The 72089-nt window shown below is 35.9% G+C and overlaps 2 protein-coding genes across 5 annotated transcripts in view; both read right to left on the bottom strand.

The window, feature by feature from the left end:
• LOC149777905 (uncharacterized) overlaps window positions 1-11630 on the bottom strand; it is a 24961-nt gene extending 13331 nt beyond the window's left edge. Inside the window, exons 1-2 of one of the 4 annotated variants that reach the window (XM_089938999.1) lie at window positions 11051-11630; window positions 2290-2349 (exon numbers count right to left, since the gene is read on the bottom strand). In XM_089938999.1, the coding sequence (XP_089795125.1) occupies window positions 2290-2349; window positions 11051-11381 (391 nt within the window). In that variant the 5' untranslated portion in view covers window positions 11382-11630. Of the gene's footprint in view, window positions 1-2289; window positions 2350-4905; window positions 5128-5531; window positions 5641-11050 lie in introns of those variants that run through there. The other 3 variants (XM_089939000.1, XM_089939001.1, XM_089939002.1) reach the window with 3 other exon arrangements.
• A 21067-nt stretch (window positions 11631-32697) lies between these two features.
• On the bottom strand, window positions 32698-71817 carry LOC149777904 (uncharacterized). Its single transcript, XM_089938998.1, has 9 exons — window positions 71027-71817; window positions 62796-62855; window positions 58470-58529; window positions 56567-56796; window positions 49708-49738; window positions 45440-45669; window positions 41808-41838; window positions 34193-35254; window positions 32698-33536 (listed from the first exon to the last, which is right to left on the bottom strand). Exons 1-9 carry the CDS (start codon window positions 71355-71357, stop codon window positions 32794-32796), a joined length of 2778 nt encoding a protein of 925 aa, XP_089795124.1. The 5' UTR covers window positions 71358-71817; the 3' UTR covers window positions 32698-32793.
• Between the last annotated feature and the right edge of the window lie 272 nt (window positions 71818-72089).

The following is a 72089-nucleotide window of genomic DNA, read 5'->3' as shown; positions in this document are numbered from 1 at the left end:
CAGTGGATGCTTTAAGACATTTTTATGAACTTACATAGTAATTAATTTCAGTAAGAAGCATTTACTCTCATCGAAGTCAATGAGTTTCTAATAAGAACTGTAGCAAAAATGTGAAATGCTTCATTTACAACAATGTCAACCAATTCATAGTACATAAAAAGTTAAGCATGCAAACTGCTGTAAAGGTGACGCTATTATTTCTCTTAAAACTCCATTTCCCTCCAGACTTTGAAATGAGCCAACTGCAAAAAAGCCAGCTTCTGCCTTTATCTTGATTTGCAAAAGATACCAGAAAATGTAACAGTAAACATATATTCACTTTTCATCTTTATTCACCAATATTTAACACAACAGCTTAAAAGGAGGATGCCATTAGAATGAAATGGTATGTGCAAACAGTGTTCTTTTCTCATGTCACTCGAGAGCAATTTCAATATAATATTGCTCAGTCAGTGAGCTTTAATTAATGTTTTGGACAATTTGTTGAAATCAATTAATCTAAAAGGCATGCTTGCATATTAATAAAAATTACATGAATTTTGATATTTATTGAGGGATACAAGACATACTGATGACTGTTGTTGTTGTTGTTGTTGTTGTAGGATTTAGTGCCATTTTTCAGCACATGACAGGCAATACATGGCAGCCAGTATTAATGGTGGAGGAAGAACCCGGGAAAACCCCAGAATGAACCACCAACCCACGAGAAGCTACTGGCAAGCTTTCTCACATACCCACATTAGCTGAATCTGAGACTCGAACCCACGCAGACAGAGGTGAGATGACAGTGATCCATAACGGAGAGCGCTTTAGACCACTTGGGGCCCATACTGATGATTGTGTCATTTACATAATTAGTGCCAATGTATCAAGGAAACAACCAGTATTTAATACTGAACCATGCATGCATATTTTTAATTATATCCTGCTTTTAAGAAATCAGTAGGAATCACAATGGAAATAAGTGAATGAATATTTGTGTCATTTTTTGTTGTGTTATTAATTATTTGGCATTGTTTTTTAAATCTAGACTGAGGTCTCTCAATGGTGAAAGGAAATAAGATGGAAAAAGATCATCATTAAACAATGGCTATAGAATCATGGTTTTCTCTTGCATTGTCTCCCCTGTTTAAATCTCACCATGCCATATTAGCAATGCAAGGTTGGACACAAAAAGCATACTATTAGGACATGAGCAGGTATGCAGATTATCAACCAATCAGTAACCACTGACCACTGACCATATAACTCTTGTTAGCAAAACTTTTCCCTGCCTTAAATGCGCGTTGATCACAAATGTTGGTCAAAGTGAATCATTAGGACCTAAAGTTATTATGTGAAAACAGCTGTTCTTTTTATCAGCCACAGTGATCTTGACTTTGATATCTTCGGACCTTCCTACCACAACCACCACCAGATAGACCTTTTGTTAAATAAAGTATAAACCATCCACAAACCTTGGTAAAGGTGCATAGTTGATAAATAATTTAAAAAAAATGTTTAATGAAGAAACCATTTTTCGCTTTTTAACTAACGTGACTCTGATGATTGGCCCTTTGACCACCAAAATGGTTTCTACCTTTCTGCAAGTGCAAGTGTTCCACAAAGTTTAACTCAGGACTGTGAATTACATCTCATAGTATTTATACATAAAAAAATTTGCTCTCCTTGTCACAGTAACTTTGACTCTTAACCGTCAGACCCATAAATTGATACCCTTTCACCCCAATATTTATGTGCTTATGTCAGAACCAAAGTGTAAGCATATTTGCTAAGTTCGGCAATGTTAGATTGTGGTGAGCATGAGGAAAAGACAGACAAATGGACAAACAGAGAACATTATAATACAATCTGCCTAATGTCAGGTGTATGAAAAACAATGAACTGAATACTCTTATTTACACTTTGTGTCTTATTAAAGTTTATTTACTACAGTGAATGATTTTCACTTTAGCACTGTGTTATTGCCTTCAGATCCCGCAATTGCAAAGTGTTTGAACATGAAACTCAAAATTTGGATCCTTTAATCTTGATGTTGAGATTTGTGCATAGGTCATTTTTGAAAACACGAGTCTGTATCACCTGTACAAATGCCACTGACATGACAATAGAGATGTGAGTAGACAAATGTTATAAAATCGCCATAGTGTTATTATTATAATGGTCATTTAAACAATGTATGCTAGTTTACGCACCATGAATGCAGCTATGTATGTGAATGGGAAGCCTATATGTACACCTAACATCAAACTTATATCTAAACCCTTCAATTCTATATTTAGTACTTACTAATTTTTCTCTTCTTATTTGCTGGAGAGTCACCACTTGCAGCGCTAGTCTCTTGGATTGCTGGAATAATAATAATAACAATAATAAAAACAAGAATAATAAAGTTGTAGTAAGTTGTGTACAAGTATTAATAGTAATAGTAGGAAGAAACATTCCAAAGTTTAGATTTGGCAATGAAAATGTTCCAATGCAGATGTATAAATACTATATGTATCTTTCCAGGGATGTGTCACATTAGAGTCAAATCTGTCTTACAAAGCCACATCATGGAAGTTAAGTGTCCTCAAAAGAAAGGTTGTTATTTAACAGAGAATTATTTCTTCAGCAAACTGACCTAAGTAAACATGAAAAGGTTATGTTTATAAAGGAATGCAAGTGCACGTACAGGTGATCTTTAAAAAAGGTTCCACTATTTTTACAGAGGTGTAGATAATGCTTGATTCCATGATGCTGCTGGACAATTCTAGTGCAGACATAAAATTGTGCAATACAGAATCAAGATTATGTTTTCATATGAATATAGACCACACATTTTTTCTTTATTATAGCAATATATAAAATACATAAGATAGTATCTGTAAAGATCATTTGCCAAGTATAAAATATGGGATTTTCATATTTCCTATCAATTAGTGTTGTTGTGACCATAAAGGGCCAATTTATTACTTGTATTTATTATTTGTATTCTACTATTATTGTATTTGTATTGTATTTATTATCTGTACTTATTATCTTTATTCATTTGTGTTATTTATTTATACACCAGCAGGTCATTATGCACCCTACACACTCTGACATGCTTTTGCCATCAACTTTTGTGAAACTAATGCAAAATATTCGGTTCTTTGAAATATGTGCAATGTATTTACCTTTATTATGGAATATTCATCAATTTCCTGTGCATGCAGCTATAGCAATATAGAGTTATTAATTCATAAAAGGGAAGTCATGCAGACAATCTGCTTTTTCTGAAGATTTCTTTATTAAATAACTCATTAATTTCAATATCACACAAATTTGGTATCAAAGAACTCTTTGTTATATGAAGTAGGTTTAGAACGTGAAGATTTCCACCTGCTGTAGTTTCATCGAGAGCAAGACATCATACATATTATACATGACTCAATTATCATCTGTCCTGTTTTAACTTTTGATATGACAAAAATTTATTTCCCGTTGGGATCAGGCTAAAAATAGACTGATATCTAAAGAAATAACTATATCTGGTTAACTACATCTTGGAATATTTTTAGGCAAGTTCTATTTTTGACAGCTTCCATATCAACCATTGAAACTCCATAGCAACCAGGTAAAACACTGGTAATATTTTTCTCAAAATATTGGAGGAAATATGTATTATATCATAATCTGCTAAAATAAATATATATTTTGTTTATTATAATCAGATGAGACAATTTTTACACTTCTTCAAGATCACTTCATTTAACGTTGTCAAACTTTCAAAGTATTGTTCATATTTTAATGTTATATAGAGCATAGCCTCAATAGCAAACAAGCATCTTTGATATCAGCAAGGTAGAAACTTGTTTTAACATTTCAAAACTACTATGCCCATTTAAGTTAAACTTACATAAGAGAAATATCTTTTACATTTTATATTGCTGTATGGATTAAACAATAAACTGTCTGATAAAAGAACAAATTATTTCGGGAAAAGGGCTGGGAAGCACCTTAGATTTATGGTTAAACCAGAAATAATCATTTTCTCTATTACCTCAAGACTGCTAATTCTTTTGAACGAATAGAATTGGTTATAATGTTTTTTTTCCACAAATTAGATTGAGATTTTCTAGAAGTTATAAAAAGGTTGGACATCTGTTGTAGGGTTTAATGCCATTTTTCAGCACAAGACAGGGTGTACAAGTACAAATGGAGGATGAAGAACACAGGAAAACCCTGGGAAGAACACCTGACCCACGAGAAGCTACTGGCAGGCTTTCTCATGTTACATACTCATGTTAGCTGAGCCTAAGACTCGAACCCATGCAGACAAAGGTGAGGTGGCAGTGATCCAGAATCGTGAGCACTTTAGATCACTCAGTCACGCAGGGCATTGGACATTTGTAGATTTGGTGTTAAATATTTTAAAATCCCCCCTCTCGCGACTCTGCCCAAGTAAAAAAAATTTAAATGGACAGTCCTAGAGCTTAATGCAACCAGGAGAAAAATCTCTAAACTAAGTTTAATCTGCAGATAACTATTTTAGTAATGTTGTTATCTGAATCGAAGCCTAGTAAGCCATTTTGGGGTTCTTTTAAAGTATGATTTGTTTAACCCTTGATAATTCCATTAATATTTCAGAAAGGACTCAAAGAGTTACAACCTGTTCAAAATATTTCCCTTTATAATGGATTTGCTGTCTTTGGGTCCCTCTGTCTTACTCTGTAATGCAAAACTTATAGTATAATTTATAAAGCTCCATAAAATTGCACTATATATAAATGATGTGTGTGTGTGAGTGCGCCATATAAAGATATATAGGGCTCATCCGTGTGTGTGTGTATGTGTGTGTGTGTGAGAGAGAGAGAGAGAGAAAGAGAATCGCGTAAACTTTCAATCAGTAACACTTTGAGAATGACCCCATTAAACCATTACCACAACAAATTATTTGTTATCCACTCTTCTAAAACTCCTTACAAAAGCTGATTTAGTTCAAGGAGAGTACCTTGCTATGTCTTAAAACTATTTCGTCCCATCCGCGACAGCAGTACAGAGTCCTTAATTATCACATTAACTAATGTAACAACATCAACATCCACTTAGACAATATTTACGTCGTAGATTGCAGTGTTTGGTTTGTCACGTGATCCTGTGAACGTAAACAACATCTATTTTTAGAGGATAGTCATGCGTATGTCGAAGCTTGTACGTATTTAATGCCATATTCAGTCCTATTACATGGAATACAACTTAATTTCATTTTTTTCATTAACTCGGATCAAGCAGAAAATAAAAGCAAATTCAAATTTTAACAGTAGCGCCTCTTTAAGCTGGAACCCTAACCCCAATACAATACAATTTTAACAGTAGCGCCCCTTTAATCTGGAACCCTAACCCCAATACAATCGGCTATATTTCACTTCCTCCCTGCACGCCCTGTACCCACGTGAGCAGAAGCCGTTTAAATTATAAACCGTAACAATTCAGATTCGCTGAATAAGGTAAAGTTGTTAAAACATCCCCTTTGAAATCGCGAAATCTGAACCACGTTGGGTACATACATGTAGAGTTTCTTCCGCAAGGTCATATCTCTACTTAGACATGCCATTGTGTTTTCCATGTAACCGTGCGTAGCCGTTGGTAGAGGCCCTCAAGGGGAAAACTAATGTTTTGATATAACCCGGATCACATTGGAATTTGGATTACTGTTTAAAATACAGTGGACATGTGTGTATAAAATTGGAATTTTTAGTTCTCGTTTTTTAATTTCACTTTCATTCCAACGTTTATGTAAAGGACGTTGCCCACAGTGACCAAACTTCTAAGGTTAGTGTGTACGTGGTTGACATTATTGAACAGAGATTTTTTTAAAAAAAAAAATATTTCGAAGTGGTGTCGGGTTGAAGAGTAAGCTGAACTGGGGGTGGGGCGGGGCCTGTATTAGCCGGCTACGCATATTTATTTTGAAAACTGTTCTTTTGCAAGTAAGTTTTGAAAATGTATTTATTCTGGGCAGCTCTCTTGTACAGATCTTTTGAAATCTTACGTAAGATTGAAAACTCGGTTATTTCTGGAGAAAAAGTCATGCAGGTCATGAATGCGCGTTATCTCACCTTCAATATAATATAAATTGTTGTTTTAAAATTTAATATTAATTTTGTTTAAGCAAAGTCGAATGAATCCTAATTAATGGATGTTCTGCACCTTAACTGTCTGTAATCGAGAAACTTCAGATGTAAATTATCGAATTTTACAAAGTAGCCAGATGCGGAAATGAATTAAGAAATGAGCACGTTGAGATTAATCGTCACAATATAGGGTAGTATGAATTCGTTTATGAACATGCGCAGTTTTCATTGCGACAGCCATGCGCGCATCATTCAATCCGGATTGTATTACATGTATATCACACCTTTAGGTTGATCTCGTCCAAAAATGCCCACGTGGCTGAACATTGATTTTGGCGTATGCAATTCTCGGAGCGTGTATATGTGTTTGTGTTTTGTATTTTGAACATAGTTTTAACAGTTTTTTAGTCATATCGCTACGATATCTGCAGTGTGGCAGTTTATAGTGATGTCTTGCACTGGGGCAGCATGCTGCATGCATGTGGCATCATGTCCCACCCAGTCACTTTCCAAGCAAGCCGACCAGTCCAAACAGTAAACTCTTAATGCTGAACGTCTAGCGAGGCAGCTGTTTGTACCATTTCTATAATAATAATAATAATAATGAGGACTTTGGATAGCGCCTAATCTTTAGAAGCTCTAAGCGCTTTACAACATTAGACAACACCGATAAGATAAGAAACATAATCATATAAGCATCTGGAATGACTCGGCTAGGGTTCGAACCTGCGACCTCCCGTATCGTAGGCGGACTCTTTAACCAATAGGCTACCGGAGCGACCTGGACGTGTAGAAAACGGCATTCCAAAGAAATAGGGGTGTACGAGGATGAAAATAAACTAAAATCTGCCATTTAAAACTATTTTGAATCAAATTTTATATAATGGTGCACATTACGGAAATAGTCGGCACTGAACGCCTACAAGACACGTGAGACTTTTACTATAAAAGAGACTCCAGCTGAAAGTTTTCTTTAGTGTTTTTATTTTTATTCTTAAAGTCTTTTATATTTCTGGCTGATTTTACGGTAGCATTAACACACTATTGGCGAAACCGTGAGAAGCAAATTGGAGCATAGTGCATTTTTCAAGGACATAGCGAGCAGACGACCTAGCCTGTCGTGGGCGGGTGTCAAACCGATGACACTTGGATTACAAGATCGACGCTCAACCAGCTAAGGTGGCGCTATACAGTTTCACATTTTGCATAAGGGTTAGGAATTTAAAGAAAAAGAATGTCCCCGGCTTTCCTCACTGGTTATACTGGCTATTTAAAAAAGACCTTGTATATCATAGGTATAATGCAAAGAACCTTTAATTCCCTTTATTTTGGTGTATGATTGATGTGTGTACTATGGGTTATAGAGTATACAGCTTGGCCTTACTTCAAATGTGCACCTTTCAAAAAAGTGCTAGCTCTACTTGGTCATTTTCACTTCCTAAACTTCAGAGGTCAGTTGTATAAAAAAGAGCCGATAACTTTTTTTACATTTTATATATTTGGTAATTCATTCATTGCACTTTCAGAAGCTGGTATTGTCTAGTCTGGCAGAATTCATTTTCGCTATTTTAATAGCTGCTATGTATAGTGTACTTTAGACTAATTCAGACTGATTTTTTAACACAAGGGAGCAGTCATTTTAGTTAGCAGTGTGCTTAAATCATGTAAAATTTCCAAAAGTACAATATCCAAAAGAAATATCATCCACATTACATTAATGTAGCATAGAGGTATGCAAACATTCTCTCCACTGTGCATGTTTCAGATGCGAACTACTTCACCTTACATACGTCACTCTCTCAAAAGTACATATTATCTGGTGAGCGCCACCTAAGCAACCACGGCTTTTCCTGTAACTAAATTAAAAGTATACAAATGTCACATTTAAATATAATGTCAGTTCAATGCACATTCCAGGTGACAGTCAGTGAAGGACGAATGTTTAAAAAATGACAAGAGGGGAAAGGGGCGACATAATGCTGGGATTACATGCTCCTCAGCGCAATTTTCGATATATGGTGTCGGCTTAAAGCAAAGTTCTACAAATGAAAGCATACATATTTGCAACAAAATAAATCCAGGAAGATAAAGCCTTCGGAATTATCATAAATTTAAAGAACTGCGCAGGAAAAATTGAAAGGTAAATATGTTAACATTCTGTAAAAGGCATATGAAATAAAAGATAAAAATAAACTGAATGCCAAATTTTTTCCGCCATTCTCTGAGACAAGTTAAGGATGGTCCTTGACAGAACCATTTGATGCATTTTCAACATTTTGTTCAAATTTACAGCAACATAAATCTTTTTGGCAGGGTTAATTCTGTCACACGAATCGACAATAATGTATTCCACAATGTATTTATTGTAGAACACACAAAAGTCCGCTTTATCGTTATTTTTGAAATACAACGTCCTATCATCGCCCACTTAAGTCAAATCACCAACACATTACCACAAGATAAATACTTTTTTTTTTCAAAGAAAAGGGCAGTGCCTGATTACCCATTAAACACAATAAGCACGTGCTTTAGGCACCAGCCCAACAGGGGCACCAGGGAAATAATTAATTCTTGATGATAAACTTTAGTGATTTATAGAGCACCATTTCGATTTGCCTTAAAGGGCATTTTGATTTTTAGAATGATAGCAACACTTTGATTTTCCCACTATTCTGATAGATTTGTTTTACTTTTTTTTCAGTTTAAGATTTTTAAGGGTAGGAAACCCCATCATATTTTCAGTGCATTGGGCCCTGGAAGGCCTTAATCCGGGACCGGAAAAGGGTCGTAGTCCCCACGATACATTGTTTTAGACAGCATGCTTCGTGGCGCAGTAAAATATCTTCTTTTCACATTTCAAAAACTGAATACCCACCCCGAGACAAACTTAAACAAAATACTAGCAACATTGAAACTACACTGATTTAAAAAAGAGAAACACAACAGTATCTGCACAAAAAGTCAGATGTAATGAACATGAACATTTGCTTCATATGATCCGTCGAGCCTTGCGGTAAAATTTCCAGTCTGATTAAAACAATATCACCGCTGTCCTACGTAAAGATCTGACGGCGATTGCTTAGGGGTCATGTTTTGGCGAGCTTTGAATTAGCAAAGATCTTAGTCTTCAGTTTGTCTCGAAATTGCCTGTTCATATGACCTAGCCCAACCAATGAGAAGTTCTCGAACCGTCCAAACCCCATTAACCAATGAGAAATTAACCCAAAGTCGTCATTAAGTCTTAATATTAAGAGTATTATTAGTAATTGTCAACACCTACTTAAGCATTTATTTATAGTTCCTGTGTAATTTTACTATCTTAGTTTTCCTAAAACTGACCCTAATCACGCAGGCTAAATCTAACTACAGATATTCTGAACAATGTACAGCCATGAATACAACTTACAAAAATGAGATAAAACCTTGAACCAGGAGTTACAAAAAATATAGATAACCATAACAGGTTAATGACACAATACCTGGACAATTTGGGAGTTTTGTATTTTGTTTTAAAATTATAAGGAAGCTCGCGGCTTAATTAAAAACATGTTTACAGGTAATATGTTGCATAGAAGCATATATTTTTGTTTGATGAAAGCCCCTTTCTCGCATAAAGTCTTCTTCTGATTATTAATATCATACGGCCGCCCCATGCACCGATATTACTTCCGGTTTTAGATATTTATTCAGCGTATAAAGAGGAATATCCATGTCAAGGGGAGGTAGGTTTCAATGGGGTAAATGACACGGGTGGGATGGGGCAGTTGACCAGTGGGTGATTGATTGGGGCGGGGGGGGGACTGTTTGGGGTGTCAATCGGTGGTGAGTTAATTGACCGGTGGGGGGAGGATAATTGTCGTGCCACCTAGTTAAACATTGCAGTATTGATGCGAACATCGGAATGTATACTATTTTGTTAGCATTTGTTAGATGAAAAATTTAACACTTAGCAAAATCAATATATACGACATCTAATTTCAGATATCAAAAATTACTCTCCTAATGTAAAATATCAGTATCTATAGTTTTGGGTTTAACACCATTTCTCAGCGCAAGATAAGCAATGCATAGAGGCAAGAATAACTGATATAGGAATAGCACGGGGATAAGCTTGTTAAGAACTAGACCGATAAATCAGCCCTTCACCTGTGATTATATTGATTTTCGGGTCGTCCATCAGTATCAGTACAGATTTGTGGGGTTGATGTATCAGACTAGCTAATAATCAGCGACCCATGTGTAGCTACTGACAGCTTTCTCGCGTACCAACATTAGTATTAATATACTTTCGGCTTCAAAATATATTAATTTCCTTATTTCGCCTTCATATTTCATGACAATAAATGAATAACATGTTAGTGTACTTCGTTTATGGCACCCTCCAAACCTTGGCGACTAGGTGGCCGCCTGGTTGGCCTAAGGTTTCTGTTCCATCCTACGCTGAGAATCTGCATGAAATGCATTATTAGCATCACAGTCAGTGAACGTATGTCAAGGTATATGTTTGTTCCTTTTTCTCTGTCCAGCTCATGTATGTATGTTCTTGTTACAGGATTTAACGCCATTTTCATAGGCTATACATGGCGGCCAGTATAAGTGGTGGAGGAAGAACCCGGGAAAACCCCGGAAAGAAGCACAGACCCACAAGAACCTACCGACAGGCTTTCTCGCATACCCAAACTGGCTGAGCCTGAGACTCGAACCAATGCAGAGTTTGTTGAGAGGCGGCAGTGATCCGTAACGGTGAGCGCTTTAGACCACTCGACTACACGGGTCCCCAGAGTTTATGTATGTACATACGTGTAAAAATAAGAGTCGCATAACTTGTACGACTGTTATTCGAATCCGCTACAATATTCGTCTTTGGTTGTAGCTACTGTAGCTATAAATAATATGAGAGAGAGAGAGAGAGAGAGAGAGACCCACACGAGTCATTACATTGAAAAACTAACCGATAGAAGTGGAACTTTGCCCTTCCATCTGTTTTGTTATCTCTGACCCGATTTTCTTAACCAGCTCCAAAGCCTGTTTATAGCAACTGGCATCAAGTGCTTCCTCCAGTACGCTGTAGTCACCCTCCTTCAATATTCCTCTTTCTTCCATTAAATGAAACACCTCCATTGGTTCGTCTTTAACGCGTTGCAGTCGCCCCGCGGGTAGGGCAGCATTGTGCAGGTAACCAATAAAATTTTTGTAACACGAACTCTCGATGTGTATGAGATCACAGAGGTGTACCAGCAGTTTATTATGTTTTTGTCTGATGCCAAGTGGTATAGACGCCATATTGCACAACACTGACGGCAATACACTGTTCTACTTATTGTCCTCTCACCTTATATGCGATACCAGCATGTATTCACGTGTTATCTAATTGTTTCGGTTATGGTATGATATGTGAATCCTGGCCGATGTGATCGAGTCAGTGTTTCCTGAATCTGTAATAATTCATTCAACGTATTTGAAACTGGTAAAACTAGTGTCCTTTGTCTCTGTGCTACACTGGCCACATACAGAGCCGACTTCCTTCCATGTTTTACACACTTGTATTGAAGTTTACGTAGCCATTGAATGAGGCCCTCGTGGGGAATAACGAGTGTTGAAATTCAATCCAAACTGCTCCTTGGAGCTAAATGTTTTGTTCAGGATAAAGATTTCATTTAACATTTTATTCCATTAGGAGTGCAGCACCAGTTCAGTGCACTTCTTCAGCTATAAGACAAAAAGAGAAATATCACTAAAACTATGAACTGTAATACACTCGTTTTGTTGATATGTTCGTTTCAGATGCTTTCCATACTATTTACAATGTTTCATTGTCATAAATCCAAATATGTGGTACTGCTTGCGCTATCGACGTTAGCAGCAGAGAGGGTGAACAGACCACTTAAGGGAATGGTCACCCTTGTGTTTAGACCCAAAAAAATAGTGACCCTTCATAGAGGTCAATACCACGTCTACGATTATTGTTTGTCCCAAACAGAATTGTAGACGAACCCTCTCTGCTGCTCAATAATCTTGGGAATCTTCATCTGAATCATGGGAATCTTTTGTTTTGTTCTTCAAGAAATATTCAAGTTCTGATGGTGGTTTTTCTATTTTTGGATTTATGTTCTTTCTTTTACTGTAATATATCATCAAACTTCTGTATCGATCTCCACCGCAATGTTTGCAAATCTGATATAATCCTCTAACGCCGTTGTTACATCCAGCACATCTTCGTGAACCAGCATGAGGATTTTTCTTTAAGATATAATTATGTTTCTTACAATATTCTCCACGACACCTTTTGTTGCATTTATCTGTTGTTCCTTGAATTAACCACGCACAGTTGTTCATTATATTAATGATATCTGTTTAATTAAATTTATTAATTTATCATCCAAATATTTTATCAAGACGCACACGATATCTTTTTCTAGGATCATGTAAATTTATTGTTATAAATCCATGCGGAGTAGCTTGCGCTCGTGAAAAGAAATTTCTGAATTTAATTATATCCATGTCACCGCTGCACCAAGTTTGATGAATATTTCTCAGCATGTGTGTGTCTACGCCATTAAACACAACTAAAATATTACAATTGTCCCTGATTACTTTTGGTATTTGTGTATATCGCTGAGTAACATAGATAACATCTGTATTTTTATGTCTGCCGCGAGAAAATATCCTGGTTGGATTTGATTGTTTATCCAGCATCACATCATCATACACAACTAAATTATTAATAAATCCGTCTAAAACATCAACGGACAGTGCTTCATCAATATCTGTTATAAACTCTATAACATCATTATCTTCGTCCAGTAATCTTGCATTTTCGTTAAAATCTTTTAATACTTCATAACATCGTTGATCATCAGCGGATGGTGCTACCAAATACAACTTATCCCATTTCAACCATCTCATTATCAGATTAAGTAATAACTGCGTCTTACCCGATCCAGATGGTCATATGATAATCATTCTGATGGAATTCGGTAGCGCAGGATGATGCTTAACAGGTTCTCGCTGCCGAGTTGCTGAGAAATCAATTATATCCATATATATTATAACATGATTTTATATTGTTTACGCTGTAGAGTTAAAACTCCAACTACTGATTTAGCTACAGTTATAACAAAAAATAAAAAAATAGCATATGATGGAAAATGTTCTGTGTGCGGTAGAAAGAAATTTTCGTTTTTACCTAATAAGCGCGATGGTGATATTGCTAATTTGATGTCAAAGTTTCCGGGTACTCCATGGGCTAAATACCCAGGAGAAAAACATCTACCAGGATATAATTATTGCGGTCCTGGTACTCGACTTGATATCAGGCTCGATAATCAGGATCAACCAAAACCAGGCAAGGAACCAGTAAACGCTATTGATCGAGCTTGTCATATTCATGATGTTGCGTATAAGAGAAAAATCTACAGGATAGGCATATTGCAGATGTGAAATTAATTCACGCGTTAAATTCCATAAAAAATAAAAATATCAGAGAATCATTAGCTAATTGGTTAGTAAGATCTGAGACGAAAAGTAAATTAGCGTTTGGGGCTGGTAATTAATAATGGAATTAATTTATTGTTCACCAAGAGGATATTGGAGAGGCAAAGCAGCAATTGGTAAACTCGCTGATGCAGCAGCGGTTAAACATTCTACTGCTCGCGCGTGGTTATCCAAACAGGCAATATGGCAAATTTATCTACCACCACCGAAACGAATTCAGTACGCGTATTTCGATGTTAGTGTTCCTAATGAAGTTCATCAAGCAGATATTCTGTTTTTACCACATGATACTGTGCGTGGAAAAACGTACAAGTACGCGTTAACTGTAGTTGATGTTGCAAGTAGATATAAAGAGGCAGAGCCGCTATCAATTAAAACATCATCTGAAGTAGCCGATGCGTTTGAACGAATTTATCAACGAGGTGGTGGACCACAAAGTGGTCTGCAATGGCCACAGCTGCTACAGGTTGATCCTGGTAAGGAATTTCTTGGTCCAGTATCATCGTTGATGAAACGACATAATACCAAATTACGACGAGGTCATACTGCAATTCACCGTGATCAGGCAATTGTTGAGCGATTTAATCGAACACTTGCTGAGCGGTTATTTGGATATCAATATGCTAAGGAATTTATTCAAGACAAAAGATCTCGCGAATGGGTTGCACGATTACCAAGCGTGATAGCTGCATTAAATAGCGAGATCACACGAACAACCAACATGAAACCCATTAGCGCAGTCACAAAAAAAAATATACCAACACAAGGAAAGGTACTGAAAAACAAAAAAATATTGGGTGATGTTACAGTTAGATATTTTTATGAACCGGGTGAACTTGAAGGTGGTAGCGCGAGAGCGACTGATCCTATTTGGAGTGTTACCACACACGAAATATCCACCGTGACAAGATCGCCAGGTAGACCTGCAATCTACAGATTAGATTCGGCTGCTCCTCAACGTGGATTTGTACGTGAGCAACTACAAATAATCCCCACGGATACACAATTACCACCGCGATCACTTAACTAGCACTAGCGCCAAGGGTGCCTGCACCCCGACGTCGATTACACTCAAGACAGGTCAACATGGTATTTTCTCGTGTATGACCGCGACTATTATCTTTTCTGTCTACGGTAAATTGTCTTGAATCATTGCTCGAATACCTCCACAGCATTAGACAATTGCAACTTACGCAATGATTATTCTGCTGCTGTTTTAACTCAATAATAAATTCAGCATCAAGATCAAAATCGCGTTTATTTTTTTTATCAGATTGTTTGTATCCGATTAATTTTTTTCTTATTATATCATCATCAATGACGTTAAATTTATTAACGATTTCAGGAATTATAATTTTACGTAATTGAGATATATTTCTCACCCTCGATACCGCTAAATAAACTAAATTTGACCACTCGATGTGATCGTCTACAATCCAGACTCGTGTGTCAGAAATAGTTAATCCCTGAGACGAGTGGATCGTCATAGCGTATCCCAACACCCATGGAGATTTGTCAGCGTGTAATGCATCTTCGACCACACTGATATCAACAGCGACAATGTCATTTAATACGAGATTTTGATTCTCAGTCTGTCCTGGAATATCAACATTAATATTCTGTTTTCGTGTATCTGATGGTCTATAACACAACGGTACGGGTAATTCTGAATATTTTTCTTTATGGAGCTGAAATAACTGCTGTTGTAAATCGTCTCTGATTATTTTTCTGCTTGCTACGATCAAATCGGTGGGTCTCCATAAATTTAAAAAATCACTCATTGAGGTCTCTGAGATTACTCCGCGTATTATTTCACACTGAATTTTGTTTGATTGTAATCTGATTAATTTTTTAAATTCCTTTAAATTTGCATCAAGAACTCTATGATCATCGTCTATTTCTTCGTAATAATCGACGAAATTTTTTAACCAATCATGTGGAGATGGTTCAACAAAAGGCGGCGGTTGACCATGATCGCCACACATTATTATAGCGGTATTTTTCGTCAGCAACCAATCAAGAAACATTTTTAATGTATCCAATGACACCGTGCATATTTCGTCCCAAATAATTATTTTAGGTATATATTTTTCTCCCATTCGTTCAGGAGTCCATGTATCCCCGCGCCACCGAAAGAAACTATGATACGTACACGATTGTACTTGCCGTTGTTTCATCTCGCGTGCAAGTCTATGTGTGGGTGTCAGCACGATCATATCTGAATTTCTAAAAACATTAATCGCTCGAGTCGTCTTGCCGCATCCACCAGGTCCATTGAGATATACTGTCTTATATCTAGTTATTGGATCACTCAACGATGGCGCTTTCGACATTTCTGATATTTTATTGCACTTACGATAAAAATGTCTCATCGGAACATCTGCTGATTCTGTATAATTGTGTAATATTTCCTTTTTTATTCTCCACGAACTCCATCGTTCATCATTACTTGTAAATTTCATAACAGACTTTAAATATTTACTCGAAATATAAAACGAATCTGTTGCGACTCTGACTGCGGTCTCAGGAAATCTATTAATCATCGATAATAAATTTATAGAAACATAAGCCAACATGGAAGATCTTAGATAAGTATACTGTGGGGAGATATCATTTATGTAACTAACGATCGTACCCAATGTTGTTCCGTCGGATAAATAAACACTTTCTCGATATACAAATATATTTCTCGCTGTTGTATCAGCAATTATAAAATCGTACTCGGCATCATCTAAAATTAATAGTGTGTGATGTCTTTTATGATCATATGCACCACCCTGAGTAAATTTACCTATAATTTTTCTACCGAGATCTTTTGCGGTTTTGAGTTTAATCTCGAGAATTTTAGGAGCTTCTTTGATAATATCATCTTCGGAAACATCAGGACATTTTTCCTTAAACTCGCTAATAACTTCATCAACACTGATAGAATCTGGCATGGGCAACCAAACTTCGGTCTGTGCATGATATGATATAATTGCCTCACTAACCGCCAACGATGTCAGTACCGCACAATCTAGCATATATAGTAATAAAACTATAGGCGCCCAACGTTTTCCACAAAAATGTCTGCCAAACCAAACATAACAAATCTTGTGAAGATTTTCCTTAAGCTCGAATGATTCAACACAAGCGAATCCAGTCAGATCAAAATCAGGTAATGGTCCATTAATTGCCACTCACGTCATCTCGTTTGTAGGGTGACAGAATCTTTTAAAGTATACAGAACAATCTCCGTATCCTAGAAAACTTCCTGGATAACATGCAACCATATCAACCGAAATAACATCGTTGTAATTATATTTGGTATTCCACAATCCACCGTGTCCGTATTCGACGCAACTTGCGCGTACATCTTCAAGTAAATCAAATCGTGTTGGTTTCCATGAATTTCTTTCTCTAGCGAAATGAGCCGCAACAGATGGAACGGTAAAGCAATTAGTTAGTAATTTGTCAGTATTTTCCGCGTGTTTGCACTCTAAAAACTTATCCGCGAGATTTTTCATCTCGTCGTGGAGAGATTCTGTTCGATATATTTCACCGTTTGGTCTAACAAACTGATCAAATTCACCTTCCTCATTACTTTTAAATAACCATACCGATACAGGATCGTTTTTACTTATTTCGTTGATAAAATCAAACATATCTGCCCCAGAATTATCTGGTGGGTAAAATCTAATAGTTCGATCACGTGGAAATATTGTTACTGCGCTGGTCCATGCGTGCGCGTTATGATCAATAATATTTATTGAAGCTCCTTTCGATTTATATTTCGATTCGTACAGTATTTCTCCCGTTATTGTCGCTACGGTTATTGGAAATTTTAATATTTTTCCTAACTCAGCAACATCTTTTATTGTAGCACCGGTATCCTTAACTGAATCAGCCCACGAGTTTATTATTTTACGTCTTAAATCAGTTAATCCATTTCCACGCATCGCATTTGTAAAGTGTTCTATTACTCGCTCGGCTCCACAATTTAACCTTGAAAATTTCATGGGTGTCAGTTTATCAACGTTGGTTTTTTTATTTATCTCATAGATTCTATAAATAACCGCTGTTACGGGATGCGCTCGCTCATAATACGGTTTGTCAATACCCGTCAATAGACCCGGTTTGGAATTTTTATTTAATATGGCGATTTTATTATTACCAAGGACAGGATCATATTTGTCACGGATAATCCAACTACCTGTTTCAGTTAATACAATAAATTTTACTCTGAAGAAATATGTTTGATTGCCCTCATACTCAGCGATGTAGTTAATGATAGTTGCCGCTCGCTTGTCATTCATTGTGGCGTCCTTGACAGTACTGCATATAATCTTGAACGTTGACCATGTATGAGATGCACCATCCGTGTAAAATTCTTTCTTGGCGTCGTGAATTTTATTGATCAAACTTTTATTTTTCGGATCAACCAAATCTCGTACTGGTAAATCAGAAGATAGTCTGTCGAGGTTGAATTTATATTTAACAGGCCTAGTTTGGGATAATCTCTCAAACTCATTCATATAATTAAAACAAATATTTAAATAAAGAAAATTATATATATACAATGTCTCAATGCAAATGGTTGATGATCGGCTCAGTAAATCGATGCAACAAATCTTGCAGAAAGGAATTTTGTTGGATGCACTTGCAAAGTATACGACGAGGAAGTCTAGGACCAATACCGTGTCTGCGATGTGGTATTGGAGTGCGAGGAAAAACAGAATTATGTGGAAAGTGTGGTGGAAAACGGTTCAGAGAACTTAAAAGATATTATGACAAAAAATTAATAATAGTGAAAACGCTATAAAATCCGTGGAGGATTATATATCAAGATTTCAGACAAACAATGATTTGAACAAATAATATTATTGCATATATGGAGCAAAATATATTTGTCCCACATCCCACAATAACAAACTATGAATCAGATCGTAATGGTGTCATCAGACACTGCAGGTTGAAGAGACCGGTTGGCGTTGTTTCTAATACTGGCTATCTTAGATTTACAGTTGGGAAGAAAAGATATCCGTGTCATCGATTCACGTATGAGTGTTTCTTCGGAGTGATCAAAGATGATCTTGTTATTGATCATGTTGACGGGGATCCTCAGAACAACTCCTTATCCAACCTTCGTGTTGTCACACAAAGCGTGAACTCTGCATGTGGTAATACTGGAAGATGTAAAACAATCGGAAAGAGGGCGGTAAATTCCACAAACAAAGAAACTGGCGAAGTAATTATATTTCGTTCGATATGTTCTGCTGCGAAATACTTTAATATTAATCCACGTTCAGTACAAAAAGTAGCAGAAAATATATATAAAACCGCTTTCTCAAAAAAATATAAGCAGAAAATCACCTTTCAGTACTGTTAACTATCATCACCACCTCGAATTATATATATTTTTTGGGGGTCAGAAATTGTCATTATTATACTACTTATTTTCTGACTCATGAAAGGGAGGTAATTTATGGTCATAATCATATACAACATCCAAGGTCTGTGATGCCTGGTGGAGCAACTTGAACAGTATGCATTACAGATTTCTAACTTACAAAAATATACAGTCCGTGTATTTTTCTGCCCTATTAGAACAGCACAACACATAGATATTATATCTAACCTACAGAAAACCGACATGTATATTCCAGCCTACTGAGTGCAGAATCCAGCGTCTAGTCTGTCTCGTGTGGCGGGTTAATTTTAGATCCAATGTACAATGTACTGACTCATAGGTCCACGATAGTGTTTGGAATTAAAAATCAGTTGCATTTTCCTTGTTCAGTGCAGAAATATAATGCGAGATTGTGTATGTATGTGTGATTATTTATTTATCGAGTAAATTCCTTTTGACCAGTCTAGCAATTAGATGATCTAAACCGGATGTTCTATCATACATGGCGTGGTATAGTAAATAGGAAATTCCTTAATTCAGCTTTGTTTGGTGAAAATATATCATATAAACGTATTTCTTGAATTCAGAATTGTATTATTCGAAATTAGTTCCTTTTCAATGATTATTAGCTATATATTAACTTCCGAAACATATGTTTGTAACAAGATTTGATAGCTCAATCGGTATCGTATTGGACTGTGACGCTCGCGGTCCAGGATCGAATCCCCATGGCTGACAACATGTCGGTGGTTTGCGCATAATTGCGATTTTTATAATAATTGGGGACTCCGCCAGATCCCCCCGCTCAGCAAAACTCAACCACGTATCAACCTGTGGTTGATACATATTTTCGTATCACCCACGGGCTTGATTATTGTGGGTGGGTTTTTGCTGAGCGTATATGTTTGTGCCGTCCTTTATTCAAATATTCATTGTATATATTTCATTGATACTTAATGAACTTGCTAAAAAACTTGTTTCATAATATATGTTTGTAATGTCCTTCATTCATTGTACATACCCATTTCATTGTACATACCCATTTCATCGATACTTAATGAACTTGCTAAAAAAACTCGTTTCATAATATATGTTTATGCCGTCATTCATTCATTTTATATACCCATTTCATTGTACATACCCATTTCATTGTACATACCCATTTCATTGTATATCTTCACCAAACACACCCTCTTGGGCCTCTAGACCGTTGTTAGGGGCTCTCATAGCGGGGTAGTGTTTCGTGTACCTGTACCTTGAACTCGCTAAAGACTCGATAGGGGTTCAGGGATAATTTTTTTTTTATTTTAAAGATTTACATATTATATAATGAACCATGAACATATCAAAGACATTATTTCTGCTATTAAAAAACTAGAAGAAAACGGAATTAATATATCTGATGAACTAAATCCTGAAAAAATAATATCTGATTTTGAAACGTTAGAAGAACTTAAAAATGAAAATAAGTATGTTCTATCATCTCAATATAAGTTCATAAAGCTGATTCAGGCAGCTATGTTTCAGTCACTGGCTATGGTGAACGATGATCAAGTAAATGAATTTATTCCTCTTTCTGTTGCAATAGAAAAGATCAGGTCGGAATTATCCAGCGAATATGAAACAAACAAAAAACAATCAGTACCCGCATAAGATACTTAAGAAAAATTATGTCAGCAGGTAACGACTGAGTAGTAGTATAATTTCCCTCACTGTATATCACATCAGAATTAATTTACATAAAAAAATAAAATATTTCATAATAATAATTATATATTTTTTGGAAAACTGATTGATTTCTATACTTTTAAGTACCAACCACCCCATCAGAATTAGCAAACTGATTGATTTGTATACTTTTAAGTGGCAATCACCCCATCAGAATTAGCACACTAATTAATTTGTATACTTTTGAGTAGCAACCACCCTATCAGATTGATTCATAAAAAAATAAAATATTTCAGAATAATAATAAAAATATTTCAGAATAATAATACAATTATTTTTGGTAGTATTTTTTGGAAAACTGATTAATTTGTTTAATTTTCAGTACCAATTACCCCATCAGAATTAGCACACTGATTGATTTGTGTAATTTTCAGTACCAACCACCCCATCAGATTGTACAAAATTGATTAATTTATCTCATCAGTGATTATATTTATTTATTCTGAAATATTATTTTTTTAAGTTGGTCGAGTTTAATACAGGAGTGTGTATAATTTAGAATCTGATCTCTCTACAGATGATCTCGATAATATGTTCTCGGCGGAGCTCACATCTAACTGTTCTCGCTTCCGTATTCATCAATAACTAAATTAACGCTAAATTGCTCTGTGTTTTGAAAACACTGTTCTGATGACGTTTTTCAAGTGTATAAAAAACAATCACGTGCTGGTACATTATATAACATTTACTGGATTAATTAAGATTTCACATACAGATTTATCACAAGCTCTTCTCCACGCATGTCAATTAAGCGATTAAGGTGGTCTGTGAGCTTAAAATTTATTCGTGTTAACATATTATTGTGACACCGCAGATACACAGGATTAGTTGGTTCTTGCACGATTAAACTTCCAGGGGGAACTTGTGATGTAAATGTATATAGGATGTATCCTTGTTGAGCCTGATTTGATTTTCCGAGATCTATTTGATAGCTGCCATCGACTACGTCACAAACCAGATTGACCACAATCGTGCTGGTTATATTAACGATTCCCGGAGAAAAGTGCTTGCCGCCGCCATGTGGATCATTATTATGTCTAAGAACAGTTGAAGGTGGTGGCAGTTTTCTCCATGCATCGAGTATTTTAGGAACGTTTTCGTTGATAAGATCATTGAGAGACTTTTTAACTCAGTTGTGTTAAATTCTGGTAATGTAAATTTTAATGCTTCCTCGGAGTTTTTTTTTTGTAATGATTGGTAAATAAATCATTAAAAAGATCATGGAATCTTGAACCTGTTATTTTACCACCAAATCCAATCATTATGATCGATCTATTAATAATTGCTATATTAGCATCACGAGAATCTGATATAACTTTATTTAAATGTTGTATTGACTCAATGATTTGTTGTTTTACATCATCGCTGTAAAATTGTGTAATACTAGAAAATAAATTCTGTAAAATTTTAAATCGAGCTTGATATTCATCCTTAAATTTTTTACTTATTGATTCAATTACTTCTTTGGTAATTATTTTTCTACTAATTAAATAATCAAAAATAATTGAATCAGCGTAACGATAAGCGCGGTTTCCATCGAGATAATTTAATCCGCTTGCATAATTACTCACGTTCGAAAGAAATTCATTTAACTTCGGTTCTGGTGGTCCTTCATACACCGGGGGAACATCCGGCCAACCTAGTACGGATCTTATCGTGGATTGATAAATATCAACGGCATAATCAGGAGAATGTATCTCAACCGTCGAGGACAGCGTCGGCTCATGAACGTTAATTGATATTTTTGCTTCTTTTCCGGTTATTGATTTTATTCTACGTTGAAATTCCACATTGATTTGTTCGATCTCATAACTACCAGTGGGTATTCCAACATTTATTCAGTCAGGAGTACCATCTGGTTTGTTCTTGTTAGCAAATACAAGCGAATTATTTGCTGGTGTACCATTAAATGATTTTGATCTGATATTTGGCCAGCTGTAATATATTCGTAATTGCGCTAGTGCAATTTCCTTCATTGGAATTGCAGTAGGAAAGTTAATACTAAATTCAGGATTAGATGAACTTAACGAGATCATCGTTATCTTTGGCGGAGTTGTGTTAGTCACGATCTGCTGGAGTAATTCTGTCATTATTAGTATTTATGTCTTTAATACCGATACCTTCGTCGTATATTTTAGTCATCACTGAAAACTCGACATCAGATATAATTCCATCACTGAGACTCGCTGATAACAACGAGGATAACTTCGAGTATGCGACCGTCGCTGTATGCAATCTTATCATGTAATCGGATAATTTTTCATTCATGCAGGCGCATATTTTTTTTGTGATGATATTAAACACACCTGCAATCGTTGTTGCTGCTGAAATACAAATAGTTACAGCTGCTGGTGCCATCACTGTCACCGCTGATAATATAACACCAGTTTCAGCAACAACAGCGGATACTGAATAAACGATCACGTCCACGATAACTAGTCGTCGTCGATATTTTTGTACTTTTACTGTATATTGTTCGACTTGATCTTTTAGCGCCGCCTGCCATTCACGCGCTTGATTGTATCTGTATTGTGCACCGTCCATATATTTTTATGCAGTAACCAATTGAGGTGTTTCAGCTACAAATTCCAAACACCACCAGTAAGATGTTGCGGTTAATTTCTTATCATCTGCTTCCAGGATAAATATTTCTTCGGTTCAGCTATTTAATATAACAGATACAACTCCGGAAAACCTATCCGTTGAATGACGCCATGGATACGTTGTAAATATCTCAAATCGCGCACCGCTGAACACAGACAACCTGTACACGCCAGTGACTGTTGCGGTATATTTGATGGTTTTATTTTGCTGCGACCATGTTGCGAATCCCGATGATACAGTGTATACGATGTTTGTGATATGTCCGGGAGTTATTCTGGCTGAAATTTTAATCAAATTGGTTTTATTAACGGTCTCAGGAATCCCCGCTACGATGTTTTGCTGTGTTTGTTTGATCGTGTCGATGTTCGTCTTGATATCAGAAAGTTTCATGTCAACGGAGTGCGGAGTGCCGAAGAATTCTTCTGCGGTTCTTTGATGGTTTCTGCGAAATCTTGCAAAAGCGCCCACGTGAACGTCATACTCAGCCCGCAGCGTGGATAATTTACCATCTACGGTGTCGACGTATTTTTTTGTTGCTGCATCTTCGTCGGATGTTGGATCTCTTAAAACTACTATTTTATTTCCGTTCATGCTGAGTTCACCTGTCATTGTGTCACCGGTATTTTTCACGCGATTAGCAACACTTGCTGTAATTTGATCTCTAATTGTTGTAAACGATATACTTGAATCTCTGATTTTGCCGCTCTCAGTACACACAGGAATATTATCCGTAACTGCACCGAGTACTCGTCGAACTATATCATTCCATCTGATATTGCTTGTTTTTAGTTTACCATATCGATCTTGAAAAATAACGACCTCATCTGGATCAACTCCAGCAAGATTCATGATATCAGCGAGTTCATCTTTGGTCGCATACTTCGACGGATCAACATCGCCGGATTTTCTCTTAACGCGGGAAGATCTTCTTCCGTAAATATCAACCATTATATAAGATCCAAGATCTATTTAAAACGCTTTACGCGCAACGAATCGGTTGCTTGTATAATCATGCACGACTTTATGTGGCGGTTTGGATGATTTTGATATAGCGTCGAGTACATTAACTACCTCACGGCCGCATATTGGCGGATCTGTCATTGTTTGTGTGGGTAGCGTTGAATACCAAGCTTTGGAACCTCTGGTTCTTGCGTGGAGTGGTGCGACATACTTGATAAATTCAGCAGGTGGAGCTAACCCGTATGAATCAAAATAAACGATTCCACGTGGATCAACCGCGTATGATACCCAGTGAATACCGGGTCCGGAACGTTCGTCGAGATTAATAATACCCGTTTCGAGTTTGTTCGGTTGTTTTGGTAATTGATCTCGCATAAAAACACCTCTAAAGTTTTTTATTTTTAATTTTTTAGCAACATCAAGTAAATCAAAATTTGATGCTGGAACATCTAACGTGGAAGCCTCAGACCGCTTCCCCAACGAGATCCCGGTAATCTTAGACCGCGTCCCTTTTTTTGTATCCATTTCCTGTTGCTTTCTTTAGAGCCATTCCAGCAGCTGTTCCAACAGCACCTAACGCGGCTGCTTTTGCTACGGCTGGAGCGGCAGCAGCTATTAACGCTGGAATAGCCGCGAGAAGTGGAAATATACCACCCGTTTTAACCATGTCTTTGATGGCGCTCGGAGAAAGACATAATTGAACTCCAGTTTTTGATTCTAGGGCTTTATTGAAATGTTTAATCTGATTTTTTGTCAACGATAATTCGTTTGGACCACCACCCATCTGATCTCATTTTAGTGATATTTTAGTTCCACATTTGCTGGTGGTTTTTGATTGAAGCTTTTTGACCTGACCGGGAGTCAGAGTAACATTGACATGACTATACGACATTTTTATATAAATAATATTTTTCTGAATAATTAAAGATTTTCCACTGGTGCATCAACGACTCTCATTCGACCACTACCACCTTCAAGTAACATGACTTTATCGCTGAGTATGACCTCGATTGCTCTATAGTTAGCACCACCTGTATTCAATGTTGCTTTAAGATGTACATCAACGACAGATTGTTTTGATAGATCAAGATGTTCCAGTGAAAAATAATAAATCGGATACAAAGTTCTGAAATCATATTGTGATATTTGCAATCCAGTATCAACATTTTGATCACGTCCCATGAATGACATTAAACGATGATATGCACGTCCTATACGATTCTGTTCATAATTTAGTTGTATATTTTCTGTTGGTTCTTGTTGTCCGTTTATCCGTAAAGAAATATCTGTGATACCTAGTTTATCAAATATCATATGAGAGTGAACTTGTGAGCCTAATCGATTAGTTTCCTGAAACGCAACAAAAATATGTCGCGGTGCAGAAACACCCTGTTGTGATGCTATATGCCATGTACACTGACCGTTAACGTTAGTTTGCATACTATCTGTGCTTGTTGTTAACCATGACAATAGGGATTTACCACCAGTGTCCATGAAAGAAATTGATTTTTGTTCTACTGCGATCGTTGGAGTCATTACCGGCATCCACAGTGAAAGTTTAGACAATATTACTTTACCAGCATCACCAACAGGTCTCCACAGAGCATCGTTATCATCACCTTTTCGCACAAGAACAACCGTGTGTCTAGCTCCAAAAATAACCTTTCTAAAATTTCTACAAAATCCAAAAATATGCGATAGTGGAATTGCACATGAAAATCTTCTATTGTCTCCTAGTAACATATTTTTACGTGCTGCAAATCCCAAGTTGAAATTTTCGCTAGAACCATGAACCACTGGGGCCACATCAGCATCAGCGTTATTGGCAAAATTTCTTGGTCGTCTTATATTATACGGATCGCTTTCAGGGTTATTGCAGTTATCTTTCACAAACATCATTGTAGGACCTGCTGATCTTGTATAATCATCAGAATATCTTGCTAATCCTATTATTGTTGTAGCAACGTCTACATCTTTCTGAATCGATTCAATATTTGTTCCATCGATCATATAAGTGGCGCTATCAAACAACACCATAATCCCATTGTTGACAAAACCAACTTTTACTGCACCTCCGTAATTAGTATCATCCGTTTTTACAACTGTACCTTCTACCTCAAGAAAAGCCACAGCGGGTAAAAAGTATCTACTTGTATCATGAACTTGTAGTTCAATTCTTCCACGTTGATCTGGTATTCGTGCCTCATAAGAATAAAACTGATAATCACGTGCCGATTCATCTTTAAGGACAGGTGCCTCCATATCAAATGCTTCATCGGATTCACGTTTAAACATTTTATTATAATTATTTTCGTCTAACACGAAAACCGTGTTTGGAAACTCCACTTCCTGATATCATGCTTGAAATATTATTTCCTGATTCACTGAGTCTTTGGTCTGTCAAATTTGATGTTATATTTCTTTCTGCCTCTTTAGATAATTCCGCTAGTTTTTGATTTTCAGCCTGATTTATTATTTTACTTACGTCTGCGGGCATAATTTCAGTACTTACCAGTTTCACTGGTGGTTGTTGTTTTCGTCGCAATAATCGTGCTAGTCTTTCTTTGATTGCCGAAAACGCCTTACCAGCAACATTGACAATTGCTCCAGGAGCTCTTTCACGAACAATATCGATAGCTTTCATCGATATTTGTTTTGCAACGGGTGCTGCTTTTGGAGCTATCCTTGTGAATAATCTCCGCACAACATCACCAAGTCCATCTCCGTAAGTAGCTCTGTAGATTGGTAATCGTGAGTTCACCGCTCTGACCTGTACGGGTTTACGATGATTATTATGTATGATCATCTTTTTTAATTTACCATTTATTTAACAACTAGTCATCAACAAGTTCATCGATAAGTTCTCGGTAAACTCCGATATCCATAATACCACCTTGAAATAATCGCCGACAAATATCAGCTGCTTCATTAATTATTTCTGGTGAATTATTTCCGGCACGTTTTCCTCCTATGAGAACTTCTAACCGTGACACGTCATTGAGGATATTATCAGGACAAATAAAATTATTTCCTTCTGATGTAGTCAGGAACCCACTTCCTACAGCGCTTGGAGGATCATCGTCAGGATCTCTTTCTTTACCCAGTGAACGTAATTTCTCCTGTTGTTTAGTTTCTATATCTCTAAATATTTCTTCTTCTTCTTTCCATTTTTCTTCTGCTTTTCGCTTCATTTCCTTTGCCATCTGCTTCCTTTTCTCTCTAGATGGTTTTAACATCAATTGCTGTTGTTCTATTTGTTGTAAAGGTGGAGGAAGTTGATACTGGGCGAGTTGTTCTTGTTTTAGTTGTTTCAGTCTCTCTCTATAAAGTCTTTTTACTTCTTCATTAATAATTTCATATTCTTGACTTCTAGCTTGTTTTGTGTTGTAAAATACGCGATATATATATTTAATAAGATTATCATCATTTACTTTTTCATAATGGGGTTTTAAAATACTAGATTTATTAAATATAATATTTAATATTGCTTCGGGTAATTTTTCTCTTTTAGTATTTCTAATTTCTTCAACAACCCCTTTCCTAAATTTTGCAATCAATTCTAAGTTTTTTTTCTACTAGTTCGGGTTCAGGTGCATGTTCTTTTTGCACGTCGGCGACTTCAGTACGAAGTTTTCCAATACTTTCAAGTATTTCCTCACCAACAGGTGGAGGTTGAGCCGCAGCTATTTCCCTGGCTATGCCAGGTGGAAGATCTCGTAAAATCTTCTTTGTCTGTTTAGTTCTTCTTGCTATTTTTTCAGTTTGTTCTGCTGTTTGTTTTGATACCGGAAGAAGATCTTCTTTGATGACAGCCGTAACCTTTTCAGTAGCTGCAGTGACGGGTTTAAACAGTTTTTTAGTTTCTTCTTCGTACTCAACTTGTGCTTCTTGCTGCGCTTGTAGATTTTTTCTAAATGAGTCTCTGACAGGAAGAAATTTTTTAATTGCTTCTAATCGTTCTCGTGCTATTCTTGCAGTATGAGATTCTGGATATACCATTATTTTAAATATAACAATTTTTTAATTGATATCAGCAGAGAGAGTGTAAATTTAATTAAACATATATCATTAATATAATGAACAACTGTGCGTGGTTAATTCAAGGAACAACAGATAAATGCAACAAAAGGTGTCGTGGAGAATATTGTAAAAAACATAATTATATCTTAAAGAAAAATCCTCATGCTGGTTCACGAAGATGTGCTGGATGTAACAACGGCGTTAGAGGATTATATCAGATTTGCAAACATTGCGGTGGAGATCGATACAGAAGTTTGATGATATATTACAGAAAAAGAAAGAACATAAATCCAAAAATAGAAAAACCACCATCAGAACTTGAATATTACTTGAAGAACAAAACAAAAGATTCCCATGATTCAGATGAAGATTCCCAAGATTATTGAGCAGCAGAGAGGGTTCGTCTACAATTCTGTTTGGGACAAACAATAATCGTAGACGTGGTATTGACCTCTATGAAGGGTCACTATCTTTTTTGGTCTAAACACAAGGGTGACCATTCCCTTAATTGGTCTGTTCACCCTCTCTGCTGTTACGTTGTATTATAGAGTGTTTTAGGATACAATAAACAAAGGGTAATGTTTCGACGAAATATTGCGGAAGTACGTGATTTGTCGATATGTTCATCATCTGTCTTTGATGATAATGATGATTATACTAGTCACCAAGTTCATGTTAATCTTTCATTAAAATGCTGTCTTAGGGATTGATGCTGTACTGGTTGTTAGAAACTCCAGGAATTCAAGATAAGACCATTTCTTTGTGTAAATGCTGAGCAGTGAAATCAGTCTAAGATATTTCTGAGAAGTTTCAGAGCAGATGCTGTGTCCGCCATGTTCAGTAAATGATAGGAGCCATTTAATTCGAAGGAGCTAGACACAATTCGTGCCTATGATCAAGACTTCATTAACGAAAATAAGATTGCTTACCATAATAGTTATACTGTGTATGAGCTCTGCCCCATTTGTAGGATCAAATAAGGGTCTTAAAGGGCCTTTTGTCAACATTTAGAAGATGATGTGACTCCATCAGGCGTCATTCGTCTGATGAATACTTCGTTGAAAGGTAGAAAACGTAGGAGTCAACACTTATTCTGCTACAGAAAGGTATCTACTTTTAGTGTATTTAATTCCCATTATAATCCGAAGTATATGTGTAGTTAATGGGTTATCGTTTTCCACTCATGACCTATGGCACGCTCCTTAGTGGACAATTGTTCGAATTACTTACTGGGACTTTTTAGCGTTTAAAAGCTTAGGGCATCTTTAGTATCCAAGTTATGACCGAAAGGCTTTGTCCTTGATTATATCAATAGACAAGCGACATGACCAAGGAGCAACGTGGGCTTTGAAAAGAATGTGAAATATATAATTGTCTTATTTCAAAGATCCATGATAAAATGAGCGCATCATAGTGGTTTGCATGAACTTATATCAAGCCATGCAAGAAGGTAGGAGGGACCTCGGACACTAGCCCAATTTATGTGGCATTTAGTCTCATGAATAAAGGACAATTCGCATACCTACACATCGAGTGTGTTAAGTTACATCCAATTCCAATCTGTAATTATAGAATCATTGGCTTGAACATAAACTTCAACACTGTAGGAATGCTACCACCGCCACAACATTAATATGGCTCATATTTATGTCTTAACATAGTAGCACCAAACGCGTAGGTAATTTAATCAAAGCATATAGGATATACATAATGTTGTCAAACTGAGATAATTTTAATGTGCAAATGATTTATTTGAACGTGGCAATGTATAACAATGCTATTTACAATTGGTGACAGTAACATGTATGCGCGTGTGTAAATTATTATAACTTAAGTTGATAAAGAGATTTATTTGCAAGTCAGATAATGCTGATGTCAGTGTTAAAGAAATATGCCACATAGTTCCACATCTCATATGTATTTTGTACACAAATCAACAAGTTTCAGAATTAGTATGTGAAGAGTTACTTTAAGAATGTTGGTGAATAGTCTTGGTTAAAGTGTGCCACCTATGTTCACGAATGCTTGTCATTCAGTTGGAGAGATCTTTCTCTCCAAACGTCTGTAAGTGTGACACTTTGTCTGGATATTTACTCAAAGTCAAGTTCATGTAAGATTATGGCTGTCTTTTAAATAGTTTCTTTCATTAAACTGTATTTGGTTTAAGACCATCTGTTACGAGATTTTAGCAAGAAATAGCAGTAAACATATATATACAAGCATACATATATTTACTGTGATTATTAATTAGTTGAAATGCATGTGTAAATAATCTTACACAAAACGTTGTACATGGCGCTAAATGGCCTTTTAGTGCTGGTGTGCCGTGGAACCACAATCAATCAATAAACTAATATGAGACTGTTTCTTCCCTTGTTTCTTTTTTTTTTTAAAGGGATCAATTTTTATGAATTAATTTCACTCGGATACTTGTTGCAGTTACATAAACTGGTGACAACTTATGATAATCAATATTCAATAACGTTTGAGGTATATATTGCACGTTTCTGAAATGTTCAGTTAATTGAAGAAATTTCACCACATTCAAGACTATTAAAAGTCACTTGGAACATTCTATACTTTTGGACTTACGATATGACTTTTAGGATTATATGGGATTGCATTCACAACACTGTATGTTCCTCTATTTTACTTATATTGTTGACTTCATTTCCTTTCTGTTACTAATTGGAAGACCTAGAGTCTTTACACCAGTCAATTTGATTTTTGCCTAATGGAGAAAAATACACAAGCGAAAAGAGGTAGTTAAATCTACCACATAGTATGCAGCTTGTATGACAGATGGAACTGACAAAAGAACACATTTGTCATGTTTACCCCGACCCAGAGTAGCCCAGTTTGAAACGTGTATAATCAAGGTAATTCTGACGGGTCATTGTTTGATGTCGAACATTGCCGAAGGCTAGCACTAATCCGTTACGTAAGACTGTTGTGGCTAGAATCGAAAAACCGGACATCGGAGTTGCGAGGCGCCCGATAGCCAGTTATCACATAGGTGTCGAAATGTTTCCAAGATCAAAAGAAATTGCATGAAGAAGTGGGAGTGTCCTAACTTCTTTCCCCTGCAAACAGACAGACAGGTTGAACTGGCCGCTAAGACGATTGGACAGGGTCACAGCGCCACCCAATCAGAATCGAGATAGGGGGAGACCTTGATTTGGGTAGAATGATATCCCTGCGTTTTCCGGCAAAAGTTAGTTCGCTGAGAGAAATTACCCAGAGAAGAGGTTAGCGTAACTCCGAATAGCCATTCGTTATTGGCGGGAAAATCTTAGAGCGGGAAGGTCTAAGTACAGAAAGCTTCAAACGGTCAGTAGATATTTGTTCGGTCTTTGTGGAATGCGACTGCATTTTAATTGTAGGTCGTATGTATACTTTATTATTACTAGAATCGTAGTACGAAGAATTACTTTGTTTTGTTAATATGTTTGCATATTTTGAAGAAATGAGTTGATATTTGTAAAGAATTATATAGCTTGCCAGCCGTCGTAAGAGTTAATATTGTAATTTACTATGTGGGTATTTTATAGTAGACTAACACATATGTTCATATGATTATAGATTTTGCCATTGTTGAATATTTGTAATGTACAGACATGCGTCTGATTCTGTCAGATTGTAGTACGATGAGATTAAATATATATGTGTATATACTGACGTGACGCAATGTATTGATGTCTGTATAACAATTCGCTGATACTGTGTTATTACGCCATTGTTTACCCTGCAAGAAGTGTGTGGGAATTTCGATGTGTATGCATGCGTGGCCGAAACAGTGACAGCTATCTGATGGTTAATTGTCGTTATAGTGTGAGGTGAGGTTCGATAAAACATTTGTTAACGTCTTGTGGTTTTTCACAGGAAGCTTTGAGGGACAGATCAGTTAAAGTTTGGTCCCGTAGTCTCAGATAGAGAGACGGAGGAAAGGAGAAGAAAGGAGAGAAGAAAGGTGAAGTGAAGTCTGGAGCGAAGTTGGAGGAGGAGATAGTAGAGAGGAAACAGAGACAAAGAAGGAGTTAGAGGAACGGAAAGAAGGAAGAATCAGCGGGAAGAAATAGATGAGTAGATGCAAGGACGGGGGAAAATCAAACTCACACTGTAATTCACGGGATGAATTAGGCTGTCACTTGGTCGAGGGAAAGACGAGTGATTGGAAGTTATCGTTTTAAATTATCACATTTATTAAATTGTTATTGATTGAATTTCATCTTCGTGTTCTCTATAATTTAACCGTCGGCATTGCTGACTGGGGGCTCAGAGCTGTAAATCTACATCATCACTAATTTAACTTTCTAACCTAACGAGCCAGGGTGGAACTTTCAATTTAATTTAATTAAATTATATTGGGAGAAACCCACCCCAATACGACAGAACGTCACAACATTATACAAGTACATTTAATCATCTTAATTATCACCCAAATTAATTAATTTGAAAATTAAAAATACTGAAATATTTTTTCGAAAGAAGTCATAGAGTTTAAGAATTGCCGCTGAAACGATTCAATAACTCCTCGATCCTGTTAAAACGAAGATTCACGTTATCATTCATGTTCTGTTCAACCCTCATAAAGCGTTCGTTCAAGTTTTCAGTTATATTCTGTTCAGCCGTCATAAAGCGTTTATTCATGCTTTCATTAATATTCTGTTCAACGATTGTAAAGCGTTCGTTCATGTTTTCATTGATGTTCTGTTCAATCGTCATTAAGCGTTCGTTCATGTTTCTGTTCATGTTCTGTTCAACCATTGTTAAGTGTTCGGTCATGCCGATCTGTCTTATAAGTGGTTGGGCTGTTGGTTCCTGCTGTGACAATTGTCTTTGAGGAAAACATTTAAACCTGTTATTTATTAATCCAAGCTTCTCAAAGACAGCTTTTATAGGCGTAATGAAACACTGGCATCCTGTTGAGGTTCCGCCCATAATCATTCCAACTGCATGCAGATTTCGAATGTTTCCACCTAAACAAAGGAACACCAATGCTCCTGAGTCACCCGGTGCTGCAAAATTATACGCTTTTACTTCCAATTGCCCCATCATGACAGGGAAGCTGTAACTGCCCCACGTGTTCACCGGTCGAACAGACTCTCCGATCCATTCCATATAACCTCGTGTTATGCCCGTGGTGCATCCGTATTTGATTACCAGACATCCCCTTTGACTAGAATCTATATCATCCAGAATTCTCCCACTGGTGTAGAACATGGGCTCTTCAGCTGTAAAGCCTATAATTAAATATAATTTACATACATTAAATGGTTATATTTTAATAACCAATTGATCTTATTACATTTAAAATGATTCAAATCTGCTTCTTTCATACTGTGTCATGTTGTCTACTTTGGGCAAATTTTAGTAGATTTAAAGGTATGATTGAAACGTAGCAAAGCGTGTTACTTGATACACATATGTTCCATAGAAAAGACAGTAATTATTATGAACATGTTTAAGCTTTAATGCTTAAATTATTTCGTTGATGTAAAAGCTAGTTGCTTTGTGCAAATATATAGTAGTTTTAACCTCAACATAATGCGATACAGACAGAGAACATGTGTAAAAAATACGTTTATAAGATATGCAGGTCCAGGGTTTTGACAAAACAACAGTATAAGTGTGACAGGGTGTTGTTGATTAAACGTTAAGTCATAAATGTACAAACCTGAGGAACGGGGAAACGTATATTAGGAATGAAAATTTATAAAATGGCTTATGATTTTAATCCGATTGTATCAAGATTTACCTTGAACTTGCACCTTGGAATACGATTGTAACTCTAACATAACATAAGTGGCACTGATAATATACACCTTTTGCAGATTGTTTTGTGATTATTTCGTTTAATACTCTCAATAATTATTGGTCGGTGTTATATTTTCATTACCAACATCTTCAAAATCACCATCAGGAAAACTTCCCGTTTCTGGTTTCCTTTCATCATCAGTAATTTGAATGATAGCTGCATCAACAGATGGTGAAAATATATTTCCCGCATCCAGGGCTATGGCATGTACCCTCCCAAAACTTTGCCAACCATGTTCTGGTGTAGGCTGATATATTTCTATTTGTTCGCTTCCTCGTGCAAGATCATTATTTAGGTTCCTCTTCTCTTCTTCTCCTAGGCTAATGTATTGTTGAATCTGGTTTTCTTCTAAAACAACATGAGCAGCTGTTAGGCAACCAACTTTTTCACCAGGAAGGTCTACAAATCCACCCAAACTCCCCGTCAATCTTCCTGTTATACCGCAGCCCATCCGTAGTTTTTGGTGGTATTCCATTGCATTGTGGTTTCCAAAGAAATAAAATTCTCCTTCTCTGACATCAGTAGCTATTCCATCAATTTCTGTTGGGAACTCCTTTTCCCCTATTGGTATGATTCCCTTGACTGGAACATATAAAACTATGCACGTGTCCTCTTTCACATGCAGTTGTTTAAACAAGTAACCACGCGATTTAACAGGACATGGTCTAATTATACTCAAGTTGCTATGTTCTGTCATAAGACTCGCAGTGTGTGTTGCAATACAGTTATTCAAACGAGCGACGTCCTCAGATTTGACTCTCTTGCTGCCATATTTCTCTGTTATACTTCTTTCCTCATCGTTAGGTACATGTTTATACTGAATGTTAATTGAGTAATCGATAAAAAGTTCTAAGATCTCAGTCTTCTTCGGTATGCGTTTCTGGTTTTTGAGAGTGACCACAAACACAGGAGTGAAATAATCATTTGGTTTATATCCACACCAGACACCCACAGACTCGGGAATCTCCCTCAACAGTTTAGACATTTCACGCAGAGCCAACTGGATATTTTTGGAATATCCATCTTTTTTTACTGCTGACTCTATGATACTTCGCTTTGGAATCCTTTTGCTTCTTATCATTTGTTCGACCTTCTGAGTATCGTTTCTTATTGCCTCTAAAAATTCCATTTCATCCTCCAATACTGAAATGAAAAGACACATTGGTTACCACAGCAATGCTTAGAATACGCCCTTTACTGACCGGTAGGTCAAATATTAAAAACAATCTTCTGCACTAAACAGTTTTACTCCTAAATGCACATCACTTTATATATTTTCTAGAATAATTTGTAATTTAGCAGAAATGAACGTTCCTAGGAGGGTAATAATATGTCAGACATATTGTTATTTTATTGTGTTGATGGAAAACAATTTTCTCAAATATTGCATATTTTGAGATTTTCGAACGTACACATATTGAATGGAACAGTATGATACATTAACAAAAAAAGCTACATGTTTCGTTTCAGAGGAAACCTAGTCAAGTAGTATTCTTGTAACTTCATTAGTTGCTTCCTAAATTAGAGACAAAACTGAAAGATCCTTAATTATGAATGAGATTGATGGTGGAGGTTCAGTATGACACATATAGTTTCCTTTCAGTAGAGTTGAAAGGTGTCATGGTTCAGAAACTCTATGACCTGTGTTAATTAGCCACGTGAAAGCCATTATCTTAATTAAGTTTCATCAGAGAAGTGGAGCATATACAATGAAATAAATTATTGTCGATGTAGACGTTTTATTATCACAGCAAATTATTTAAAAAATGCTTTTTCGAAAATGTCCTTTTAGATAGTGGCATGTAATCCCACAACACACGAATATACAATTCACTATGAAACCTGCAATTTAGTAACGTAATTAATGTAGATAATAAAAGCATCCCTTGCAAGAATGGAGTGAACATGGAGTAACGTTTTAATATAAAATTATATACAAAAAATGTGACTTTACCTTTCCCAGATTTCGAGAAAGAAACACATGTTTCTCTGGATGCGACTTGAATGGTACATAGTCTTAGATGCCATCTCAACTATATTTATCCACGATTTGTATGGATATAAGTTTTATGACTAAGCTTCATTTAAAGGCTTAAGGCTTATCTCCCTCAAGCAGAAATACGGTCTTTGGATTTGTAACAAGCACAGCTAATCACCTGTGGAACCGCCTCGTTAATATAATTAGATCCCTCACATAACAAGTGCACCAGATATCCTGATCATATTAGTCTATATTTGATGCTTATGACCATGATGAAAATGTTAGAATCAGAAAGAATCAACTATTTATTGACGGATAACGGGTACCGGACAATGGGCACAGGCCGCATCATAAGTACACCTGGTCTTATGGTCAGATGAGCTTAAAACGAAAATATTAAAGAATTTTACGTAACAATTTGGCATTTAGTTGCTGTTGCGTCACAACTTCCTTTGAGACAGTCACTACTTGTGACGAAACTGAAATGTACTTGGCTGCCGGGTTAGTTTTATTACTATAATTAGTATATTTTCTATGTAAATTTTGAGACAAAGAGCAACTAAATCTGAAACAATTTCATTCACCCATTTTTCTATTCTTTCCTGTTTTGTTCTCCCCATGTGCATGTCTCTATTTTACGTTTGGAATGGTAATAGCTCGCATATTTAAGTGGAATAAAATGAGTCCATCGTAGTCGTATTTTGATGTTCAAAAAGCCTAAATGAGGCTGCAACGATAAGTATTATATATGAAAATGTCTGCGTAGATTCCATTAATATATATATATATATATATATATATATATATATATATATATATATATATATATATATATATATATATATGTATGTATGTATGTATATATATATATATATATATATATATATATATATATATATATATATATATATATATATATATATATATATTGAACGATCAATCATTATATGCGAAATCTTTTGCGTCTCTTCTGTCAGTATATAATGGGGATATTCGCAGATCCTGAATAAATACTAAATATCCATAAAGTATGGATAAGCTCGATATATCTCATGACAATATTAGTTTTATAAATAAACGCTGTAAACTGTATTTACATCAAGCTACATTATAGATACACCGCTTAGTTTTCAATAACATTAAATTCAAAACGGACAATCGTCTCAGTCAGTAAGCTGACTGACTTCTACTTGGGATAATCTAGTTTGTTCCCGCATTGGAGCTTTATAAGAAATGTTCCTATGTTAACTTGTATTACAAACGTAATGACAGCTTTCATTGTGCAATGAAACTTGCACCATACTTAGGAAGATTTGCATGTTTGTGATATTCGTTTTTGTCTTCTGGTATATTCTTTTCTTTGAAGCAGACCTTAATATGTTGCTTCTTGGCATTGAAACGATAAGATATATTTATATCATTATTGCGAATTTAGTACCTATTTTGTGAATTGGCCCATCAATAAAAAATGGAGCTACATCGATCAGAACGTAAAGGTAAAACTTGTGTCGGAAATTAACTAACGCCACATGTAACGTTTCATTTGAATACCAAGACGTTAGCGAAAAATAAAGGATTCAAATACATCCAAGATGTATCAATAGCTTTAACATCGTACTCTGTAAGTCTCGTGTAAGAATGGTCCCTCTCAGTGTTGGACCGATACGCTCTCTTGAAAGTGAACACAATCTAGCTGGACATAATGGCTACCAAAATATCACAAGAACCCTAATAAGTAATAAACGACGAAGACTCTTGTTTCTCCCCTTAGGAGAAACGTAATGAAAGCTTCAGACCGTATTGAACAAATGAGACTGACTTGATCATTACTGGCACAGGTACGACAGTGCTGTATATACGAAAATGGACCTAGTGAAGATTCCCTGCCAGAAATATGTGTTGGAAAAGGGCAGAAACCCAATTATAATTACCGTTGAACCGTAGCAAATCCTTTTCCACTGATAATGTATGTAGACTGCTCCTTCCCTTCTAGGACGCAAAACAAATCAGGAAAACAGTCGTAAGGATAGGGTTCTCGAAAGACGCTTCTCTAAAGGGTTAATGCGGGAGACTTGACAACAACCAAAGTACACAAGACATGGTAAATGTAAGGCTGCTTTTGGATACAGTCGAGGCTGAGCCTGTTTAAAGAACTTGAGAGATGATTACATAGAATATTCAGGGAGGTTACTCTTCTTGTCCTCCTTAGGATTGTCTAAAGGTGCTTCTAGGAAACTGGTCATCCAATCCTGTGACGCCAGGAAGCGAATATATTTTTCGAAGAGCCATAAGAAATGTTGACCACAAAGAGGTTTCTTATGTAGTCTAGTAAGACCTTCTAATTATCCCAAGCGGCATTGGATGTAATGATGCTCTGCTGTAGAGGTTGCTGTCGACATGGAAAAATATTACCCAGGCGTTTGCTATTCCGCCTTTAGCAGTTGTCGAACCTCTGCTGGATATATTGATCCTTCCATGTAGGAGGAAGCAGTAAAAAGATCGTCATGGGAGGTTATTGTCACACGAGACAGAACCGTAAGCTTCAAGATCTATCGCCAGCTAAGATCTTCACTTATGGCACAAGATGGTCTAGTGAGGGTCCAAAAGGACTCGGCTGACGAATAGATAGAGGTGAAAACCAGTAGCCAACGCGTTGAAGAGGTGCCTAGCCATGCTCTCTGCCACATAATGGTCTCCTATCTCCGAGAAAACGTACTTTTCAGCTCCATAGCAATCGATGAGTGCTTGAGCAACAGAGGGTCTGGACGAGATGCTGACTTTGATAGAATTGTTTAGTCCTCACTACCAGAAGTCTTAGATAACTAGTCTGGAGGCAGAATGAAACGGTAAACTTTGCCTCTTTATCGAGGGTCCAAGCATCATCCTGCAACACCTAAACCGGACAGTAATCAACTGCACCTAGGGCAGCATACTAAATGTTGATAGATGGGACCACTATTTAGTAAAAGGCGATTTACGAATATCATAGGATGTCAGCATATACAAGTAAATAGATATTTACATCTCTTTCGTGCTTTGGGTGGACCTTTCACGAGACAGACTGCTCTTAAGATGAACAAACAATGCCATTGTTTGAACAAACGTCGTTATTTCAGTCATGTTCCATCCAACGTGTACAACGAGAAAGACCAGAGGTTAACATAGCAGTGTCAGATCTGGTAGGTCAAAGAATACAGTTTTCATATCTTGAATTTCTACTTAGTTTTTGTGTGGTATAAATCAGTTAAAATGGGAGCAAAATTTTGGTTTATTGAAATTGTTGTGGGAGAGGTATTTTGAGCAAACTCTTAGCACAATTCTAGCAGCAGTTTGCATCAAAGGAAAATTTTAATCACATATATATTTATCTCCAATATTAGATTAAAGCACCCAAGATAGAATATCTAATTCCATTAAATGTAGCTCATAAACCTAGATCCAGACTCAAGGAATATAATGACTGCAACAGTCATATTTTTGTATTTTTGTATTTTTACAAAACGACCTAAATTCAAGAGATATTGCTGTAGGCATAATTGTCTATTTATCAGAGATGGCAAGGATTAAAGTGTTAATGGGATAAAATAATTTCAAATATAGTTGCCTGGTTTATTTAGGGTTTTCGTGAAGACAGGAAATCACTCACGACGACCCAAATATTCCTGGGTGGCTTTCTGAGTATCAAGCTGTGTATTTTCCAGACCTGTTACGCCATTTCATATAAACTGTGTGCCAAGAACATTGATCTAGTCAAATGTAATACTTTTGAACAATGGCTTTTATTATTCAGCTTAGGTAGGTTTGATTAGTAGTTGGCATTTTCCATTTACATCTTAACTATCTAATATGCATGTTCAATTTTGATAGAAGATATTAATATCCCGCATAACATAATCGCTTCCTTTATATTGAAGAAAAGTGTATACGTGATATCACGCAAAACAGTTTTTGACACGATACAATGTTGTTCTTTTATATCACGCTGCTTTAAATTTGTTAAGCATTTTATTACATGGAAACTATTTCAGTTAGTAAAACACTTTTCTAGAGCAGAGTTTATTTCCCATAAAAGTCATCTTGGGTCTTGAAAATATAAGCTTAAGTAATAAAATGAGTCAAACCAAAACCACGGAGTTTACAGTGTTCACAAGCTAGGCTGAAGATATGCAGGATCGTCTCATTACTATGTTCTGATAAAAATAACATTTAAGCTCATATGAAGTTTTGATTGTATAAACTAAATCAGATGAAGATAAGCTCGGACAGACAGATGTGCGATCACATCATTAATCTCGCTCATAACGTAACTCTTACTATTTCTTGGTGTTATAAACTTTTTTTTCCAAATGTGATAGAAATCTGGTCAGATATGATTTAAAAAAGAGTGTTCACAATCTCGGTCCATCAGATACAAAATGGCATCATTAATATGCATGAATGTCGCTCATAATTGAAATGCTCTGCAACTGTAACGATGATACAAGCTTGCATGCCAAATATGACTAAACAGTAAAGAGAAATGAATCCTCAAGAGTTTCTAAAATAGTCCAGCTAATCAGATGCAATACCTTCTCATTAATACGCAAATACGTTGCTCTTTATCGACTTCACTCAAAGTTTGGTTGATATAAGCGTGAATACCAAGCTTGATTTGACCACATATATTTCCTCTAATGTGTTCAGAAGCATGGCGAGTTGGATGCAAGATCAAATGATTCATCTACTTGTATAATGCTCATAATCGAATTTATCACACGTTGATAACGTAAGCTTTAATATAAAACCTGATCTGAAATATGGATTATACCACTTTCTCAGTAAAAGAGATGCAGTGTCACACATTAATATAGCTATAGTTTTCACATTCTCTCTAAATCAAAAGGAAGATTTCATGTTACGAACGGATGTCAAGCATATGATAGGTCTTGATGATATAATGTATGTGGATTTTGCTCATGATCGAACTTAGTAGGGTGTTGATGAGCACGCGTAACAAATCTGTTTAGAAAACATGACCACTGGATTGTTCAAAATGTCTGCCAATGTCATGTCATTAGTATACTTGAACGATGCCGGTAACTCAGAGCGTCTGGGATGTCCATAACATAAGGTTACTATATTATATGTTCAACATTGAATTAGAACTGTAGTCTCTTGAGAAATGTCATATTCAATCAAGATAACCTCATTAAATGCTTGCATGCTGATAATAATGGATCTGTTCTGAGGTCTTTATACTATACGTTTAAATACCAAATCTATTTGACATCTGATCCGAAATGAAGCCTCTAAAGTGTTCACAGGCAATTAGTATTGGACGATTGGACCATTTGCTCACGTAGCCGCTTAGCAAATAATTAAAAAAAATAACAATACAGGAAAAATCGGAGACCCATTTTTGAAAATGAAATCCACTCACCGAAACAAAAGAGTTCACTAAAATATAATATAATGCGATAAATATGGATGTCAATAATGATTTTAGTACGTGATGGTCGCAGCTAATCACCTATTTTAACCTGTCTAAATGGCAAGAGTTTCCTAGTACAAGGATTCAAGCTAATGTGCTGTGGATAAAGAAACAATTCTTTTATTATTCAAGTATTAAAACTATCTTAAAGGGATATTTTCAAAATGTTTTAACATTTGCAGTTTTGGCGATATTGCCAGGACTCCAAGAAGAAACTGAAACACCATGCCACTTTTATTTCTTACCAACACTGTTTCTTGCCTGTTCTTGGCTCTCCTAAAATATAAAATATTAAGATTACTGACATAGTATATGATTTGCATATATAATTTCTAAAATATCTCACTTCTTGCTTAATTATGTCTGCTGGATTTGGTATGGTTTAGTGTTTAACGGCACAGCAATGCGATTATGCTACGTAGTGCCAAAGCAATTGAAACATCATGTCATTTTTACTTCTTACCAGCTTCTTGCCTGTTAATGGCTCTCCTAAAATATAAAATATTAATATTGCTAATGTAGTATATGATTTGCATATATGATTTCTAGAATATCTCCATGTGCACTTGCTTATTTATGTTTGCTGGATTTGGTATGGTTAAGTAATTAACGGCACAGCAATGCGAGTATGCTACGTAGGGCCAAAGCGATTGAAGTAAAGTACGTTGCCCTAGCTCACATTACGGTAGCTGCCTAGGGTGGTCCAATGGTAGGTTTCGAACCCGCGGCCTTTCGGTCATCAGCTTGGCAAAGTATATGCTTACCCACATAGCTTGTGTTCTGTGGTATACAGGTATGGCACTATAAGCATGGTATATAGGTACTACCAAAGAACACATAAAATATGGAACAGTATGTTGTTAGCAGTCACCCCAAATGGCGAGATATGATATAATAAATCACTAGTACTGCAGGTTATAGTCATACCCAATATGACAATGATAATGAGCAGTACAAAAGATAAAAGAAATACAGATTCGCTGTTAGATTATGTCCGGCGATGAAATTATGTAATGCCAAAAAGATGTACTGGAAAACATTGATTAAATGTGTATATTATACATAAATTTCAAGCCTGCTTATTTTAGTAGGTGTTATCTTATAGATTGCCATTTTTGGTCTGGTAATATAATAATTAAAGGCAAGGTTTACTGGAAGATGACAACCGCTAATTCTGTAATGATGTACAGAAGTTTAAAAGTACTTATCTAAACGGCAGCTATCTAACAGGTTGTCACTTTCAGTCGTGGAAGGCGACGATGAGTAATTCTGTGTAATATAGGTACGTTTAAAACTTGTATATCTCAAACGCAGTTATCTAATATGATCACTGTTTATTTCATGATGTAATAATGAGAGAAATATGTGATTTTTAAGCAGGCTATATATTATATGCCATTCATGTGTTATTTTTATTAATAATCAACGAACGTGATGATTGCTTAACTCGAATTTTATTGATTGTATTGTCTGTAAATCCGCAACCATACTGTTCATTATTTGTGCTCAGAGTTGTCAGTGATTTTCTATTTCAGCCAGCACTGTCTCGAATTCAGCCGCGTTAATTATTTTATATTCGATTGCCAACAAATACGGTTTAATAATCGTGTTGAGAATGCGTTGTGCCGCTGCAAGCATCCCTGAATAGACACGTATTGGTGAACGCAATCATATCGAAATGTATTTACTTCACCACCAGAGACTCCTGTTACTATCAATATATCGTCGACAATAATTTCGTTCAATTCTAGCATGGCCACAATTGATATAAGAGGATCCTGGTGACAAATTTACCGGATCTGATGCTGCGGTGTTGACCAAACACTATGTGCAAGTTCGTGTCTGGCATATTAACATTCATCATAACCAAGCTATTATAAAACGATTTAGTGGAACTCTTCGGTCTTCATTACGCGCAGAAAATGTTAACGACGCTTCAACAGCCTCGCGAGTGGGTAGCACGTCTTTCATTAATCATAAAAGCACAAGTTGCTAGAGCACGAAGCTAGATCAGTTGGAGTTAGAACTACTGATATTGGAGAGAATCTGAACCTCTGATGAGAGGATGGCAAAACTTCATTGATGACAAGATGAAAAAACTGCGGCGATGACGAACTACAGTGATGACAGGATAGCAACATTCCAGATTGAAAGTAGCCAGAAGTTACTGATCCGCCATGGGAAGATAAAGGACTCATTTAAAAATCTTGATTGAAAACCTGTCATTGCTAATCATGTATAAAAATATAACCTTTTATTTTCCTTCGGTTGAGACAGTCCTATCGAGGTGAGAAATTACGAATGCTAAACAAAGCGATAGGCAAATATTGGGCCTTAGCAAGGAATGTGTACAATATATAATTTATGAACGTAGATAAAATACCCTCTAAAGCTCATGGTCTAATACAAATAATCAGGGAAGAATCTTATATTATTGATGGAAACTAGAAAGGATGCCAAAGAAAGGCAAAGAGGCAAAGAGTTGTTTATATTTGACTAACTAAAATGGATTAGTTAAATTCAATAGTATTGACAATATTGGCAAGATACTACAATACACAACCAAAACCGTCAGTCTTATTACTTTAATCAACACGTAAGTATAAAAAAAATAAAAATGATGTTTAAGGAATGGTTCTATTTCTTGCGTTGTTTCCAGTTTCTTTCCAAAATAGTCTTAAACAAAATGAACAATAGGATACGATGCGTGACACACATCAATTGTTTAGTGGATCCGAGTATGGCTCTAAATATAAATGAGTATAAAGGTAAAAGGTACACAGAAGGATTTTAATATGCACATCTGTATAGTTATATTGAAATTAATCATTTTTTAAAGCTATATATAACGTGCTCAGATCAGGAATGAATATATTCACCTATGGCTTTCTCTGTTATTTTTTCTTTTCAAGCAGAAAATGCAAAATGATTGTTTACCCTTTAGCAATGGGAGAAAATACGGAAGTATATTATTTTTTTCTGTATGAATCGGCGAACATACGTTTTGCATATTGTTTAGTTTTACGAAGGGGAGAAAATATAATAAGTATAGTGCTTTTTCTTTTGTAAGGGGCATGCTGGCAGTTAATAGATTGTTTCACTTTGGAAGGGGGCAAACATGCTAAGCCTAATGTCTTCTCTTTGGGTAGGCGCTAACATGCGGAAATTATATTGTTTTCAATTTAGGTAGGGGAGACAATGCAGTAAGGAGATTATGTAATCATTCGGAAGAAGGAAAATACGTTAAGTGTATTTTTAATCATTAGGAAGCTGCGACAATCCGATAGTTATAGTGTGTAATCACATGGAAACGGGCATATATGATGTAACTACATTATTTAACCATTAAGAAGGAAACAAAATGTAAGTATATTATACGATATCCTTATGCCTTGCCTTATAACATAATTTATATTGCCTTGTTTTTGTTTCTGTTACTAAAATATACCAAAGTTCTTACTCCTTTATCAAACTTAAATGACGACAATGTGAAGCTTTGTCTTAGGATTAAATTTAATATCACTCCATGCTCGGTATGCAGCAGTGATCCCAACGACATAATCTTCATCACTAACATATCAGGCAATGGTTGTTTTATTGATTTCACACTATAGAATTTAGTTTTAAAATCAACTTTTTCCCATCGTTTTGCGATCAGTTCTGGACATTGCACTTATATTCCTTCTACTTTTATTTCATTCTCGTCAAAAGGGTGCATCTAAACTATTGACGTAGAACAGAACAAATTACGCAGTACCATGAAAATGTAAAGTGAATGTAGTGAACGTATGATCGGAATGAAATCCTGAATGAAACAATATTGTATCACCATAACCAAATCCCAAATAAAATCGATTTTAAACAATATTATGCTTACAACAAATACAGATGGTGTCATTTCTGGCTTGCCGACTGACGGTTGTAGCACTGGCTGCGTGGAAATGAACTGATGTGTGTGCGGACTGATCAATGATGGCTGCGGAGTTGGAGCAAAAACCTGATTGGATTGAGATGTGCGTTCAATGATCGATGTTGGCTCCGGGGATGGGGTGATGTCCTTACTAGCTGCGGTAGTGTCGGTCTCCTTCATATGGCGATCTTTGTCATCTGTAATGGCCACACGAGATAACATATTTATATCTTTATATAGATGTAAGTCATTATTTGTTATGAGAACAATGACACGGTCATTTGAGGACAATGCAACTTTGAATTATAGAGTCATAATAAAAGGACGTGGAAATCATAGTCTCATATAGTTGTGCAGGGCCTGGTTGTGTAGCGATACAAAAGACTGCATTTGGATGGTGAAATAATATATATCACGTGGATTGTGATGCAATACTTATCACGATACTTGCGTTTTGATAAAATACATATAGCGATATGTATTAATTGTGAGGCATGAGTGATAATACAGACTCCTTACTTGTCCAAATCATTTTCCTATAATGTCTGTGTGTATGTGCAGTGTTGCAAGCATATGGCAAAGTTGATAGCATCGCTTGAAAGTATAATGACTATTATGTAACTTTTGCATATGATGTTACTATATACTGTACAAAGTCTTTATAATTAACACCGAACTATTTCTAAGATTTCGGATTTGTTAGTCAGCCTATAGACTGAACAGTTTAGAGAAAGTTTTAAAACTGTATAACCACATCTTTTTAAACAAAACACTTGGATTGCAAAATTAGCATTCCAGAAGCAGAACCTTTTATCCGCAAGCTTTGCGTTATATATATGGAAACAGAATATAACATAATACAATTTGCCCACATTACTAAATGTTTAACAAGCGGCTGAATCAGCATATGAACAAACAATTTCTCAAACTACATTCCGAAATGTGGGTCAAATTCCTGATTTGTTAAACTCTATTACTGTGTACATTTCAAAGACTGAACTTTCAAACTGCACATAGAATTCTGCTCATGATAATCCTGACGAAGTAATTATAAACATGTCGAATAATTTTGTCTTAATGTTTGTGACTTTTGTTTGGACCATTCACTCGATAGACTCTTCCTCAAACCGCTGGAAATTAGAGTCAGACTCGCTTCAAATTGTCATTTTAGCCATTGTTAATTGAGGTTTTCGTAGAAAATGGGCAAGACATTAACATACCAATGTTATATTTGGTGGCACATATAGCAAATGTTTGTGAATTGAAAAATAAGATAAAATAAGAAGCGAAATGCTATGAAAGTCACATTAGTGTGGGATAGATATTTTGAGAGAGTTATGGTCTTAAAATTATAGTCCTAAATAATAAATGTGGCTAAAATAATAAAAGATCAAAAGTATAGCCTCTGCCGTGTTTACAAGCTCGGTCGATAATATACAGGATCATCTCAGTAGTTTACCTTAATAAAAAAATCATATTCAAGCTCTTCTTGAGTCTTGAATATATAAACTTATATACTAAATCAGATAAAAATATAATCCGTAATATGCCCTATAAAATGCTTACAAGCTCTGCCAATCAGCTGCATGATCACCTCATGGATACGTGCGGCTTTTCATTATAACTGATCGCTTGAGAAAATTTGATCGTAGAAGCTTTGATAACAGCTGTGATTTAAATCTGATCAGATATGAAGCCTTTGTAGTGTTCACGATCTCATTCAGATTCATCATCACATCATTATTGTGCATGGATATCGCCCATAATGCAAAGCCCTCTATAACGAATATGATAGTATAAACTTACATTCCAAGTCTGATAAAAATAAATAGAAATTAAGCATCTGCCGTGTTAAAAAGGTTCGGCTAATCACATGCAACATCATTTGATTAATATGCACGGCTTTCAAGCTTCATCATCTTGCTTAGATGTTTGATTAATATTAGCGTAAATACCCAATTCATCACTATTTGATACGATAAATTACCCCCCCCCCCAGTGTTCAAAAGCATAACAAGTCACATGCAAAATCATTTGATTAATATGCAAGATTTATTGCTTATAGTCGAACTTCTCTGATGTTTGTGATATACGCTTGATTGTATCTGAAATATGGATTCTACCGCTTTCACAATTTCAATAAATGAGATGCACGATGACATATTTAGTATAAAACTGTACAGTTTTCACAATCTCTAACTCAGAGGCAAGGTCACATCTGTATTATAAGTGGATGTCGAGTAAATACACGGTCTTGATTACATACTAAATATGACCAAAATCTGATCACAAATGTGCCATCTTTAATGTTCAAAATATGGGCCAATCAGATGATCGATCACCTAAGTAACATGCGTGGATGTTGCCCGTAATCGAACTGAATCGTGTGTTGTTGATTGAAGCTTGCATAACAAATCTGATCAACATCGGATCAGAAACATATGGTCTCTGTATTGTTTACAATCTCGGTCAAGATCATGTCATTAATATGCTTGGATGTTGCAAACAGAGCGCATCTGTGATCAACACTGGATCATAATAATTTTTTTATTTTGAACTGTCAGTTTTAATAAGAACAAGATTATATCATTACAATGTTTGCATGCTGCTTTTAAATGAACGCTTCCGGGGACTTCGTACTATAAGTTTAACCTCAAAATCTATGATACGAAATGAAACCTCTAAAGTATTCACAGGCAATTGTTATTTGACTAATCGACCCCGGATGATGCACAGCAGATAAAGGCCCATACCATAAGATCACTTACCCTTTTAATCAATGGAGGTAAAAACTGTAACTATCCAGAAAAAATAGTTTATCTACTTTTGAAAAGGAAATGAACTTGCTGAAACAAAACAATTCATTAAAAAATATATTACATAAAAGTTGAATGTTGTATTTTCTGAAATTATCGTGGTATAATCTGTCAATTTGCTGAATCACACAGCAAATATTTATCTTTTATTGTTAATTTGTTTTGTTTTTTAAAATATTTGCTATCAGTTTTAGAGCCTGTTTAAGTGTATGAATGCTTGTTGAGGCGTCTGCTACGAAGTTATTTATAGAACAGGGAATTCACCAGCCGCAACGTAATAGCAACGTCATTATTAAACAAACAATTTTACCAATGGTATGATATCTAAGGTTTTGTACATTCCACAGCATGGTCTTAATCTTTAATCTAAATTAGCATACGTTTTCTACATAGAAGTTCAGTATTCAAAGCAAAGGATGTGTTATTTTGTTTGACGTACGAAGAAATCTTAGAATTGATGATATCATTAGTTCATTGTGCCTTGGCCAAATCATTATTGTCCAGACACCTGAGACACCAATTTTTTGTTTCTTTAAATCAATTGTCGTGTTGAATAACAGTTTAGGTTACCTACAGCTGCTACTTACAAATGAAATGAAGACTATCTGTAAATGATTATAGTGATGAGGTCCAATAATCAAACAGTGCAAGACATCGACACTGACAGTTACGATGAGGGTGTAGGGAATCTCACACCCACCACACCGTGAATCCATATGATATAATGTTAGTCTTTGAACCCCCTACACTCAATCCCTATATACATTTAGCTATCGTGTTAAACTCATTTGTTTTGAGCTACTGTGAATGTTTTTTTTTTTAGCCCCAATGTATGTGGCAAATTTTGTGAGTTTCCCAGCATTTCTTTTTCAAATCTAGTAAAAAGAAACCACATTATTTTTATTCAGAAAAACACCAAAGATGTGTTATTTTATAATGTCAACCCACTGTTTTTTTTTGGTTTTGTTTTAAAGGCGTGCAGGTTGTATGCCTTCAGTTACTTCGCACGTGACTCTATTTACGAAAGTAAGTATAAAGTAGTTCTCCGTAGAGTTTATTCAGAAATAAACGCAACTCGATCTCATCACCTGATTATGTTCTGACAAATGGAAATCTACCCTTGATTTATCAACTGATGCAACTGCAGTTATAACACAATACCTACAACTAATCATTTCGGTAAGTGAGGGTTGCAGCCAATCTCCTAACCTTTTGCTAAACCTGCCTAAATGGCCGCAATTTTGAAGTGAAATGATTTAACTATAATATGTGTTAGATAAGGAAGCAATTATCCTGTTAATCAAGTACTATCTTATCATTAAAATTATTTTTCTAAAATGTATTAACATTTGCGTTATTGACGAGAAGTGGCAGACCTCTATAAAGAACACAGAAACACCTTGCTTTTTTATTTCTTACCAACGCTCTTCCCAGCTTGTCCTTGCCTCACCTAAAATGTAAAAAATATAATATTAAGAACTAAGTATACGATTTGTTCGTATCATCTCTACAATATCGAACGCTCCGATGAGCTAGTGATTAGAGCATCCGCCTCGGATACGCGAAGTTGAGGGTTTGAACCCTGGCAGAGTCATACCAAAGATTTATAAAAGTTGTACTAGCAGCTACCTTGCTTGGCGCTCAGTATTAAGAGGTTAGTGTTTGTTCTGGTCGGCCTGGTGCCAGGGTAATGTGATCGGGTGGTACATGATGCTACACATATGCGGCATGATGCCCCAGTGCTAATCATCACTGTTAACTGTCACACTGCAGACATATTAGTGAAATGGCTGAAACATTGTTCAAGCCACGCTAAACATCCAAATCACACAAACACACACACACACACACACACACTGAAAATCTCCAACGTGAACTGCAAGTTTAGTTACTCCCTGTTCGTCACGAGTAGATAATTTAGCTTGTCTACTGGTTGTCTGAAGGTATGGTACAAAATAGGTATCCAGGCACTGTCAAAGCACATAAAATTTTTGAGTGGGATTTAGTCTGCGGTCATTCTCTATGGAGCAATAAGATATGGTAAGCGCCTAGAAGGCTGTAGGATATAGTCATACCCTATAGGGCTGTGCAAATGAGCAATACAAAAAGAGACTCTGTCTTCTTATATCCAGAGATGAAATACTGCAATTCCAAATAGTTGTATTAGAGAATATTGATAACTAATTGTTTATATTGTACGTAAATTTCAAACCAGCTTATCTAATGAGCAGTTATCATATAGATTGTCATTTTCTGTCTGGCTATGGAATATTACACAGAGTTTACTGGAATTAGACGCCCACTGTTTATGTAAGTTCATAAGCTTAAGACTGATTATCTTAAAGGCAATTATGTAATAGGTTGTCAGTTTCAGTATGCTGATATAATAATGCATGCAAGTTGTTGTGGAAGGCGATGGTAAGTAATTTTATATACTATAGATTTAATAAAGGCCTGTTTGTCCGCAATTATCTAACAGGTTGTGAGGGTTTGATTCTTTATGTAAGAATGAAGGCAAAGTGTAATGAAATATGACATATCTAATTATGTATGCTTTAAGTAAGATTTAGGCCAGCTTATTCAATTGGTAAATATAAAATATAATGTCAGTTTACGTCTTCTGACGAGACAATAAATGTATAATATATTGAAGGATGAAATCCCTAATTATGTATGCGATATATAAGATTAAGTCCAGTTTATCCAGTATGCAATTAACTAATAGACTGTCAGTGTATGTATGTTGACTAAATTATGCATGTATAGCGTTCTGGAAGAAGACAATGATAATTGTATATGTTACAAAAATGTTCATGACTAGTTTACCTAATAGGTAATTGTTACTATATCAGTTTAAGTCTGGTCATGACTTCACAAGCCAACCCGATGCATTTGATTCGCGTTGATAGCATCTTAATTGGTTTTAGTCGCAGAATAAAATAATGTCAAACTGGAGACACGTGTATTGCTGCAACCAAGTTACAACGATACCGAAGATAAACAACGCCGTCTCATACATTTTTAAGTTAAGAAATATTGGAAATAAGGTGTATATTTACTGTGTTGTAATTTTTAATGGAACCCACGCTTTATTTAGAATTGTGCTATAATATATAACGCATAATGGAGTTTCGATTCAGTCTAAAATCTAAAATGAACAGCAGGCGAATAATCTGAAACTGTAGTTAAGGGGTGGCAAATTATATGGGCTTGAAAGGTGCAAATGTTCCTTGTGAGAAGTATTAAACGGTATGCGTGTATCAACTCAAGTAGGGCAGTCATAGCTTCTAGGTCAGATGTGAAAAATGTGAAAGTATGTCTTTCATGGCATTCACTTTGTATAAAATGCATGTAGATATTTCATTTGTTTTGGGGTAGGTGGGAAATTAACGTTGTATAAATTTCATATTGACATTAATGGTTATTATATTTATTAATTGATATTAATAATACATGGTGTAAGCTTGCAGAGTCACCAGGTTCATTGATATTGACAGTAATAACGAACCACAGCAATATTTGTATTTTGTTCCATGTAATATATCTTAGCTGATTAGCTGATAAAATCTTCTAAGGAAAGGTTTTCAAAGAAGAAGCAAAGGATGTTGCCAGTTAAATTAATACGTGAAAGCAAATATTATTATACAAACAACAATTTGCAATAAAAATAATCTTATCAAGAAGAGATCATCACACCATGGCTTTGGTAAATTGTGTGGCACGGACCAAATCCTAGGAGGAAGATAATGAACTTTATAATAATGTATATGTGCTGATTATAGAAATCGGATCGGTTTAAACAAGTAACGAAGGAAACGGTGTCACGTTTCCTATATATGTAATATATCTCAAAACGGGTGCATTGTTTTCGTTTTGTATGCCATCTTCATTATATTCTTTCTTAATTGTGCATACGACAAACTGTAAGCATATTCAGGGTCACTAAATATATTCACCGTTCGGATATGAAGCTTCCGCTAGTCTATTTTATTAGGTCATCACTAGTTGCAATCATCCAACTTGCCTATGTCAGTATTTTTCGTTACTGCACTGGTTCTTACTGCAAGACACGTGTGTATAAAAATAGCACCGTGTATTAGGAACTGCTTTAATTGTAAACGAAAAACGTGCGCTCATGTAGCAGACATCTTTGCGTTTGGTTTATTAGATTTGTTTGTGGATGAACTAAACAAGCAGTTTGGTTCATTTGAAAGTACAAATAATAAAGGCAATGATTTGAATGAGTTCGATGAGTCACAAAACAAAATTTCAACCAAGCAAACAAATGAACGTGGTATTCACAATGCCCACCAAAACGAAATGCTGGTGAGAGGGTTTACAATGTATAATGTGTTGCTGGTTAGAACAATGGCAATAAATATATATGCCTTTTTCATCTTGAATTTCCTCAAAATGTACATTCTTATTTATTTGTATTAATCCGCTTTGATCCATAGCGCAAAATTGTTGCGCACTTTAGTCTACATTTTTAGTACAAATCTGAAGGAGAATTCACTGCAAAAATAAATGAATGTGGTATTTCTTAAAAAACAACATTTAATCCTGCGTCCCTGAGTGTTTCACTTAAAGAAATGTCATAGTTTGGGACAACATGATTCCAAACTATCAATGATATAAGAGAAACATAAGTGCAGATTTGTCAAGGCCATTCCCTCCAGCGACATGTAACTCAATAGGAATGAACCCAGCTAAATAACCCAAGACATCATGTATAGAAAAGCAGAATCAAAATGGATCGACAAAAAGATAAAATCCCCATTTCACACCAAATGGAAAAGTTGTTTCAAGGAGCATTAGATCACAATATGACTATATTTCAATTTTAAGTAGACCAAAACGAGATTTATTTTTTAAACGAATGACAGCGCGTGATCAAGTTCAGTGGTCTTTGAGCGATGCCATGTGTTCTATTTATTATTAAGCCTTAACTAGAACAAGTGCTAGTGAAAACTTTATACATTAACAAACAACGTGTACCAGACATTGGTTATGAACAAACACAGAATACCCGCCAAGGCTCTTGTTATATCGCCCATTAAACATTAATCCACTTGGATAGATAGAGAACCACTGTTGTTTTCAGGTGAAGCATTGATTCAAAGAAGAGATTTTTGACTGACATGACATTTTGGATTATAAATTTTGCTTTCCTAATATATATATTTCTTGTTTTATTTCCTCTTTTCTTTTCAAAATAGTTTCAAACAAATTGAACAATATAATAGGTTGTGTGATATAAAGAAGTGTTCAGTAGATCCGTGGATATGCTGTAAATATAACAAAGAAATAAGTTTCATAGAACATCTTTAATATGTTTCTGTGTATAGATACTTTGAAATGACACATTTTATAAAACGAACAGCATGCACATGTCAGGAATGTATATATTGGCTTATTTCTTTCTTTTTTCTTTTAGAACCGCTCTGGTGGCCTAAGTGGTTAAAGTGGCGGCCTCGGATGCTGGAAGTCGCGGGTACGAACCCCGACCGAGTCATACCAAAGACTTAAAAAATTGATACTTGCAGCTGCCTCGCTAGGCCCTCAGCATTAAGAAGTTAGTGTTAGGATTTGTCAGACTGGTGTCAGGATAATGTGAGCTGGTGGGGCATAACGCTACATGTCTGCGGCATGATGCTCCAGTGCTAGATTTAACTATAACATGTCACATCGTAGCGATATGACTGACAAATTGTTAAAGCTACGTTAAAAATCCCCAAAAATGACACACGCATACAAACACCTTTCAGGAGGGTGAGAAAATGTAAGTTTATTGTTTACGCTTTAGCAAGGCGGATAATAGGTTAAGTATGTATTTTCTCTTTAGAAAGGAGCGAACATGCGGTAAGTATGTTATTTTCTCTTTAGGAAGGGGGAGAAGATGCGGAAAATATAGAATTTACTCTTTCGAAAAGAGAGACAATGCGGAAAGTGCATGTATATTGTTTCCTCTTTAGCATGGGTCGAACCTGCGGAAAGAATATCTTTTTTATCCTTAGGTAGAGGGAAAGTGCTATAAGTATATTGTTCTCTCTTTGATTTGAGGCGATCATGTGGTAAGTATACTGTTGCTCTTTAGTAAATGGAGATAACGCGGTAATTATATTGTTTTCCCTTTTGAAAATGGATATAATGCGGTAGGTATAGTATGCTCTCTTTCAGAAGGCGCGAATATGCGGTTAGCACAATGTTTATTCTTTCGGAAGGGAAGAAAATGGGGTAAGCATATTGTTTTCTCTTTTGGAAAGGGAGAACATGCGATAAGTATATTATTTTCTCATTAGGAAAGGTAGAACATATAATAGTTTATTGTACATTATGTTGGTGTTTTGCCTTATAACTTAATTTGCTTTGCTGTGTTTGTATAAGGTGCCCCCTTTATAGTATTTTTTTAATGGCCTTGGTTTCTGCTCCTTTTATTTTTTTTATTTATTTAATTTTCTTTTATTTTAAATATTTTGTTTGGAAAGGTAGACAAACACATGTATCTAGTCTTAAATTCCTTCACTAGCTAGATTGTTATATTATGACTTCTTTCTGAACTTTACGTAATTGAATAAATAAATGGGTACACTGGTCTTTGCTATACTGCTTTCATCAGCTCTTGTCACCTGTGTATGTATATTGTTTTTACGATTTTGTTTCTCTATCAAATTGAGGGTGTCATTCGATTTGTATTAACGTTTGCTTTATTTCGTTTGCTGCGAATACCTTTTTGCATTCTTTTGTAACCCATTTTTCTTTAGTGCCACTCGGACCTTTGTTTAAAATAAACATTTTTCTATCTTTATTTCCCGTACATCTTTATGAAACAGCAGAAATCAAATGGAAATGAACTAACGGAAAAAATATTAAATGGAATATATCATGTTATAACAGTAACAAAATAACTTTATACTGAATAAGAAAGTATTTTCAGCATTAAATTTTGGCCATATTTGTTATTTTTTAAATTGTTTTCCCGGATAGTGACATGTAAAATTATGTTATGATTGCTTCCGTTGTTACAAAAGTATTCATATCTATATGATGGTTTTATTTTGTTTCCACTTTATTTATGTCAATAGGCTTGTTTGTTTATGGTTGCAACTCTTGTGTCTATTATGTCAGCCTGAGTATACTGATGGGAGTCTTTGCCGAAAATTCAAATATACCATATCTGTGTGGATTTTAAAACTGTCCCTTATGTTTTCCAGTGATTATTACCGCTTTTAAAGCTACATTATTTTAATTGAAACCTTTCAGACCAAACCATTCATTGCAGGATAAAGATAACTAAAATAACAAATGTGATTCCAGAAAAGTCTCAACATACTTTTAATGTAATTGTTTCTATTTGAAATATTCATTCACTTACCTCAAATATGTAAGTGTACGAAATGTGGCGAATTTTAAAGTGGTGACAGGAAACTCAAAATATATTAAGATTTTCTTACATTTACTAAACCTAAAAAGCAGAATATCGGAAGCAGTCACATATACCTTCTGGAAGTCAAAAGATTACTCTCTTCATTTACTTTAATAATTTTAATTCTATAATAAACGAATGTTACAAATACACCAGATAATTATTTTAAGGTTCAATTTGGCAAGTTAAAAGATGCAGGAAAAGTTAATATAATAATTTTATAATTATTATTTATAATTTTGCAAGTTAAACAATTCTTACAATTCAAAAAAATGTGTAAAAAGTAACAACCTTTATAAACGTTTTCAGCATACTATGCTACCGAAATTAAGGGGTGTTTCTGTAACTAAAAGATACCAAAGTTATTACTCTCGTAGCAGATCAAAATAATGGCAATGCAAAGCTTCCTCTTAGAGTTAAATCGCTCTCAAACCAACCTCGGTACACGGGTCACATTAAAAGCCGTGAATTTCTCAGCCATTGTTTTAGATTAAAAGGTCTCCAGATCGTCATCATCAACAAAGACGGAGTCATTAAAGCAGCGACCTATCGACCACTCTGTGTGTCACGACAACGTTAAGGTTATGATCCAAGCCACACAAAATATCAATTTCAACCATAAAATGGTCTATATGTTCATGATAGCACTTGTATTCATTCTACCTTTATTTCGCTCTTTTCAAAAGAGTACACATAAAGTAACGACGTGTGACACAGTTAAATAGGCACCTGTACAAACTGGTAAACGGAATGTAGTAAACGCAGGGCCGGAATCAAAGCCTGACTGAAACAGCAGAGTATGACCGGAGTCGAATCCCGCATATAAAGATTAAGAGAAAATATTATACTTACCCCAGATACAAATGGTGTCAAGTCTGATCTGCCAACTGATGATGGTTGTCCTGACTGTGTGGAAATGAACTGAGGTGTGGGCGGGCGGACCAAGGATAGCTGTGGAGTTACAGCGGCAACCTGAACGGATTGGGATTTGAGTTGAAAGAGCGATGCAGGCTGTGGGGATGGTGTGATATCCTCACTAGCAGCGGTAGTGTCGGTCTCCTCCACATAAGAATCTTTATCATCTGTAATGGCCACACAAGATAACAGATTTATATCTGCACACAGCTGTTTGTATGTCATTATTTATTACAAGTACAAAAGCACAGTTATATGAGGCAAATGTAATTTAGAATTCTACTTTCAGAATAGAAGCACGGTGGAAATCACAGGATTATTTAGTTGTGCACAGACTCGATGCGTAATGATACCTATGACAATATTTGGATTGTGAAACAATACATATCAAGATACTTGGACTGTGATACAATACATATCACGATTCATGGATTGTGTTACAATACATATCATGATACTTGGATTGTGATACAATACATATCACGATACTTGGATTGTGTTACAATACATATCATGATACTTGGATTGTGATACAATACATATCACGATTCATGGATTGTGATACAATACATATCACGATTCATGGATTGTGTTACAATACATATCACGATACTTGGATTGTGTTACAATACATATCACGATACTTGGATTGTGTTACAATACATATCATGATACTTGGATTGTGATACAATACATATCACGATTCATGGATTGTGATACAATACATATCACGATTCATGGATTGTGTTACAATACATATCAAGATACTTGGATTGTGTTACAATACATATCACGATACTTGGATTGTGTTACAATACATATCACGATACTTGGATTGTGTTACAATACATATCACGATACTTGTTTTGAGATACAATAAAGATAATGATACTTGAATTGTGATAAAATACATATCACAATACTTGGATTGTGTTACAATACATATCAAGATACTTGGACTGTGATACATACATATCACGATACTTGGATTGTGTTACAATACATATCATGATACTTGGATTGTGATACAATACATATCACGATTCATGGATTGTGATACAAATCAATCACAGAACTTGGATTTTAATTCAAAATATGTCGCCATATTTATCATACAGTTGTAGATGCACAAGTGACAATGCACTTTGTATATCATTGCAGACTCCTTCCTTGCCCAAATCTTTTGGCCTGTAATGTCTGTGTATATGTGCTGCGTTCTAAGGACGTGGCAAGCTTGATAATGAACGTGTATGTATCATGACTGGTATGTAAATTTTGCATGATTTCGCTATTGATTGTATAAAGTCTTTGTAATTAACACCGAAATAGTTTCCAAATTTCGCATTTGTCGGATTCAGTCCATGGTGTAAACAGCTTTAGAGAAAGATCGGTAATTTGGCAACCTCATAAAATGAGAGAGTTAATAGCGCTAGGAATGGAGATAAAGTATCGAATGTATTTAAAAAGCAAAGCATCGCAAAATTGGTATTGCATAAGCTGACAACCTTGTCTTCAAGTTTAACTTTGGAAATTTGGATATAAAATATAATCAATTATTTGAAAATATACAATTTGCCCGAACTACTAAATGATGACAAACTGGTTGTGTCAGCATATAAAATTAGCTTTGTCGAACCTCATCCTTTAATGCGGGGAAAACTCCATAACATTTCACATTCTATTTCAGTTTGCATTTCAAAGATTCAACTTGCCAAATCCTATACAACTGAAAGCTCTCTCTCTCTCTCTCTCTCTCTCTCTCTCTCTCTGTGTGTACGTGAATGGGAAGTCTGTGTGTACAAATGTCATCAAAAATCCCTTTTTTATATTTAGCACTTACCAGTTTTTTTCTTCTTATTAGAAGGTGAGCCATCATCAGCAACGCCACTCTCTTGGATCGCTGTAATAATAATAATAATAATAATAATAACCGAAGTAGATGTTATATGTAGCATTCCATTGTTTCGCATAATTTGGCAGTTCAATTATTCATTGTAGAAATATAATCCTATCTTTCCATGTACATATCCTATTACAGCTAAATCTTTCTCAAGCATCCCCATAATGGAACTATGAAAAGTATCCTCTAAAGAAACTTTATTTTAAAGGAGGAATATTTTAAATGGCTTACGGGGTCGTGGAAAGGCCTATGTGTACGACACGATAGTGGTTAATATTGGTAATATTTAAGGAATTTGGCGTTATTAACAATGCATGATTCCTTTACGAAGATGGACAATTATAGTGGTGACAAAACTAGTGCAAATAAGATCAAAATTATGATCAATTTTAAATTAAAGTTCCTTAAACCTATAATCACGCATTGGTATATAAAAAGCAGTTTTTGAAAAGACGAGTATCATAGAAAACTTAACTCCTGAAGAATCTAGCCAGATATTTCTGCATTTAAACATATTCCATCGATTATAAACGGCTTGTAAACCTACATATTTAGAAGAACCCTGCTTCACTACATCCACTCCCACCCTATCCTCAAACAATAAATTATGACACAGCCTGTACCGAAATATAAACATCGTTGTCATAAGTCTTTTGACCTTTACCTCAAACGTTTTGCTTTTGCCCATAGCCTCTGACCACCCCACAAAACTCGCTATTACAATTATTCTTAAATGCTAGCGAGCTATGCAACCTTTACTCGCAACATTGCAAAACTGGGCCACTGAGCCCAAACTGTATATGAAAAGCGAACCTAGGCCACTGAATGAAATTCGTTAAGAAGATAACTTGGCCCACTCACGCTCCAAACCTATTTTTATAACAACAAAAACCTCTGGCTTTTTTAACGCCCTAAACGTTTACGAGGAGACCTGGCCCCTGATTCCCAAGATTTTATGAGAAAATGCCTGGGCTACTGTTGGTCGAGTCGGCTGTTAGAACCTGCCGAACGTAAATGATATATAGTGTTCCGCCTGCATTAGCGGGCATAAAATTAAATTGTTACTTTGAAAAGGCTACTTATATCCCCAATAGCTTCGCTTACAGAGACATTGCCAGCAAAAGTAATGTCAAGTTCTGGAAGCCTTGATAAGACGCTGGTCAACTGAAATCTTGCAATGTATTGTAACGACTTGTAAAACCCTGCAATATTTTACGAACAATCATCATGACGTTTACAACAATAACTATAGCGAGGGACAAGATCTGAATAATGACGGAATTCAAAGTCATTTAGGAAAATCTTCACAAGTCCAACAATGGTCAACGCGAAAGAAAGGATGAATAGGTCTCTGCTTTGGAAAGGTTGTTCGAATATCACAGTTTTTAGCTACTCAAGCTCAAGCAAACCATGCTTACAATGTCTAATACATTTTGTGAGCAACGGCGACAGTTTAACCATGATAGTATACAGCTAGTTGTTACACGTTGATACATAATAATGCACAAATGATGGTGTTACCGTTGAAAGACAACCAGACGACCGCAAGGTATTTGCAAGACGATTGTTCTTAATGGGTGATTTGAGAGGCATATGGAAATATTAGGAAAGCGGCTCCGAGTAGCAAAATAAATAGAACAACAGCAAAAATACTAAAGTAGACAACATATGAGAAGGTTTCGATCCATTAGCGTACAAATCAAGGGCGTGTGTCTTCATTCCAAATAAGGTGTCAGGGTGCCCAAAGAAGCCGGTGTCTAATTTCATCTTTCCAATGCCATCTGTGGCCCTCAAAGCGCAGGACCTCGATATTGCCCTGCTGTCTCTCTGAGTCTACTTGTATCTGGTCCAACAGTATATTCGGGCCTTACGGTATCTTTTCGGCCAATAATACGTTTGTGTTTCATTCCGCAGACAATGCCACCACCTGGATAATTCTAAATGTGCTAAAGGTCTACTACGAGACATATGCCATTAAACGGAACATCTGGCAACAAATTACAAATCCGATGAGTAAGCAAAATTACCATTTTTGCCAATGTCCAACCATTTCCTCAGTGATATGTACCAGTCTTGTAGCCTACTGGGTCATCTAGGCAAGCCTGTGCAAGCTGTTGCAATAGCCCGGCTGGATCGACCACGCGAATGCCATTTTAAGCTAGAGCTAGAGCGTCCCGCCAGGTATAGTGCAAATCCCCACGACTATATTTGTTTTGTTCTCCATTCGACGACATCAATTCAAGCACTATTCCATTCTTGGATACATGTTCTATAGCTCTACCCTAGAAAAGAGTATCGGACGGATCTTAACATTCGCATCATCATCTCTCCCTGCAAAACGTCCAACATCAATATACTGCTCGTTATGTTTGCCATCCAAAATTGCAACCTACTTACAATCTTCAAGGAGATGCTTACCGCTGGCGTTATGTCCGCGACCGTCCTCCGATTTAAATTTATAAATTTCCGCACTGATAAGGCCATCATTAGCGTGGACAATCGTTGCCAGCAATAGGAAACACGAACTATATCATATGAGTGTAAATCAATGGATATCGTGTACACTATAGTAGTGGCTAAGTGATATTATGCAAGTCATATTCATATCAGCATCGGCTGCTGCGGCAGCACTGCATTTTGACGCCTACAATCCCGCCGGTTTTCGTCTCATTAATGCGAACAAGGCCACAGCCGTATTTGAGGAAGGAGAAGCAATGCTAGCCCTCGCTGTCGCTGGCGGCGTGAAGGATGTGAAAGCGTTGCTCGAACGCGTCAGCAGGTTGGCAATACCCATGTCCAAGACTTTGATGCCCGAACCTTTTACAACTGTCAATGTCGTAGTCGGTCAAAGCTTGCCATCCAGGTTCAGCATCATGCCACAGGCTTGACCACGGTTTTGGCTCACACTATATTTGAAGATGACTGGCAATCTCTCTTGTAAAAACATCATTTCAGGACATCCAAGACACCACACTCTATATGGTAGCCACAATATACCGTAACCAGAGCAAGCGCGACATGCAATTTTACTCGTTGAAGTCAGCTATTGGAATCAAAAGGATTCTGTGGAGCTAAGGTGCAGAGAACATCGAGCTACATTCTCCCCTCCTAAACTTGTATCAAGGTCGTCGACGGACGTACAATTTCAGATGGGTTTTGAAATTGTGTACCTACACTTTCAAGCTTAAAACAGTGTTACCAAACATGCTAAATTTGTGTACTCCCCGTGACTCCTACCCCAATTCTAACCTCTACCTCAGCTAGCTTTGTGTCCATGACCCACACGTTATAACTATATATGCACATATGTGGTGCCCTACTGTTGTTATATGATTGCATTAATAAGTTAGTCTGGATGGGAATAGAGCCAGCACACCACGACACCATCGTACCGCTCAAGTACGCACTTCGGGGATTTTGGTTATACATAAGAGTGGAAACTGAACCACGTACTCTTATTTCAGTGTCCGAGGTGGGCGAGGAGTGAATGGACCCTCATTTTAGTAGCTTCATTGGACAGAGTAATTTCATCCAAGTATTCTTAGGTTTGAAGGCGTCATCTTGCAAGGATTTTTGAATAAATAACATATGTGCTTTTGGTGGTTTAGGAATGAGTTAATAGATTGATATTAGACATATCATTGGTTCGTGCCCCTATTATTTGTTATTATTTCAGTCAGGGAGGATTTGGTTGAGTCTAAACAGTTTGGTAACTTTGACCTTAAATTCTTTGAAACTATTGCTCGAAAACTAAACAGTTGAAATAATACTCTCTCTCTCTCTCTCTCTCTCTCTCTCTCTCATTTCTGTATTTAAATGGTGGCATCATTAAAGTCCCAACCTGTTTTCGTTAATGACTATTTGAAATCTGAAGGTAAAGTACATGAAATCAATTTCCTAAACCGGTTTACGCACCGTGTACGTAGAGTTTACGTGAATGGGAGGGGCACGTTGGGCCGAGTGGTCAAAAACGCTCTCCGTTACGGATCACTGCCATCTCACCTCTGTCTGCGTGGGTTCGAGTCACCAATTCGGCCAATGTTGGTATGTGAGAAGCTTGCCAGTGGCTACTCGTAGGTCACAGGTTCTTTCCGGGGTTTTCCCGGGTTCTACCTCCACCATTAATACTGAGCGCCATGTATAGTCTATCGTGTGCTGGAAAATTGCGTTAAACCCTACAACAACAACAACGTCAATGGGAAGCCTATATGTACACACAACATCAATCGCATATATAAACCCCTCTATTATATATTCAGTACTTACGAATTTTTCGTTTCTCATTAGAAGAATAGTCATCACACACAGTGCTAGTCTCTTGGATCGCTGTAATAATAATAATAATAATAATGATAATAATAATGTGTAACATTCCAACGTTTCAGATAATTTGGCAATATGATTTTTTCTATGCACGGAAATGCATACTATATGTCCATGTATATTTCCCTTTACACGTAAATATGTCTTAGTAGCAACGTCGTTGAAGTGAGAAAAGTGGCTTATAAAGAATGGTAGTTGTTTAGTGAAGGATTATTTATACAGCAAAGTGATCGACATGGTCGTGGAAGGGCTAGTTTGTACTTAATACCAACGATCTTTAAAAGACGTTTTTACTGTGCTGTGGATAATGCATGATTCTTTCATGCAGGCGGACAATTCTAGTGCAGACAAAAATTGTGCCAGATAAGATCAAGAATATATTTATCGTCTGCTTATGGCAGTTATGTTATCGTATTTATTTTAGAATAGACAACTCTGGTGGCCTAGTGGTTAGAACCTCCGCCTCGGATGCGGGAGGCCGATGAATCGAAACCCGGCCGAGTCACATCAAAGAATTTAAAAAATGGTACTACCAGTTGCCTCGCTCGGCGCGAAGCATTAAGAGGTTAGTGTTAGGGCTGTTCGGACTGGTGTCAGGATAATGTGACTGGGTTGGACATCATGCTACATGTCTGCGGCATGATGTCACAGTGGCATACATCACTATAAAGTGCCACACTGCAGACACCGTAGCGATATGACTGAAAAAAATGTTAAATCTACGTTAAAAATCCAAATCTTACAGACCCGCCTTTTTAGAGTAGGTGGTTTATATGTATTTGCACCGTTACTTGTCTACTCTTCTCATTGTAAAGCATATTATTCCAATTATTTCTCAGTAGTGTCTTTTCATAAATTTACTCTGATAGTTTCTGTGTAGGTCATTTGTAAGTTACAAAATGATATCTTCATATTTTTTTCGGAACGAGCTTTGTTGTGACAGTAAAGGGTCAATTTATTACTCGTCTTTGGGATTGCAGTATATTGTTACCTTCATTCAGTTTCTTTTCTCTGATCTATTGCACTTTTTAAGTCTTGGTATTATGGTATATTTTTACCTTTACGGGATCGTTTCGGTGTATAATCCTGGATTATAACCACTAAGTGTCGAGTTTTACCTGGATAAATAGCTCGACTGGTTATGTAGAAAGGTAATCAATGGATTGATATATAACAAGTCGGTGAATCTATGGATGAATGCATTGTATGTACAAGCGTCTATGTGAGTGTGGCTATAAGTAAAATCAGGTTGGTATGCATGCGCGTATGAATACATTAAATGAATCGATGAAAGACTGCATTGACAAACACAGGCAGACTTAGAGACAGACAGACAGATATAATAGAATAGAATATAATAGAATAGATAGATAGATAGATAGATAGATAAAGTTCCCAGACTATTTGTCCCATGACCGAGTCGGTCCATTAACGTTCTCGACCCATAACGTACTCCATCCACATAATAAAAATATGATCGACCTTTCGGTCAGCGAATTATATTATCATAACGTGGATGTGATGTTCATTGTTAAACGGCCGTTTAATTCTGCATTCGTTTCTTTCAACTGTCATTTATTTGGAAAGAGGAATATAGTCGAAAAATAATCATAATCCCAGATTAACTAAATTAGATACTTCATAATTAACATTTTGAAACTGCCACTGTCCTGCCAATGTTAATTGTCAATTTAACTTATTACCTGTGTACTCTACTACCTGTGATTGTAAACAGGTGTTGCCAAGTGTAATCTAATTACAGTCGCACTTCCCAGCCGCGTATGTAACATATTTTGTATCAACAGTAAATATTTTACATTATTTTAAGTTTTAGACGTATCTGTAATTGTGAGACCATTATGTTAAATGAGTCAAATATATAATTTATTAAAATAAAAAAGATAACAAACATACAAAGCAAACATTTCTAAATTTTATATTCATGCACGAGCGCATATAGTATTGACCTTGTGCCATCACTTCCTGGTGATGTGTACTTAGTCGTGTTTGTATACGGACTGGTGCGTGCAGGCATAGCGATGGGTGCCGTTTATCCGTGGACCCGAGTTTGAACTAAGACTTAACAAACCTCAAAGCTGTATGATAATATTATATATATATATATATATATATATATATATATATATATATATATATATATATATATATATATATATATGCCCATTTAAAAATGAAGGTTACTGATCCCCTCACTGTTAATCATACCTGTAAAATATGCATAATAATTAACCACAAACTAACTAGATAGCAAATAGCACGTTTCAATTAAATTTGTCTTGTTCAATAACGCTGCCATACAATATCAATGCTTAGGCCCACTTTGTTGTTTGTCTACTCGGTAATGGACCCTGGATAAATTTCTTAATATAATTTGTATGGGCCGAATCTGTAATGGACTGTGTTCGTTATCGGCCCACTCCTCTATTGGCTGAGATCTACAGAGAATTATAAGTATACACCAAGACCAAAAAATATCCAACCTGTATGTAGTATTATTTGTATTAAATATTAATTCTGCCTATTATCAAGCATTCTCTTATAGAATCGAGGACCGCTCCGGCGGCCTAGTGGTTAGAGCGTCCGCCTCGGATGCGGAAGGTTGAGGGTGCAATCCCCTGCCGAGTCATACCAAAGACTTACAAAAATGTTACTAACAGCTGCCTCGCTTGGCGCTCAGCATTAAGACTTTAGTGTTAGCACTGGTCGGCCTGGTGTCAGGATAATGTGCCTGGGTGGGACATCATGCTACATGTCTGCGGCATGATGCCCGAGTGCTAGACATCACTATAAACTGTCACATTGCAGACATGACTGAAAAATTTATAAAGCTACGTTAAAAATCCAAATCACACACACACACACACACACACACACACACACACATATATATATATATATATATATATATATATATATATATATATATATATATATATATATATATATATATATATATATATATATATAATTTATTAAAATCCAGGAATAATACTTCCCGTTCTGTCTGATGTATATTTATAATTCTCAATAAATAATCCCATATACACCTTGATTTATTACATAGGAATCCGGAATGACCGTTTTGATAGATGAGAATTATTTACAAGGTCGTCATGCTACACACGAGTGCAGATAACGCTGACTCGGTTGCAACATGTTATGGTAATGTGTGCTTAGTTGTTGTTGTTGTTGTTGTTGCAGGGTTTAACGACATTTTTCAACACACGATAGGCTATACACGGCGGCCAGTATTAATGGTGGAGGAAGAACCCGTGAAAATCCCGGAAAGAACCACTGCCCCACGAGAAACTAATGGCAAGCTTTCTCACATACCCACATTGGCCGAAACGGAGACTAGAACCCACGCTGACAGAAGTGAGATGGCAGTGATCCGTAAAGGAGGGCGCTTTAGACCACTCGGCCACTCGGGGCCCCTGTGTGCTTAGTTGTGATGCATCATGGACTGGTGTGTGCAGGCAAGGTAATGTGTGCCGTTTACCCGCGGACCTGGCTTCGAATCTCCGTAGAGTACAAATTAAGAAAATTCTTTAGCCTAAATGATAGTCTTATTTGCATTATATATATATATATATATATATATATATATATATATATATATATATATATATATATATATATATATATATATATATATATAATTTGTATCACCTGATCATTGGAGTTCATAATACCACAAAGTTCTATGTAGTGGTCGCTATGCACCTTACGCGGTTCTTCTGACGCCTTAATCTCTACTCACGTTAAGTACAATAACTGCATGTACACCCTTGTACTCAAACTGTTTGAATTTTTTCTGATTTACGTTTGAATGGCAAATGGTTGAATGTATCGAGTCAGTACTTTAGAATTTTAATAATTTATCTGTTTTGAATTAGCGAAACGTGTCGATGTATCTTTGAAGTCGCGAAATCTGATCCACATTGGGGGCATACATGTAGAATTTTTCTTTTGCAAGGTCAGAGCTCTGATTTGACAGACTTTGTGTTCACTATTTAAATGTACGTAACCGTTGAATGGGGCCCTCCGGGAGAATAATTAATGTTTAGACTTAATCCGGTTCACGTTTTGGAATTAAGCTTTCTGCGTGCATAACAGTAGACACTTGTATAAAATACGGGATTTTTACTTCTCGTTTCTTAATTTCACTATCGTTTCCAACATTTATATACATGACGCCTGTCCATAAAAAGAACTTTTAAATGTTGACTTATGAGAGGAAAGAGATTTTTAAAACATAATTTGAAGTGATATTGGGCGGAAGAATGAGTTGAGCTGGGGTTGGGAAGATTGCTATTTTGGTTGCATATTATTTTTTTTTAAATTATTCGTTTTGCAAGTAAGATTTTGGAAATATATTTATTTTGGGCCGCTCCGTTCAGCAAGGCTTTTATTCTGAATTTATGTAAATGTGAACGCTCTGATGTTTCGAAAACAGATTCCCACTGAGCTTAGTGCCTTTCTCAAGGACACAGCGAGACAGCCGACCAAGATAGTCCTCGGTGGCTATCAAACCCTCGACACCTGTATTACGAGATCCATGCCCTACCAAGTTACGGCGGCCTCGCTTTTAACTCAGTTAAACAAAATACAAATGTCACATTTAGCCACTATATCAGTTCACTGTACCTTCCACATGGCGATCAATGGAGGAGTTTTATGAATGCAAGAGGAGGAGTGAATGACGTAAGGCATGATTATAAAGGCATGTTAGTACAATTCAGGATATATGGTATCAATTTAAAGCAAAGTTCTAAGCATGTACACATACAACTTTACAGCGACAAAAAAAAAAAAAAAAAGAAAAAAAAAAGAAGAAAAACCAGCAAAATAAAACCTTCCAAATAAGCATATGAAGAACTGCACAATAAAACTAGAAAGTAAATATGTTAAAATTTTGTGCAAGAAATAGGAAATAAATGATAAAGAAAAATTAAATGTCATCAACAAAATTGCGACAACAGCGGTATTCCGTCCAAAAACAAAAATGAGAACTGTCTTTAGTGGAACATACTGATACAATTTCTTCGATTTGTTCAAATTTACAACAACAACAAAAATCTTTCTCACAGAGTGGATGTTGTCTTGTCACATTACTCAGCTTGAAAGTGTTCCACAGTGGTACTGATAGGACCTTATTTAGAAGACACCCACAAACGGCTTTATTACAGTTTTAAAAAAAAAACATTCCAGCAAGACAAAACTAATTTTTCAAAGACAAGTACTCTAGCTCCCATGCTACGTATATTTTAGACAGTATGCTACGTATATTTTAGACAGTATCATACGGATATTTTAGACAGTATGATACTTATATTTTAGACAGTATGCTACGTATATTTTAACCAGTATGATACGGATATTTTAGACAGTATGATACGTATATCTTAGACAGCATGATACGGATATTTTAGACAGTATGACACGTATATTTTAGACAGTATGCTACGTATATTTTAGGCAGTATGATACGGATATTTTAGACAGTATGACACGTATATTTTAGACAGTATGATACGGATATTTTAGACAGTATGACACGTATATTTTAGACAGTATGATACGGATATTTTAGACAGTATGACACGTATATTTTAGAGAGTATGATACGTATATCTTAGACAGTATGATACGGATATTTTAGACAGTATGACACGTATATTTTAGACAGTATGCTACGTATATTTTAGGCAGTATGATAAGGATATTTTAGACAGTATGACACGTATATTTTAGATAGTATGATACGTATATTTTAGACAGTATGCTACGTATATTTATGCTAGGTATATTTTAGACAGTATGCTACGTATATTTTAGACAGTATGATACGGATATTTTAGACAGTATGCTTCCTGGCGAGGCAAAAATATCTTCTTTTCATATTTGAAAAATAAATACTACCCCAAGAGACAAAACTAAAATACTAGCAATATTGAACCCCCGATAACTTACCCCCCACCCCGCAAAAAAATTGTTAAAAATAAGTAAATATGCAATGAACATAAATATTTATATTATTTGATCCATATCGCCATGCGGTAAAAAAACTCTAATATATGAATTGCTAAGCTATGGCGACATACGTGCATCACAAGATTAAGTGAGACAGACTTGAGCCCATAAGATTCTGAATTCAGATAACAATTGGTTTTTAAAGCCTGTGGTAGAACAACGTCAAGTGTAAAAGATTTAATTTATATTTTCAAAATGATAGCATTTACAACACAAAATTAAACTAAAACCATTATATAAATAGAGGATGCCTACATGCTTATAGCTGATGTAAAGAAGTACTTCACCAGTGAAGTCGAAACACGAAACCACAAGTAACAACGCAAAATGTTTCTACTTCAGGAATGAATTATTACATTATATATATATATATATATATATATATATATATATATATATATATATATATATATATATATATATATATATATATATTTCAAACAACGTGGAGTTTATTTTAATTGTATATTTATAAAGACAGAATCATTCGATTTGCATAGATTTGTTTCTCCATCCAGTGTCAACGCGACTAAAATTAAAGTTCCAAAATTTTGTAATAATTTTAGGACAGCGACTTTTAACAAATTTATATTTTCTTCATTTTGTGCCTTTTGTCAAATTAAGGAATGTTTTCATGCGAAGTTGAAGACATTTGTATTTTTATTAACAATCTTCTTGCATAGATTGATGAACATTGCTGGAGTGGCTGTATTAATAGCAATATTACAACGCTCCAGAGATTTCAGAGAGTAACTTCATTAAACATCAGATGCAATTGACAGAGTTTCCTTATAAAGATTGTGGCTGGTATGTTTGTTTATATTTTCATTCAAGCATTAATTTTGAATGTTGGCAGGTCTGTGGCCTATTCCGGTAACAGAGGCCTTACACAAATTTCGATTGTTTAATTTTTAGGCCTGCATTCAACACAAATCCATGCCTGATTTCTCTGTCGTTTTCTGACATTATTATGAACGTGATGACTTAAACGTTGCTATACAATACATAATCAAGCGTTTTTCTTAGCAATGTGTACCACATGTCTTTCAATGTAATGTGTCTATACGCATTGGAGAAACAGAATGTCGAATAGAAACAAGTCATGTAAGTTCATTCATTGACAATTTCCTTGATTCATAAGTAAAACCAAGTATAAAAATATTAATACGTGAAGCCTGCTTCATGTTGCTAAGGGTTGATTTGTATGCATCCTAAATTGCTCCTTTCGTTTGATTACATAAATATATAGTAGAGGGTCAATAGCCTTACACATTTAAAGATATATCCATCATGATGTACAGAGAGAGAGAACAACAACAACAAATTGGCTTCAGTAATGAAATACACGTTTGAAGGACATACAAAAGGACAAATGTTCTTCATATATGGATAAAGAAAGTAGTTCCAAAAATGATATTGCCACTGTGGCGATATAATTTTACTCCCACTGATATAATTCGATATCTCAACATTACATATATAATAATTATACGATTGGATAATAATAATAATAATAATAATAATAATAATAAAGATAATAATGCAAAAAACAAAGCAAAATACATGTTACCTTTGTCCATTAGCACAGTTTAACACATTAAACTGGCCAACCACAGTTAGACTAGTCAGGAAAGGAAAGGAATTTAACATGATACATGTATGTCAGACAAACAACAAACATGCAAACCAGTTGGCGTTCAACTTCTAAATGACTATACAAATTATATCATGATATTACAATGATCAGCTCGGTGGTGATACAAAATTCTGGCGAATCCAGTTAAACATGACAGCATGGATGAATGTGAAATATGTTAATGGCATTGATTTGATTAAAAAAGTACGAGTTAGCAAAATCAACGTATAACTGTTGCAATTCAATGCAGTATATTCAGTACTGTGAGTGTACGTATGTCAAGGTAGGCCTATATGTTTGTCTCTTTCTCTGTCTGTCTGATGGAGAGTATGTATGTGGGTGTTTGTACAAATATGCGTAGAAAAACTTGTACGACTGGTATTTCAAACCGTTACACTTCGCCTTACGCTGTAGCTACAGATACTGAGAGAGAGAGAGAGAGAGAGAGAGAGCATGCATGAAACATGATATTCAGAACACCAACCGATAGTGCTGGACCACTGCCCTTCTATCTGCTTTGTTATTTCCGACCCGACTTTCTTGACGAGGTCCAAAGCCTGCTTATAACCACTGGCATCTAGTGCTTCCTCCAGTGCGCTATAGTCACCCTCCTTCAATATTCCTCTTTCTTCCATCAAATGGAACACCTCCATTGGCTCTTCCTTAACGCGCAACAGTCGTCCCGCGGGTAAGGCAGCATTGTGCAGGTAACCAACAAAATTTTTGTAACTCTGACCATCGATGTACATGAGATCACAAAGGTGTACCAGGAGTTTATTATGTTTTTGTCTGATGTGAAGTGGTACCAACGCCATACTGCACAACCCGGACGAAAGTACACTGTTTTACGTATTGTCCTTCACACTATTTGCGATACAAGCATGTACCCACACGCACTCTCATTGTTTGAATTGTGATATGTTAAAGGCGACTGGTTGAATTTATCGAATCAGTGTTTCTTGAAACTGTAATAATAACTCATTCAACGTCTATGATAAGGGTAAAACTTGATAATGCCTCTCATTTGAAGCAGCGGTATCCGTTATACACCGAACGCATGCATGTATTTATTGTTACCTAGCCCACTGTTTCTTGTGTGTCATATTTCACAGACCTCTAGTTATCTATTTTTAAGTCCACGTTATTTAATGAGGTCCTCTTGGGGAATTATGAGTGTTGGGATTTAATCCGATTCGCTCCTTGGCGTTAAACGTTTTGCTTAGAAAGAACGTTTCGGTTACATTTCGATAGTCAGAGAAACGTTCATTCTAAACAGTAGTCTAGTTCCCTTCTTAGTATGCTCTCTGCGTTGCATTCGGCTATACTAAGTCAGGTGAACGCCGACGCCATATTGTCACGTGACCAAAACAAATGGCCTCGTATGGAGATATCTCGTTAATCTAACCGTGGCACATTTATTCCTTTAATATTCTGTTTGTTAGTGACACAATGCGATCTTTACTAATACTTTCGATTTAAACTATAGCAGTCGTTATCTTGTGTTCAAGGTTAACCAGCAAATCGGCGACGTAGGTATTTTTACAAAT

Source organism: Sinohyriopsis cumingii, chromosome 17 (assembly GCF_028554795.1).
Source record: "Sinohyriopsis cumingii isolate HCF-2022 chromosome 17, ASM2855479v2, whole genome shotgun sequence".
NCBI lineage: Eukaryota > Metazoa > Mollusca > Bivalvia > Unionida > Unionidae > Sinohyriopsis > Sinohyriopsis cumingii.
The sequence above is the reverse complement of the archived record's forward strand: the minus strand, read 5'-3'. Positions and strand labels throughout refer to the sequence as shown.

Excerpts from the sequence above, each read along its gene's own strand:
- LOC149777904 (XM_089938998.1), bottom strand. The coding sequence starts at position 71,357 with ATGGCGTTGGTACCACTTCACATCAGACAAAAACATAATAAACTCCTG. Across the intron at positions 56,797-58,469 it reads TAATAAGAAGAAAAAAACTG|ATGATAAAGATTCTTATGTG; the intron begins GTAAGTGCTAAA and ends TGGCCATTACAG. Across the intron at positions 41,839-45,439 it reads TGACACCATCTGTATTTGTT|GAGAGCCAAGAACAGGCAAG; the intron begins GTAAGCATAATA and ends TTTATATTTTAG.